We start from the raw sequence: 72,089 nt of genomic DNA on the forward strand, positions 1-72,089 counted from the left end.
GACAGAATATTTTCACTAACACTAAACTGAAAACCAACTTCACAAAAGTCTGCTGCTGTGAATGGCATTGAGAGCATAATAAACTCTGCAAGACAGGGTTCTCTTTCTTTCTCTCTTACTGTAATCAGGTAAGAGGGTCTTGCTTGAATTCAAGCATCAGGTCACCCTTGCTGGGTAATTCAAGCAGTTTGCTGTTTCTCCATAGCAGCTAGGTTGAAACCAGAGCAGCACTGCTCTTTCTTATCTAATCACTCTCTTTGCTTACTTCAAGGAAGTATTACAGAAAATGACATTTGAACACTGAGAAGTGCTCCTCTGCTTCACTTCACAGATCACTGTGAGCCAAAAAAATGATGAAGGGCACCTCTTATTTACATTAAAAACTATTTTTCTTTTTCTTTCTTTCATTTTCTTTTTTTTTTTTTCTTTTTTGATGAGATCTCAGTTTTAGTGTGCATATTCAAAGCCATTAGTCCCTTTACTTGCAAATGTAAGCTGAAATCATTCAGTCATGAAAACAACCAGAGAGAAAACAATCCAGCAAAGCCATGCTTAGATTTTAGGATCACGTGCCAGTTCAAATGGATCATCATGAAAGAAATTTTTGGAGTTCAAAGCCCTAAGCAAGTGCTTTGCTTTTGACAACCATTACCAGCATGTTTGCCAATCATTTCATTACATGTATCTGAAAATAGACATGACTCTACTGGTAAAGCTCTGATAAAATCATCCAGGATGCTTTTTATGTTGGCTGTCAGAGCTTCCAAGTGACTGCTATGATGTTCCCAGTGGTCATTAAGAGCTGTTTTGGAGAAGTGTCCTATCAAGTCAGAAAACTTCTTGCCACAGAATGTGTGCCATCCATGTAAACCCCGATGTACTTTCCACACTTCATGTAATCTCCTTGTGACTCTGAGTGCATTGACGTGTTCTGACTGCTGCCAGCTAGGAAAGCAGTGACAGAAGAAAACGTCTTCCAGCACCTTAGTTGAAAACACTTACCACACTTACAAGTGAGATAGTGACAGCAACAGAGACAGTAGACTTGTCTCACTGCAAGGTAGGTGTTAATTTTGAACATCTCAATCTATTTTCTGAATCTAGTGAGAATGGTCTTGTCTGAGGGAGGTATTAAATCAAGCCTCTTGTCTGACTTTCCATTCCAGTTTGCTGACAGTCTGTTTTTCCCTGTAGGTACAAACAAGTCTTCTGTGACAAAGCAAAGTTTTTTGGCTTCAGCAATTTGGTAGATCAAATAAGAAGACACTTCAAAGATTACAGCATTCACCTAAGTGGCCAAATAGATACTTTCCTTTTTCACTGTCAGTTCACTCACTTAATATTCTTTTCTCATTGAAATGAAGTGCTCTGATTCAAACTAAAGATGATCATCAGATTATAGGAAGACATTGTAACATGAGGCACAAAAACATTAACAACTTCATCTGAATTAATTTCACCTGAACTTGGGCTGTAAGTACCACGTCTCTTTTCCAGGTTTGCTACAGGTTTGCTTTAAGTTTCCTTGTGTGAGAATGAGTCCTACAGACATCTCCTGCCTATCTGTATTCACTATGTGCTGGCAATTCATCGTTGTTGAATGATACTAAAGCGTTTTTTGTCTCGCTGCTGTGTTTGAGCTCAGGCTTCACACTTTCTGTCTAAAGTTACAGACCCATTGTCACGCCTGAAAGAGCAGCTAGTCTGGAGGAGGAAACATGACTGGTGGAAAACCGGTAAACCTATTGTAAAATATCGTTACACAGAAGCCAATACAATGTAAATGGGGATCGAATATCCTATTCTTCCCCATACCACATTGGTGCCAGTCTGAAAACAGTGTGAATGGTCAGAATTAATAGAATTTAAGTGTTATAAGGACCCAGATGCTCTATATGCGTCTGAGCCTGGATATGAGAAGATAGTAACAGAAGCAGGAAGCTGCTAATGCTCTCGCATCTGGGCTTGCTTTGCTTGGCTTCCCACCCAGCTGAGAATTTAATGCAGCTTTTGGAAATATTTGGAAACTTTCAGTCAAAGACTTCTGAGTAGCTTTGGAGCTTGCCAGAGCTATAGTGTTTCTTTAGTTTTGGAGTCTTTTGGACCCTCCCATACAGAGCTGTCACAGTAAGGAAAACTATGTTTATCAGCCACCTTTCTCAAAACCCTTAGCACTAGTCCTTCAACTCGTAGGAACCATGGGTGAAAAGCCATGGAGAACAATCCCTGTTACTCATGTGGAATCAGTGGTTTCAGGTAGCTCTAGATCTGCTTGTGAGGTTTTCTTGTTTAGTAAGCTGGAAAGAGCTTGCTTGATGAATAACAGAAAAATGATAGAAGGCGTTGCTGCTGGTACTGCCCCACCAGTCCCTCTCATGCTTCCATCTCTAGACAATGCTCCTTGCCTCCCTACAATTTCCTGGCAGCTCCTGCGTCAGCAGGGAGCTGGTGGAGACCTGCTGTGGACATTTTCCAAGTGGTGAGCACAGGAATATTTACATGCGTCCTGCTTATCTTGCATTCACACAGTATTAAATCTGCTTCTAGACTTTTTGTGGACAAGGGACTTATCCAGAGATTTCATTTTTGTTGACTGTTCTTATAGCATTATCAATGGGGCTCGTGATACTGGCAAGGATCACAGCAGAAAGAAGACACTGACTAGATTTAGACATTTTATGATTTTTTTTTTCTGTCCCTTGCCTTTTTCTGGAAACGTTTTTCTTTCTTGCTTTCAGAAATTAGCCTATTATTTTTGTTCAGTGCAGTGTCAATTGAGAAATAAGCTAAGGTTTTGTACTTTTAAGGAGATTGGGGTAAAAGGTGGATTAGTAAGGAGAAAGCTCTTCTAAAATGCAAAGTTTATATATATATATATTATTTTTTTTTTATTTTTTTAGGGTTTGGGGTCAAGAGAATTGGAAAGCATTGTATTTGCGGCTGAGAGAAATTTTGGTATCTCAATGGTGGGTCAGAACTATTGGGGAACTAGAGGAGACTCAGGATGTAAGGGACTCAGCATCAGCAGAAGTTGTGACTCCCTCTGGCACCCTTTCCTTCTGAGTATTTCTAACCCACGCTCCAAGTCCAGAACACACACACACAGACAAGCACACACAACTGCTCTTCATTTTCTTTGCTGCTGTCAGAAATATGGTCCTATCCTGAATTACTTCTGGTCCAACAAATAACATTGTTCTCATCCCTACAGATATAGCAAAGAGTTCCCCTTATTTCAGTCCATCTGTCAAGGAACATTTGAATTCATTTAACACTCTGGTGTATCCGATTTGGACAGGAATGTTGGCCCAAAGGTGGGAGAGATTTAATTTTGCCAGAAACAATCTCACTTTAGTTCATGTTAGCAAGATCCCATAAGAGGTTTTTTAAGTGGCAGCTATTTACCCAACAGTAATTTCATAAAATTAAAAAGAACTGTATTAAAACCAGATAATTTTCCAGTTCAGGGTAGGTCCTTCAGATGGAGCTGTCAATTTTACTGTAGACAGACGCCAGTTGAAAACTAAAGGAAACAGACATGATTCTTCAGCTCTTCAATACCTCCCTTCAGGCACTTATGCACATTCCTTGTGGAAAATACTTTGTTGCAAAAAAGTGGGGAGAAATGCTTCTTATTTCTTTTTTCAGTGCCATTTAAAAAAATGCTATGATTACTACTTTATGCTAGTATATAAAGCAAAAATACACACTGTACTTAGTGGAATATTAAGACCAAATTTGAAGTACTGTGTATTTTGAAGTCAAAGCTGTAGTTTGTTTAGTACAGAAAGTCAACCGCTTCATTCAGTCAAATGAAATATTTCCATATCCTTCACACAGGTATTATTGATGTACAGCTAGAAAACTGAGGAGTTTAAGTAGTCACAGGCATAACTTAATTCTCTTTCTCCTCTTTTTTTTTTTTTTTTTGTAGTTCTTTATGACTGTTAAAGAGGGAACATTATATTGTGTGTCTCAGCATATTTAGGTGGCATTTAATTTTCTGGAGCTATGAAAAATAATTTTATGAGAAGAACATATATTTCCTCAAGAAGAGTTAAACGCCCCTGGAGTTTTGTTATAACATAGAGTTTTCCATCTGAAATATATGTAGAGAACAACTGGCTGTTATTTTTTTGAAGCAAGTGTCTAAGTCTGGTGTAACTTCAAAGGTTGGGACACTCATTTTTAACTGCCGTAATTCTGAACAATAAGTCTGGAATCCAGTAGTCCAATTTTCAACTACTTATAAAAAAATTAATTTTATTACTGGCTCCTGATTTATTTCTGTTTATGTCAAGAATAGGTTATAATCTATACCTAATATCCAAACACTTTGGAAATTTGAAGATAGTTATTTTTGATTAGGGTATATACTTTGAGACTAGTGCCAACTCTGCTGATATTTTTATAAAACATTAATAAAGAAGTTTTTACTTTATTATTATTAGTAGTAGTATTAACACTGTGGTTATGACTGCAAACTGAATAAAAATCATACAATTCTAGACTTTATGCAAAGACAAAGAAGCGGACAGTTCTGCTCTGAAGAATTTATACGTAAATTTAGTTCTAGATAGAGTCAAGAAAAGGTTTTCTATGTTAGCAGTTGGAAATAACAGGATAAAATGATGACAAAGTTTCTATATTTTGCAAAATTTTGCTGGTTCACCATCAGATTACATGTATACAGGTGTTGATTTATTTCATTTCCGAGCAGGTTATTTATCACTTATTCCTGATATGAAGTGAGATATAATAGCCCATAAATCTCCAAGTTTCCTGGCTTTTTATGAAATGCAGTCATCATACAGTGACTTTCTAGAATTCATGAATGGTATTTTTAAAAACTTTTTGATTTACAGGGATCTTTGTTGTCACATTCTTCTAATCATAGAATTCCAGTTAATAAGTCATGACAGTAAAGAGCATCATTCTTCCAGATGAATTAGAAATTGAAGACCACTGGGTGAATAGCTTGCTGCTGAGGAGTCATACCAAAAATCTTGTTGAAGACTATATTCAGACTCTTGGAAGTCTAGATCTCACATTTCTGTTCTCTATCTTCTTTGTAAGCCAGGTTTTGGAAACCATTTTTTATCTTTAGAACTATGTGAATTTTGAAGAACCTCATTCGTTTAGCATGTTTTTTACCCATCCTAAGTAGATAATTTGTGGTGAAGTCATAAGATGCTCCAAACAAAAATCTTAGCTCTTAACTCAGAGAAAAAAAATAAATATCTACTTTCTGCAGCTGTCTGACCAAAACCAGGGATACATAAACTGTATCCTTGGAATATTTTAAAAGATCTGCATCCAGGTCAAGACTTGACACTCTAGTTCCTGTTTATTTTAGTCATGATGAACAATTCATGGAAAGTTTAGTCACTCTACAACAAACATTGCCAATATATAATCACACATGATAACATGATATTTTAGACTATTTTTTTAATCTTAAGTGTCAGTTTCAACGCCTCCAATCTTTGGATTGAAATTAGTAATATTATTCTACCATCCCATGTGTACATGTGTCATAGATTATAAGGAATAATATATATATATATTTTTCTGTAATGAAATCCAGCAAATAAGTGTTAGAATTACTCATGTACAAATGATTGATTAAATGGCTGTAGTGAAGTATGAGAGGTTGCCAGAAGATAGGTTTATTTATTTATTTATTTATTCATTTATTTTGTAAATAAACAAATCTGATGTTTATAGAGAGACTTTCTAGGGAATAAGAAGACATGAGAAAACGTAACTGGTGGGGGTTTGTATGAATTTGGAATCCACTTCATGCAAAGTCAAACATATATTTTTTTTTCCTTAGGTGTGATTTTTGAAATGCCTGTTCTCCTTTATTTTTCTTAAAATGTGGACTTCCAAATGTCATCATTTTATTATGATAACCTCTATTATGACTTCAAGCCTGATTATGCAGAAAGCAGTGCCATCTTTGGAATCCTTTTAATCTTAGCTTTTATAATTTGCCACAGACTAGTAAAAATGAATTTATGTTAGCTAAGCATTTCTATCAAGGTTTGTTTCTTGCTGTTATTTAAGATAAAATCAAACTATCAGACTTTTCTCTATACATATGAAGGCAATGTCTTTTGGAAAACAGTATTTATGGTATCCATAAAATGCTTCTACAAAATATAGGAAGATTCAATTGGCTAATACACATTAAATAACCAAGCTGCAGGTTTTAAAATTCACTTTGTGTACATTAGTGAGCTTAATTCCTTATTTTGTTCTTTTTTCTTTGGACACTAATGACATGCATGTGTTATGATTTTCATTACCTAGGATGTGTAATCAGTTTTCACAGCAAGATTTTCCAGCCCTATCACAGTTTGCAGTTTCTTTGCAGTGTCTACCTTCTCTTCACTCTCTTCACTCTCTATAGCCTAAATTCTCTCTTTATTTATTTTTTAAAATGTGTAATTTATCTATTGAAATCAGCATCCTCTATCAATTTTTAATGGCCAGTCCCTTCTTTGAGATATCAATTACATTGACCTCATCTTGACAAGCTTGGGTACTGTAAGCATCACAACACATTAGAGGATTGCAACTTCCTATGGCAGCATTCCTTAGCAGCCATAGCTAAGGTCACGACTGTATGTGATGAATATTTTGGACCTACTCAGCTGGCTGAATGGTATTAAGGAAACATAATATTTGACCAGTCAGTTGTACAAGAAAATCTCTCTGAGATTACAAAAATTTATAAATCTTTGTAAAATGTGGATTTAAGGTATTTCTTTCTTAATTGTTTAAATGTATATTAGTTGTATTATTATATATATCTATATATAGACAGATATGTGCACATAAAACACACACACATCCTGATAATTGCCTAATCAATTGTTATTAATTATTTTATTTTACACCTTCAAAGAGTTGGAGTGGTGAAACCACAGACGAAAGATTTTAAGATTTTAAGATCTATAACTTTTACAAAATGATTTTTAATGAACCCATTGCATAAATTTTAGATAGCAGTGTACACTCTAGTTCCATGTCTGTTAGCATGTTGATCTACAATATCGAAATTATTTGGAAAAAGAAAATAATCTCTTAGGCATATGAGCCCCAAATTATAAAATAATTTTGCTTTAGATGTAAAAGCCAAATTAACTCATGGCAGCTGGCTTGTAAATGTATTAAATGGACAGAGGCATAGTGAATGTCCTTCAAGATGAAGTTCTTGTCATCTTTTCTTGTGAAAAGAGGTTTATCCCATCCCTTCAAAATCTGTAGGGTATCCTATTTTTTTAGTCTCAAAAATATATTTGGTTTTCTTTGAAGATGAATAAAACTGAGATGCTATTATATTCAGTTCCTACTTTGCAGCATCCAGAAATTCCTTTGCTATTAATATGCCAGAGAAACAGATTTCTTTGATTTTTTTCAGTTTAGAAGATCAAAAGCTGTCAGAAATTGTTTCAAAAGAAAAATAAATCTTTGAGAAGTTGGATTTGAAATAATAAGTCTCCAGCATGTTGCATATACGACGCTTAGAACTGTTTAATGGAAGATGCTGCTATAATTGTGGGGTTGGTCTCAGTGCAAGTATCACTCACACCTAGAAGGTATTTAAATATTATTATTATTATTTTTTTTTCCCCAAAGGTAATTATTAGAATACTGGATATTAACAGCATTCTTTTTGTAGCTTCTTGTAAATACCTAATCAGGTAAAAAGAAAAAACAAAACAAAACAAAACAAAACAACAATACACGTTTAGATTATAACAGAAAAAAGTTTTAAAAACAATTTGGAAATCTGCACAGACTTCTGTCTTTATATAAAAGCTTTTTTTTTTTTTTTATTTAAATTTTTTTTCATTAATATTTTGGTATTTAGAAACTGATCATTAAACAGACATGACATAGCACTTTGTTGTTGCTTTCGTTGGTATAGAAGGACTGTGGCCTGCCTAGTATGGTTTGTGGATGGCAGTCTTTGTACTAACCACCGATTGGGTAGGATTGCAAAAGCTCTAATGTATTCACGAAGTCCCTGCTGAGTTAGAGAATCATATAGACAGTAAAACTTGGAAGCCTTGGTTGGTGTTAATATCATCAAGAAACCAAACTCAATTTGGTTTGTATTAATATCGTAAAAAACCCAGCCTGATTTGGTTTGTATCAATGACATCAAGAAACACGGTGTGAAGATATCTGTCCTGTAATGCCTGAAACAGCAAGTAGTAAAATGGAGCTGAAACAAGACGATTAAATATTGATAAACACTAGACCCATTTGGAAATAGTCTTGAATGCGTACAGCCTAGCCTGCAGCTGAAGATTAAGATGTCATTGTGGCTTTCAACTTTTTCATCAGTAAAGCTCTAAATCAGTTCTAAACCTATAACCCATCACTATTGTTCTACAGTTACAATAGCCAATTGGGAACAATATACACTAATTCCTCACTGAGAAAATGTCTAATGATTGTGCTAGCAAATAAATAAGTCAAACACACTTTTTTTTTTTTTTTTGGAAGGGGAGTGAATATACTTTTACTTCCAAATTAATACATTTAGTGCTTTATAAAGCAGTTGCTATTTAAACTGCCAATAATGTTTAACATGAATTTACTCACCACTGCCTATCCTCATACTGTATAATTTATAACACTAAGCCCTTTCAATACTCCAAAATGCCAGATAAACTTTTCTCATTTGCTCTTAATTTGGTCACGCAGGATAATACCAACATCTGAAGGCTCTTTAAACTGCTTTTTAAAATGCATTCCTGAAAGCACCACCAATGCCACCTCTGCTCCTTGTCATCTTCCATAATTATTTCCAATCCAAAGCGGTCCTTAATGCGCTTATTAATCTGGCATTCTCCTCAGTGTGAAGCACATTCAGCTCTATTAATTTTTAAAAACCCTTTTTTATGGGGGACTGCAGATGCTTGGCTATTACTGAAAAGCTATTAGAAGTTAACACCTTTCTCTCCCCAGGGACTGGCATCATCCTATGCTTCCAAATGCCACCCTATTTTACATTATCAGCTGCTAAGACTAAGTATTAGAGACTTTTTTTTTTCTTTTTTAACTTCTGAACTGTTAATGCTATTATTAGCTAATGGCAGAGTTCTGTGCGGAGTATAGATACGTATACTCCCTCAATGTCTACAGCATATGGGGTTTTATTTATCTGCCTTTGAACAATAAGGCTTTTCATTCTTGCCACCCATTAGAAGAAAACTCACAGGTAAACAGCCACTAATCTTATTCCCAGGGGCTGAGATTATTTTTGCCTTTTCTTGGCTTGGATGTTATGATCAGGCCAATATTTAGAAGAAAAAAGTGAAAGACTTTAGACAAAAAAAGTGAAAAAATGAAATAATCACCCATTAAACCTCAAACCACCTCGTTTTGTGGTGTACACTTCCCCTTTTAGAGATTCGCAGTGTCTGTGTCTTTGTGAAACATAAACCTTCCTTGAAGGACTGGGAGGTAAAAGCACTGAAAAATAATACAGAAAGCTATTTTGGGGCTGGTGGCAAAAGTTACAACTGGCAGGGGTTTTCTTTTTCTGAAGAGCTCTAGATCTATTAATCTCTATATCTGTTTGCTGCTGTGAAAACAGGCCAGAGCTGAGTCTCCAGGATGGGCCTTAGTGCTCCTTGTCACTCTTTTTTTTTTTTTTTTTTTTTTTTTGAAAAGAAAACCAAAAAGATATAATTGAAAGGTGCATAAGTCTGCGCCTGTATTCTGTGATTGTAGAATTTGCAATGAAATTCTCCCCCTTGTTTCTGAACTGTTGCTTAGAATCGCAGTTTTTAACTGAATAACACACAAAGAATAGAAAACAGTCCAGCTTTGGCTTTTCTGACCACTTTGAGCTGTGTTGACTAAAGACAACAAACTAATGCATTGGGGTCAGAAAATGCTCAGATTTTGCATACTGAATTGAATGTAGTATCAAATGAAATAGTACAGAGACTATCGCACTGTCTTATCAGTAAATATAATGTATTTAATTTGGTAAAATCTCCATTAAAAATTCTCCAAAGCTGTAGCACAAGTGTGTGTGTCCAGAAAACTGCAGCATGTTTGACATCAACATAAAATTTAGCTCTAATCTGCCATGAGAGACACTGGAGCCTGATCATGAAGTTGGATATTCACATAACAATTATTGGTGTTTCCTGAACCAAAGTCAGGGCATTATAAGGGCCAGTGAGGAGGGAAGGTCTTTCAAAAATTCTGCTAAGGGTTGTGAAGGGATTTACTTGCCGTGTCTCCAACAGCAGGCAGGCAGAGCTTTAGCTATTATCTGTTAATATTTTAACTTGTTAACTCCTGAAGGACTCAGGCAGCAGTTCATAGATGTTGTAGACAAAGAAGAGAATACCTTCCTAGAAAATTTTGCAGTCTCTCTTTATATAACTATGTGTAATACACAGAGAGCAGACCAACTTAAGATATTGGTTAATATCTGATCTGAACATGAGATGTACATCCTTACTATACGGAAAGAATTCCAGATGGTCTTTATGAGCATTAATGCCATCTTTACTAACATCTTGAGAAATGCAAAGATGACATCAGCTTCATGCGTCAAATGGAAAACCCTAACTTCTGACAGGGGCCGCTTCAGAAAGATGTCAAAAACTGAGGGATTTCCTTAGAATGGCAGGATGCAGGGCAGGAGGATGCACAGCGTGGTGCTTGGTGTCCACAACCTCTGCAGAACAGGGTATGTAGAGTGCCCCAGTGCCTGGGAGAACTTGTTCCAGCCATTTTCCACCTTGGTGTTTTTTTGGTTGGACTCAGTAGACACAGCTGGACACATCAGAAAAGCGGCTTAGAAGCACCTTCCCACTTTGCTGCACAAAGGTCAACATCTGAGTGCAAAATGAAGCTCCCAGTCTCCAGAACAGCCATTTGGGCAACTCTGGGGAGAACCAAAATAACTTTAAATGGATAGACCTGTCCTGCTACAGATCACCACTTTTCTTCTTTAAATGGCTGCCAAGAAGTCCTAGTATATCTTGCTGCATCATTTGCTGTGGCAAATGCCTGGGCTCTTGGTTAATTTCACCTTTTCATTTGTCATTTTATAAGACATTTGTTCAAAATCCAAGTTGTCAGCTTCTGTCCTTCCAGATTTCTGGAAGCACGTCACTGTTCAAATAACAATGCTGGAAAATAAAGTGGAAACAATGACACTGGAGAGAACTGTGACTGAATTTTGCTTTAAAACACACAATGACAAAGCTGGGTCACCCTGACTCTGAGCTAGCATCAGCCTGAAGGAAGAGCCATGAAGAGTGGTGGCTGCTTTAACTGAGAATTTGCTGGCAGGTTTTTTGTTTCCATGGCAGATGTAAACCTGTTGCTGAGCATCCAAAGCATCTCAGCTAAGTTTGTGGATGTTCAAAAAAAGTGGAATAGATACAATATTACTTCAGTTTTTTAACAAAAACGAAAAGGTATTGATTATTTAAAGAAAATCTTTCAGAAGAAAAAAAAATAGAAAATTTGAAAACCTCAGCTCCAGCTTAAATGTATGCGTCCTCTTTCACCGAGCAAGGTTATTAATGTTCCCAAGACTGGAAAGTTCTCTGGAAGATTAGAAAGAGACTAAATTAATTGGTCTTCCTAAATGCATATTATATGCTCAGTAGACCTGAACCACTCCCATAGTGTCCATTCAACCCATCCTACAACCGCTGTATTAGTGTACATGCTTTTCCTTGCTTTTTCTTTAGTAAAGTGTTTTTGTTTTTCTTTTGAGTATTTTGTTGACCAGCATCCACTTCTTGAAATTAATAACTCTGTATAAAATGTTGCAATCCCACTCTGCAGTAACATAGCTAGGGCTGTCCAGTTATCGTTTCCAATGGTCCATGCTCAGGCCCCAGATGTCCTTGCAGTGCCTAGGGCAGCCCATGTTCAGCACACCTGCTGTGGAAGTGGGTTCTGCATCTTGTCTCCCTCTTGTCCAACCAATCCTGTGTCCAGGAAGACATGAACACTTTGGTGCTTTTTTTTTCCTGAAAAGTCCCAGAGTTTGAACAAAAACAAAGACTAGATATGTGATTCTTTGCAAACATAAAAACACTCAAGTTATTTCCTTAAATTACAGTAGCCTGAAGCCTGCTTATTCAGCTGGCCATGCTTCCAAGGGGCTGTAACAGCAGCTGGGCATTTGCAAGGCACAGGAACATATCTCAGAGTGTTCCTCAAATCCCCTGCACACCCCTGCAAAGCAGCCTGGAGAACTGCATACAGAGACGATCCTGCCCAGGGACCCTACTTCCCAAGGGAACAGTAAAGATGTTAAAGTTTTGACTTGCAAAAACTCATTAACTCCAACAAATTTGGGGTGGCTTTGAGCTGATTAAATTATTTGCCCAGTCCTATTGAACACTGAATAAATGTAGTCATTCAAATGTTGGATAGTTCTGTTGTTAGTAAAGGCACATTTTCCTCTGCAAAGGTGTAATTCTTTTGCATGAGATTTAGCAAGCAGATATTGACAGAAGAATAGATAATAGATAATTGATGTCAAAGGCTGAATAAGAAAGTTGTCGATCAGCCAGAGTATAAGTTATCTCTCTATGTAAAGTAATATAAAGTAACGATGATTTATTGCTTGAGAAAGTTGCTAGATTGAAAAAATTCTCTGGAATTGCTGGTGAATGCAGACTAATTTTTTTTTCTAAGGAACTCTAAGCAGACCTATTTCTCTTCCAAAAGAATACTTCTGGTTCTAATTATATGTATTTTACAGAATTGCATTTCTATAAAGTTATACCGTTAGAACATTAAACATCTTTTTTAATACTCATGAAAAGAGAAATCTTTTCAGTTGTCTAATTTGATACAGCAAAGAGATAAGAAAAGATGTGATTTGGCTTTACAATATCCTTCGGTTGCACTGTATCACACAACCTATAGCAGTTTCACCTATTAAACCTCAAGGAAATATGATAAAATGATTTGTGAAAATAGCAATAAGTCTCTAAGTCATCCGTCTCTGAGGAAAAGATTAGTATTGGAGGAGTAAAAAATTAGTACTGGAGGAAAGCTGAACTGTTTAAAAGGTATTTCCTTAATATCAGAGGAGCCTCCGTTTTAGAAGTGCTTCTCCCCTGTTTTATTTAGACACCTCCCAAACTTGAAATCTGCTTTGAGTCCAGCAAATAATCTCATGCTCTCCCCAAAGAGTCCCTTGGAAATCCATTGCACACAAAGCAGCAGGGGTATAGGTTACACTTCACAGGGATCCGTCTATGTAGAAATGAAAGCTCAATATATTCCTCAACTTAGGTTCTGGATGTTTTCCAGAGTCATAAAAATGGCATCCCATCATCTGTGCCTTTTCTAATTTTTTTCCTGTTATCCTTATGAAAAAGACCTTTACAGTGATGGTGACATCTTTCTGTCTTGAACTCTATGGGATTTGTTCCTGACTAAAACACCTTTTTTGTGTTACTAGATTCTTCTGCTGTTTTCACAGACTCTATTTACAACTCCTAATATTGTTTAGTTTATGGTACCCTTGAATTTCATATATACATTCAAAGGTGCTTGAAAGAAAGCACAGCACCTAAAATAGCTTGCACCACTGCCCTAAAATATTAATCACTAGTGTAACTCCATAAGAGTTACATCAGGCATGAGTTTAACCCTACCTTTAGTTTTAAATCAAAAGAAATTGATTTCTTTAGCAAACACACCCTAAAACACAGGATCAAAGGCAGCTGAAGTGCTATAAAACCCTCTTATTTCTTCCCCTCTCCACCTTCCCCAAAACCTATGGGGCAGCCAGTAAACTGGCTTTTTAGGCACACCAGTTTCTAAGAAGCTGATTCTGCTATCAGCAACCCTCAGCTGTTAGTAATGATGTTACTGGTGAACACTTCACAGCCCTCCAGGTGCCGAGCTGCTACACCTTGCCCCTGTCTTTCTCCAGATCAAATGAGTTAGTCTCTACGGAATTTAATGAACTTGGAGAGATGTACTTGGTGTTTGGCATAAATATAGGAGAAATTTACTGTTTTCAATAAGACTGAGTTAAACTTGCATTAATTTTACTGATTCCAAAGAGGAAAAAAAAGAAATTAAGAGTAAGAATATTTCTTGAAGATAAAAGAATCTGCACAGGTAAATAATTAATGGAATGGATCTTGGTATTCCAATGTATTTTTGAGAAGGATGTCATACAGAATCGTGCAAAGAAATATTGCATAGACAGAAATGCAGGTTAGTGATTTTGAATAAAAATTGAATTCAGATTTAACTTGTGATATTTAATGTTTTATAGTATTGAATTTCAAGGGAATATTGCTTTAAATTTTCTATGCATATTCTTATGCTACAGTATGCACATCTTTGTGGTTGAAAAATGTGTTTCTGTGGCTAGAGAGTGTGTTTTCATGGAATTTTTTTGTTTTAAAAGTTTTGCTAGATATCTTCATTTCTTCTAACAAATGGAAACCTGAAAAGTGCAAGCACCAGCACTTTAACACATACAGAAGGTATGCAAGTTTTGAATCAACAGTAGTCATTAAATATTTCAGAAGCTTAACATGAGTAGCACAACAGCGTAAAACCAAAATCAACAAGAGTGTCCATGTCTTTACATGGTGTGCATGGTTACACTTGTTAGAGCTCTGCATTGCTCGCAGACAGGGAGCCTCCTTTGCGGGAGCTGGCAAATACCAGTCAGCTCTGGTCTGAAAGCTGGATGGCGATGCTGGCATGACCCCTTGCCCAAGCTAAATATTTCTGTTTTTTCCTGCTGCCCCTACTAAGACAGGGAAACAACATGTAGCTAATGTGCTGTGCAGCTGCTGAATGGTAGCTCTGGAAGTTTGCTGTGTTGGGAGCCGGGCACTCAGTGTCCACATCTTCTGTGGAGGTAGAGCGAGAAAGAACTTGTTATTGCTATGTGTTAGAAGCTCTGTGCATTTGAAGCTCACTGTGTTTTGTGTTTTCCCTCCCAGAAGGTGCCTTGTTAGCTTTATATGCCTTTAGGTCCCTGCTGAGCTCTGCACTGCTTGCTCCAAGGCAAGGAGCTGGAGGTGAAGGTTCATGCCCTATTTCCTGGACTGTGTCACCTCTCCTTGCCCATGTCTGTCAGACCTGGGAAGGCTGATATAGATCCCAGCTCTGACACCTCACTGCTTGAGAGATGTACAGACCCTGTTGGAAGTCATTAGCAAGAGTCTGATTGTATTTGTTCATTTATCATTGCTTGAAAGACATGATGTTTTACCTCCTCAAGTGTGATTGCCCTCACCATAGCCTTTGCTACCACAGGGAGTGGAGACTGTAGGTTTTCTCATTTTGCCTTTCCTGTTTAATTTGTCTATTCGCCGCCCCAATATAAGGGGGCACTTCTTTACTGTGAGGTGACAGAGCACTGGGACAGGTTGCTCAGAGAGGTTGTGGAGTCTCCTTCTGTGAAGATATTTAAAACCCGCCTGGATGCCATTCTGCACAATGTGCTGTAGGTGATCCTGCTTGGCAGAGGGGTTGGACTGGGTGATCTTCAGAGGTCCCTTCGAGCCTCAGCCATTCTGTGACTTTATCTGTGTATTGTCGCAGAGCTTTCTGATTGATGGTCAACGACTGGAGGTTTATGGTGGCTTCTTGGTTGCCCACATTTGCAGGGGCAAGTTACAAGCAGCATGCAGCTTGCATTTGGAGGGTCCTTATTTTAGAAAACACATCGTTGTTCCATGAGCAGGTGCAGCAGAGGGAGTTAACTGTGAGTTAATTTAAAAAGGTGAAGAGAAATCTAACAAGATGTTCAGGGGTGTCACACACTGAGATGCTGCTATCCTGTGTGGTTCATGGGGCACGGTTGCCTTTACTAGGATGAAAAAGTAGCTCTGTCTTGTTATGTTAGAGTCATAGTCAAGGTCCTTCTGGGATTTCAATTCCATTTTATATCCCCTGTGGTTGTACACAAATTCCACAGTAGAATAAATAGACTTTGGCAATGATTACTTGGAACTTTAGGGGGTTAACAGTGTTCTTAGCCTTTTCCCTAATTGCTGTTTACTCTCTCAATGCCTTTCTATGTGTATGCTATAAAACATTCCCCAGAAAGAGTTTTGCTTATTGCCAAGATGTTATGCCTTGCACTAGATGAAATGTCTGGACAGAAAGCTATGACCTGCACCTGTTGTAGTGCTGTGATAAAATGCTGTGAAATAACACACCTGCTGGGAGCTGAGACACCAGGCTGAGATGTGCTCTTCACTACCTGTCCTGCAACTGATATGCTCAAGGAGGGCTGTGCTCCAACTGCAATACAAATGCATTTGGACAACGCCTAATGTCCACAGATATAGATGAAACGTAAGATTTTAACACTTGAGTAAATGTCACTGAAAGGGAGAGATACAAGGACCATGAGGTTCCTCATGGGGAGGTGCTGGCCTGGGCTTAAGGGGCAGTGGGAAAGAGAAGGCAGGCATGGGATTTCAGCTTGGGCATTTCTGTGCCACTTTGTGATTTGAAAGGCTGGATTGTGGAGAACTCAGAACAACTACCAACGTACTTCTACTGGAGATGACTGAGTCAGTCAGCTCCAAATAAATATGTATTTGTTTTATGCAATGATTTTTTTTTTGGTGTGTGATCACTTTCAAATATACATACGTATATCAATATACTGATGTTCTCCTTTATGACAGAAGTAACCTTTTCACAGACTCTGCTTCCTTTCGTATTAAACCCCAGCTCTCATGTCCATATTATGAACATCCCTTCCTACTCTAAGAGAGCTGTTGTAATTTATAGGAATTCAGATTTAACTGAGCTTCAAGACTTACATTATATGGGGAGATGGGAATGCAAAGTTCTAACAAATGTACATGGTCTCAAGTTTAAGAATATGCCCTAAAAAAATTGACTGAATATCTTCCAACAAAGATTTTTCTGACAGAATGTTGGATTTGGTTGAATGATTTCTCTTTACCTTCTTCAGCCCCTCTGCCCCCAGCAATATCTGCTTTCCATGGAATTTTGACTTGTTGAAAAATTGAACATCCTTCCACTCTCCAGTTCTGAGATCTGTTTAAAAATAATGTGCTGTCAGTTATAATTGTTGCTGGGGGCTTCGTATTACCATTTACTCTTTGGCTCTGGGCTTCTAGCTACTTTCATTATCCTTCCTACTGAGGATATTGTTGATCTTCCATACTGACTCCTTGGTCCTTGGATGTGGCAAGGAGGAAATCATCTCACACTCCTGGTTTCTTGCCTTTATCTTCACCCTTTCCTCTCTCCAACTTCTATCTTCTCTCTTTTTCTTTCCCGGTCTTGCTCCTTGGTTTTTCATTTCTCACTTGGCACAATGGCAGTTTCCCTCTCATGCTGTCTTCTAACAGTGGGGAGATCACCAAGAACAAAACTGATTTCTTGGCTTGCCAGCAACTCCAAAACAAACAAGCGAAATCATTGTTTAAAAACTGTGTAAATAAAAGGATATTCTTAGTTTTTGTTGCTGAAATTCTGAGGGATTGAAAAAACAAACTCTTTATGCGTAAAAGTATTTTACTTGGCCAGATGGAACATAATTATATTGGATGTGTATGAAATTTTTCATATTTAATTTCAACACTTTTTTTTTTCAATAAAAGTGAAGGAAAATTGGAAATTAAAAATGGTTTTAAATAGAAAAAAACATCTGGTCTGCCCTTTTGGAAGATATTATAGTGAGTTTGGCTTTTTCAAATACATTTCTTAACAAGAAGACCTTAGTGAAAGAGGGATAATTGTTTTTAGATGTCTCTATCCATGTATCTTTACCTTGAAGAATAAAGCAAAGCTTCAAAAGAGATAATTTCTTCTGTTTTAACAATGCACAGGGGACAGGCAGAGAGTCCTTGTGCTCTGTTCCAGAGCTTGGTGCCATGGCAAACATGGCAGGGCACGTGGAAAAAGGATTAAGAGTCCTCTAAGGACAGGCAGGAGATGCTAGTGGAGTCACAGTAACTCAGTAGACAGTGCACAGAGGTCATACCAACCTACACACTGGATAACTTACGGACCTGAATCTGCAAAGGTTTGAAGCCTTCTCACTTAGGAAGCACACTTTGTCATGCATTTCTTGTAGCGGCACTACAGGCCCCGATCTGTCAAAGTTTTAATTGTAGTTGGGGCCTAATCCAAGTACTACTGAAGTTAGTAGGGAGGTCTTTGCTGCCATGCATGTTCTTTGGATTACGTTTTCAGAAAGTGGCCAGATAATCACCATGCTGAGTCAGATATCATATAAATCCATCAAATAAGCACAGCATAGTACAGGTAGCAGATCTCACGTGGAGGTCTAGCTTTGCTCCATGAACATGTTCAGGCTCTGCAGTTACTCTGCTGAGAAAATGGCCATAAAAGCGCACCTCCAGGACATATGTTATGTCACCACTGGGATGGAAACATCTCTTCTGTAAGAGGCTAATTCAGCCCTCCGTTCTCAATTCATCTAAGACTCTTGGAAAGTATGATAAAAGCAGAGTTTTTTTTTTTCTTGTGGCTTTTGGAAAATGGAGGTTGACCATTTACGTGTCTTCTCATTTCATATAGAAACATAATAATTTTATTATATATTAATTTGGTTGCTATTTTTTGAAGGAAATTCTAGTGATTCTTTTGAAGCTTGGTACATTTGTATCAAGTATCTGTTTGCATTTGGAACTTCCCTAAGTTATTGCCAACATTTACAGCTAACCTAAAACACTCAGTTGTAACCCTTTAAAAGAAGGGTTCCTATTTAAAAGTATGTCTGTATTGTAATCTTACCAGGATGAAATAAAAGATGTTAAGCTATTTCAGGGTGGATTTCATAATTGCATCTCTTTATATCAGACTAGTGATTTTCATTAGCTTAATAAAAAGATATTTTAGCACTTGAATACTTTCCAGAAACTGTTTAATGGATTATCAAAAGCAACTCAATTATGGCCAAACCAATGGCAAGATTCAATATAAACATCAAATGAACCTGATCTTATATTGCTAGGAATCAAATTCCTGGAGGAGCGGTGCCACAAATATGTTAGTCACTATAGCGATGCCCAAATTCCACATGATGATATGCACATGTTCTATTGTGAAGAAGCTAACTTTGGTTATGAATACTTCTCTATGGTCATGCTTAAAGCACATGGAGTTACAGGATGCAAAGGCATGTTTAAAAAGAGGATTTCTTTTAAAGGAAAAGCTATAATACATAGTTTCTTAAAATGCATCAGAGAATTTACATAATTTTAGTCCTCTCTATTACTTGGTTTCATACAGAAGAGGAGGCACTCTCAATTTAAGCTGGAAAACTGGAAATGTTTAATGGCCTCTAGGACCATCTGTCGTGGAGATGCTTTCTGGGGTGGCATCTGATGCTGTCCTCACATCTGTTCTGATCCAAAACATCCACTGGAGTTTACTGAAGCTCCCTCTGTCCCTCTGCATGAATTTCTCTCCAAAGAGAATGGCACAGCCCAAGATTTCTTTGCCATGCAGTGAGCAGATAAATACAGTGCACCATTGTGTGCCTGGGCCGCAAAGTGTAGGCACAACCATGAAGAGTGGGCACGACCAAACCGGCATGTATTAAATGCTGTGCTTACCGGTTTCAGTGGTGATGTCTTCGCTGGCTTCGGTAAAGGTCAGGATTTGGCCCAAGACTCCTTTGTCCTGAACTAGGCACTCTCCTTCTAAAACCACCACAACAGATCCAGCCTCCAGGGTCACTTGATCATCTGGCTTAAGGCTGTTGGTTAATATAATTCAGTATTCTTACACTAGATATCTGACTGAGAACCTCAAATATTTCTACGTAAACTGCCCAAAATACAACCAGATTTCCTTTTTGCCACTCCTAGTACTTAGACTAGTTTCCCTATGGTGAACTACTGTTTCACTGTGATATGACTTATTTTCTCATGCTTTTTCATACAGTTATCCAAAGAGAGTACCCACTCATTCAGTCCTGGGATGGACACAATGTAGTGCCAATGCTGATGCATAGGCTGACACTTCTGATAAAGTCACCTTTTATATATCTCATCATCATGAAAAATGTCCTGTTTACTGAAAATCTCAAACACTTATGCATTAACCAATCTTGTATTTCTGAATCATGAGAGGAATTTTAAAATATAATTTTCGTATCTTAGACTTGATCTTATGTACAATATCTCAGGAGTATATTTTTAATTAGCCTTGTTTTATGTGTTCTGGATGAGCCATGTGGTACAGCAGCTATTTGGGGTGTGACTAAATAGTGAAAATAGAAATGCATGAACTATGACTCATTTTCAAAAAAAAATAATATTTGATATCTGATGTATGACCTCAAATTTGCCCAAACAATTTACTGGCCAGGGGCCATGTATGCCATATTTGAAGCTGAAAATATTTTATTGTGATTTGTAGCAGTGGGAGTGCATGCCTGGATTTATAATGGAAACAATCCTAACCACAGTTATGGTAGAGCTGCCACTGTCCCATTATAAACTGCCACTTTTCCTTCTGCTCATTTCTGCCTTTTTTTTCTTCTTTCTATATTCATCAGAGAAAATCATATCTGTATCAGTACTGAAAATGTTTAAATAAGCTATGTTTCTTTCCACCATTTTAATTCAGGTTTCCTGCAGTGCATTTCTCCATAGTACATAAGCATTGGGTACCACAGCAAAATATCCTAAAACTGCTCCTGTGAGTTAGGTATTCCTGTTTCCTGAGATATATAATGTAGAAGGAGAGTGGTACAGTTATATTCCATCACGCTTGAGTTCTCTGTGTTCTTTTGTGAAAAATAATAATAATAATAAAAAAGAGTCAGAAGAGGGGATGTATATAGAAACAAAGATGTGATTTGTGATAGAGTTGGAGTCCTTATATTTATTTTTCTACTCATAGAAGGCTGAAGGTCTGATTTATAAACAACTTGCTGTATATTTGCTTCTTCAAGGCATCTTTAGAATCTTCCCAGCCACTGGATTTCCCAAAGAACTAAGCTTTTGGGGGATGCTGCATTTGTTCATACAGCGATTTTTAAAGTTGTTCCAAAGAATCTGATTCCTGGATGTGGGTGGAGTCACCCGGTCTGCCGTCAAATTAACGTGGAGTGCTCATGGGGCTGTAATGATCATACTGGAGCGATGCCTTTTCTGACATATGTATATGTTCCTGCAGAGGAAATTTGCAGACCCTCTCTCTATTGGCCTCCAAGGAGACTTCTTTCAGTTGAATAAATTTCGAAATTAGACACACACAACTTCCAAGCATGCCTCTTCCTTCATTTTGTGGTTCTGATGCACGTTACCTCAAACCAAGCCCCAAAATGTGAGTTGTACAGTTTTAGAGAAATTTATCAACATAATTTTATAACAACCACATGTATAACTATGGCACAGGTTATGTTAACTGTTTTATGTCATTTAGCATGTATCTTATTGGGACTTAGAGGATTCTGTGTTCCACTAGAAGCAGAGCTATTGTGATAAATGCTGGTAGAGACAGAGTATGTAATATTTTTTGAGCATTTTTTGTGGATGTACATCAACAATTAATACATTTAAATCCTTTAAGTACTGTGACACCAACATGCTGTTTTCTATGCAATACAATTTCAATAAAAACAGTATAAACCTCCACTTCTCTTCTTGCATTTTCCTGTGTATTTAACCAGATGCTATATCACTATCCTGATGCTTATTGGAAAACATACAAATATATTTTATCTGGTAGTTCTTTTACCTTTAATGCCTTGTCTTCATTTTCTTGTGAAATTTCTCTCTTCAGGTAGTAAATAGAGTGCCATTTCCAGCCTGAGATAGTCATTTTTTCATGGAGATCATATACATCACTCACCTGTCTTGTCTTATCAGACACAAGAATTCTTGTCATTTGTCTCAGAGCAAAGTTAGTATCTCACATGTTGCAACAGGTTTCCTGTGCAACCTCCATAATTTCGTTTGGACCACTTCTGGTTTAGTCTCAGTTCTCTTGATTTATAATGTTATTATGTCCCACATCATAATATTGTGAGATAATCTCATGGTCTTTTTCAAAATATTTCTCTTCTCCACACCTACAGAGTATCATGAATGTCACTGTCCCAGTTTTGTAGGTGGGAAACTAAGGTGTTTAAGCTTCCTATTCAAGTTGCTAATATAAACACCAAGGCCACTTTACATTAACAGTAGACAGAACCAGAATTTGGCAGTACTGGAGACTGGGTAGTCTAAATAATTCATTGTCCTCTTGTACCAAAATAGATTCCTAAGACCAATACAGGCTGAATAGCGGTTACAGAGATGAAAGGTTTATCTTCATGCTAACAATTAAAACCCAAAGCACTTGACTTAAACACAGTGGAACTTCTTACTTCCATTATCCAGTGTGCCAAAAGGGTTGAGATAACATTGCTCTGTCCTTACTCTTATCATGCATTGCAGCTTGTTTGTCACTGACCAGCCACACCACTCTTCCACTAGTAGAAGTGTCTTTTCAGTGAAGAAATAGCTCAAATGAGCTGCCCATTGCCTCAGAAGACATGCAGGGCAGAAAAAGGAATTGATTTGAGGACCCACAGTCTCAGGATGGTATCATAGTTATTGTACTAACTCTTCGCACAGTGAAACCACTGCCTGATGCTGAAATACAGTGGTGGATTCTTCTTCCCTTAGTCTCAGTGACCTGTTGGATACTAACCAGCCATCCTCTCTTGTTCTTCTTGCCCATGCTATTGTGTTTCCACTGGACCAAGTCACAAGTCTCTTGGAGCTTGCAGCTCAGCTGAAAATGTACAGGCATTGGAAATACATGGGTATTTCTACTTGTCAAGACATGTTGGATCTTCAGCAGAGCTTGGTGTTTCATCCAGATCCAGCCTGATGTCTGTGTAGCTATCTAAGCATATTCTGACTTCTTAAGAAAGCCTACATGACTGCCAGACCAGGAGTGGTAGTTTCTGACCCACTGTCTGCCTGAGCAGCTCTGACTATCAATGTGTTCCACATGGTGGAAAGCACGGCCAAACTATGTCATTCTTTCTCCTTGCCCACATCCAGACCTGGCTGGGTCATCCATGTCACAGAGAGAGGAAAGCCACATGATGGGTGAGTTTTCTCATGTGGTTCATCATGTGTGCTCTGGGGGGCTGTGGTCCCTGCCTAAACTGCATCTCATCCTAGCTTTGGAACCACTTTCCTGGATATCTTCCTTGAATGTCTGTTTAGATTGTTTCAGATTCTTCTAGCTGACTCACTTCAGGACTATTACCATGGAAAAAAAGGATGTATTCAGGGAAAATAGAAGGGATTTGGACCAGTCAGTGTAAATATGTGATGTAGGCACATAATGAAATACTGTGGGTATCCTTGAGTGAGAACAGATAAATGACAGAACCATTAAGGGGAGATGGGCTGGAAGAACCAAATCCCAAGCTGTGCACACCGTTTTCTTGGGTTTCTAGATGAACAGTGTCACCTCAGTTCTGAAGGTGCTGTGGGGGTAAAACCCTTTTCTTTAACTAATGCTGTGTTTTTTCCCAGTCCCAAGTTACGACAAAGGTTCAGCTTAGCAACTTCAGAAATGGGGCTGTTGAAATCTGTGGAGGTGCTGCACTGTTCTGTACACATATGCCTGCACTTTGCCAGCACTTTCTATATAAATGATTCCCAGATTTCCAATTGTATTTTGTTTATAGACACGTTTTGCCTATTGTAAATTGCATATGGTTTTACCTCTAACCTTGGGTCTGATCCTTTCACAAAGAATTTGGCTAGGGAAAGGAGTAGATGATCCACTATTTGTTAGCAGTTCATTATATATGTGTGTGTGTATGTGAATGGATATAGATATATATCTGTGGGACCGATACTGGGAGGTGCTGAGCTTTCTTAATCTCTTGTGAAGTCAACAGGAGTTGAGGGCACTCAGCACTTCCCAAAGGTGGTCAGAAAATATCAGTTTGGGGCAACCTCTTGCTCAAGATTTTGCTATCTTGAGTAGAAAAAAAAATGATAAGCTTCTTAGAGCCTTTCTTAAATGCTTTCACCTTGAGATTGTAACTATTTATGTTTTACCACTTTTTCACATGGAAAATGTGTTGCATGTTTTTTTGTTGGAGTTTTAAGGATCAGATTGATGAAGGAGAGTTCAGAGCCAGACGTACAGTGTAAGAGACAAAGGTTTAGTAATGAGTTCAAAATTTACAAAACACAGAAGCAAATATGGCTTTAATACATGATGTGACCCTTTATAAGGCTTGAAATTACTCTTCAAAAATCATTCTGGCTTGACTTCAGAGCCGAGTGGATTGTGGGATACCACAGATTGACTTTGAGTAGTGGGTTGGTATTGCAGGAATTTTTTAATTTCCTGTAACTCACAACAATTTTCTTCCAGTTAGACCTTATCCTGCTGCAGTGTATTTACTGAACAATTTAGTACAGTGTATAAGCCAGATCAGAGGCACATGCGTGCACTCATACGCATACACACACACACACACAGAGTGAGGAAAATTAAAGAATTAATAACAAAATTTAAAATGATTAAAAGAGAAAGGTACTGTGTGTTGTTGTTTATGTTTTTATGTGTGTAATATATTTAATATCTAACTAGTGATGTAAGGTGGAAGAAGAAACTTTGGGCTGAAACATATTTTTTCTTTTTTTTTTTTTTTTTTAAGCAAATAAAGATGGTTTAAGTTGCATTAATGAATTGAAAGCAATTTGGCAAAAGCTGGTTATTATTGTTTGTAACAGCCTTTTAATTAGTTCTTCAAACACATTTTCAAAACCTCCCCAAAGATACCTAATTTGCATAACTTAAAAAAAAATGTTGCTTAAACTGACAAAGCTGCTTATGTATTTATTAACAGTAAAACAGTACTAAAAGGATCCCAGTTCAAGGGGAGAAATATTTCATGCCACAGAACTGCATGTACTAATTTCATTCAATTGTCTCCCAGGTATTGCAGGGCAATTATTATAACATAACTGAATGTAAAAAATACAACCTAGAGGTCTGTTATGGTATAATTCAACTGAAAGCAGAACGACATGAATGACAGCAATGTATTAGGGTCACTAAAGCTATAGATACAGATTTATTTCTGCTGCTGATTTTAAAAATCATATTGATGTCAATGGGCTAATGGAGTATATATACATATATATGTGTATTGTTATTAACGTATCATAATAATAGTGTATGTTTACCAAGAAACCTAACACTGTTTAAAAGGTATTTATGTGCTCACACATACACACACAATGCATACGAATATGAATTTACAGCATGCTTTACTTCTTATCTAAAATCTATTCTGTCCAGGGAAAGCCTTTGCACTAACTGTAATTTGGTTTGTGCTGGGCCTTGAAGAAATGGGAAACATCTGTATGTTGTGGTTAAAATATGATCATATCTTCATATTATTGGAAGGAGAATGCTTGACTGAGTGAACAAGATGAAAAATTGCAATATGTTTCTAAAACTTTAAGAATTAGTGATAGTAACAGTGACACCTGGCTATACTAGTGAAAAATAAAAAGGTAGAAAAATAAAAGTCTAAGATTACCTTAAGTGAAGTAATTAAATGTTTCTTTAACTTCTGGACAGCAAATAGGAAGAGATCATAACCTCTAGCATTTTGAGAAGCAGGATGTATGATGGGATTTATTAATAGATACAAAGTAAATAACGCTTATTAAATTTCAAGGTAAATTTATTTTCTCCTACCTACCAATGGAAAAAATTCTTTTGAAATAACACTCATTAGAAATTGAAGGTTATACTGACAAAACAGAACTGAATCCTTCAAAAATAGCCCCCAGTAAAAGTCATAGAAAGATCTGAAGCTAAGCCTATGACAAAAAAAAAAAAAAGAGAAAAAAGAAAAAAAAAAAAGAAACTTAATATGCAGGCAAACTTTTTAATATGTGAGCCAGACACAGAAATATTGGTACTCTTTGAAATGAGCAAGAATTTGATGAAACACTAAAGGGTTTCCTATATTTTATTTTATTGGACAGCAACAAGTAACTCAATGAAAGAGTATCCTGTAATAGCCAAATACTTCTCAGTGTCAGCTCAGTACTTTAACAAGCGTATTTCCCTGCAATGCAGAAATGTTCCTGAATGACATGAGTTGTGTGTAAATTGCAACCTTGGTTCTTCACCTAAACCCCAGCTGGAATTCTTCTCTTGACTTAGTGAGGCTTTCAAGCAGGCTCCAAAATAATGAAGGGACAAATCCATTGAAGTCTTTATTTATGTCTAGATTGTTTTCTCTCATCAAAGATCCCCCTGAGGCTCTTCCTTCTGCATTCTCCTGCCGAGAGTTTGCACCTCCCTGTAAATCAAGCTACACCCCGGCTCTCTGGAATCTCATGGATGAAATCAGGATTTAGCTCTTTCTTGGTCCCATGGACTCCCTCACAGCTGCTCAGGCTCCTCTTAACTCTTGGAGATGCTCAGTTAAAGTGACCTCTTGAGCATTGCAAGTGTTGCCATAACTAAACTGTCAGAATGTCTGTGGGAAATCAGTGAATTCAGCAATAACTTCTCTAGGCCCTAGTTGGACCAGCCAAAATGGGGAAGATGTTCAAAGGGATGTTCCTGTCTCCTTTTGGACATATACAAAATTCAACTAGAGTGAAATTTTAGAACAACCTTGACTTGTCTCTAAACTTGGATGAAAAGTTATCTTCAGTTTCCAAGACAAGTCCCATTTTAGATGTTTCATTTACCTGGCTATAGAAGTCCACGTATCTGTTGCACCCAGGCTGGATTGCTTTTTTAATGAAAGGGGTATTTATCCTGCTCCAGGCTATGATCCTCAGTTTCTCCACAGGTTCAAGGTCACTGTCCAGTGGATTCCACATTTAGGCGTTTGTCCTAAGGTCTCTTAAGGTCTTAACAAATTAATGTACAATCATGTAGATCATAAGGTGAATATATATCTAGAAATCATTTTGATAAATGCATCTTTTTTGAGACGACAAATTATGAAATCAGAGATTTGGGACAGTGTTTTCGCAGTTGTAGGGATCAAATTTATGGGGCAAATTAACAACAACAACAACAAAAAAGAAGAGGTCAATCCAAATTTTAAACCTTTTCTTTTTTTTTTTTTTTTTTTTTTTTTTTTTTGAAAATATTTCAGGACTTTTTTCCTTGAGAAAATACTTTCATTGTAAGCAATTCGTACAATACTCAAACTCTCTTTAATTCTTCCAAAAAGACTGGGTTTGCCTCCCTTTCTCCATATTGCTTCTGTATTTGATCAAGGAGAGGGAAATGTACAAAAGATGTTGTTATTAATCCTGCAGGGAAAGCTCTGTGATACCACAATAGTGTGTAAGACAAGTCTTGGGAATTTCTCAGAACTAGTGTTCGTTTGGTCCAGCCTGGATTCATTCTGAGTGAGCTGCTCTTCCACAAGTAAGTTTCCTGTGGGCAGTCTCATATTAATCTACTTCTAAAGCACTGTACATATTTACATTGGACCTGTGTGATATTACATATATGCAACACAGGTTTTAGAAATCATATCTGGCAAAATCTTGTGTGCTGTGATTTTAGCAATCTTCACATGAGCAACTCAGTGCATCCAAAAGACAAATGAGAACAAGGGAAAGGACTGTCAAATAGAGAAAGACCAGAATGTCAAGCTTCAAAAGGGGGGTTGGTCTTGTGCATAAGGCCCCGCATAAGCGATCAGGCAATCTGGATTCAATTCCCAGCCTTTCCACAAATCATCTGTGAAAGTACGAGTAACGCATTTTTTCTGATGCTCTTCGTAACATATTTGAAAGCATATGTGATGTTCCCTGCTCTTCTCTAGCAGTGGAAATGCTGGAGTATTATCAGCCATGCTACCAAGTCAATTTGACAGGTCACTGTTGGATGAATATGTTGCTCCTGACGACAAGTGCCCCAGCTCACTTATTACGATTTTGGAGCTCTTTGCGGGTGCACTCAGCAGAGCATTTGGTTACAATCATTTCCTTTGAGTTACTTAATCAATATCTCCTGTCTACTTAGCCTGCAGTGCCAGGGTAAGAGAATGAAAGATGTAGAAATAGATGACCTAAAGAGATGACAATTCATACTTATCAAGCTGTATATTTGGTTCTAAGGAGCTCCCACAGCAGGGGAGGTTCAGCTTTACATCACACTGGAGCTGTACTGCGAGTTCGATATTTCAAGCAAACTCTTTCAGCCAGTGGCAGGTTCATAGGCAACAATGGGAGCAGAGGCTGCTTCACATTGCTGACATACCAGTGATGCCAATTTATGAATTCTTCTGTAAATCTCTGGAGATACAAACCATCTGTAAGGCATAAAAAGACAACAACATTTATGCATTTGGTTACACATAAGAGGAGTGAATACGTTTTGTTTAGACAATTCCCATGAATTCCAGTCACAGGAATCACTGACTCTGTCTTGTTTATGAGCTTTAAATAATGTTAGCAAAGCAGAATTTCCAAATAGTTATGCAGAAACAGAGATTACTAGGTGACTGCCTTACACTTTGTTTTTGTTCCTGTGCCTTCTAAAGGGACAAGTTGCACCCATTTGAATACACTAGTGGCTGAGCAGAAATAAAAGAGCTTATCTGCTAATTTAATTTTATCTTCTAAATCAAAAGCAGTTATTATGGGAGAATCAGTTAAGTCATAATGATATGTTTTTGCTTCTTGAAACTCCTTTATTAAAAAAGGAATAAACAATGATATATGCAAGGGACTTAGGGTATTTTCCAGGTCTTTTATCTTCTTTTGACCTTGGCAGTTATGAGTACAAAATATATCTCAGCATTAGTCTGAGAAAATTAGGATTTATCATTTTTAGTAATACTTAGCAGAATTTCCCAGTGTATGGGTACTATTTTTCAATGCTTTGCCAGTTTTCAGAAACATAACCTATCTTTTACCCCTCAAAGTCACTTACTACCACATCTAAATAAAAAATGACAGCCTGTCATCTGATTCATCTGATTGACAAGGTATCAGTATCACCACATGGTCTTTTCTTATACCCGGCAAAGCACAGTAAGACAAGGAAGGGAAAAATAAACATTTATGCTGAGGTTAAAATGGCTTGTAGTAAACAAGCTTCTAGAGCAGTGTTTGCTTACCCTGGGATGGGGCAAAAGTTCTGAATTGCTTCAGTGGTATCAGTGTACTTAAAAAACAACAACAAAAACAAAACAAAACAAAATTTATAGGAAAGCTTCACTCAGTTCACAGCAAAATTTCTCTCTTCTCAGGGTAAGAAGTTCACTGCTTGGCTTGTGGGCATGCACCCCTCAGCTTTGCTGCACACAGAGAAGACACCACTGCTACTCTGAAGGGAAAGAGGATAAGAATGAAGGGTGAATGAGGAACCTCAGGTTTTTGGCTCCACTATTATTTTCATCTACATTCAATAATTTTGTGTCCTTACACCAACAGCTTGCAGTTATATAGGTGCTCAGTGAATTCTAACAGATTCTGCTGCCATTCAAACCTAGGCACTGGAAGAAAGGCATTTTCTTCAGAAACTTTGCCTTACACGTACATATAAGCACTGTGATTACTCCCTGAAAATTACAGGACCTTCCTGCACAAGAACGAGAAAAGTCCTATTATTTATCCTGCTCTCAGCTCAGGAAGATGGGGTGAGTTCAGGGATCAGACAGAGCATAGGATCACATGCAAACCTTGAAGACTCTATACAGACTTCAGTTTTTGGTGGTGTGTAGGGTAAATGACCATTAATGACCTTTAATCCATAGTATGTGGCTCACAGTTTGGTAGCTTTCTGATCCTTTTGGCCTAGAAGCACTTAGCTTTAAGTTACTCAGCAGGCTGACCTCGTGATTTAACCAAGTACAGCTGAAAACAGTGAAGTGAAGATAGGCTGTGAAGGTGAGGGTTTCCACTGAGGTGTAGGTGTCACACCATGAGAAAAGCAACAGAACTGAGTCTTTGCTGTCAGGAATGACCTGAAAATCCAAGGCCTTTAAAGTGAACTTGAGATCAGCTTTCCGTGGCTTTACTGAGGAAGGCTACAAAAAGGCCAAAATGCTCCAGGCCACCTAAGAGTGCAGATGTTAATGAAAACAAAAATCAGAAGTTGAAGCATAACCAATTTAATGCCTGTCCTAACTTGTACATGAGATATCCACTTGCACGGCGTTCAGAGGGAGCTGTGACCTCATTTCCCCTGGCACGCTGGTCGGATGTGTTATTTTCTCATGCCATCACAAAGTAACCAGAAGCTTTTGTTTCCAAGTGATAACTTGCACAGATGCAAGTTATTTCCCAGTAATGCAGGCACTAACATGTGTTGCCACTGGAGTTTGAAATGTCCATTAATTTAACAGTAAATCCCTTATCCCTGTAAAATGAAAACACCATATTCTACATGGACAGAGAAGAACATATAACTCTGCTTTTCAGATGTTAGAGCCTCCAGTGGACAATTGTTCACCAATTTCAATTTACACAGCTGGCTGTCTCATCCTGAAAAGATGCCTTAGGACTGAGAAAGCATGGAAAGTAAATTACCATCTCATTCCAAACAACATCATTTCCCTCTCCCTCAGGCTAAAATTGAGGTATGTTAATACAACAATGTTAGGAAGTCAGCCCTGCTTCTGTTGGCACAACATTTGACCTGTGTAAAGAGGCCAAAATTTTCTGAATCCATAGAAATAAAGTTCTGTAGATACCAGATACTTGTTTGTCTTACCCAAGGATGATTACGAGGAAGAGACTGAAGTATGCAAAGCCACAAAAGGTTTCATTGCCACTGGAGTAAAAATCAAAACAAACCCATCTTGCGAAGTTAAAACAAGAAAAAAAAATGAAGTGGTTGCTGCTTTATGTTAAAAAAAAATATTGAGCACGTTGAGGATTCTGTTCTCAAGTATTGGCTATTTTTATTTGTCCGTGTAACACAGCAGTCGGAAATACTTATTGCAAGACAGTCCAAATCTCTTTCCAACATTATCAACAATTGCAAGGGAATAATCTGACTCAGCAACTTCATTATTGTTAAGGACACTTGAGCATGCTGAGTTTATAAATTTGATAATGCTTGGTTTATGAGTTTGATTACTGAGTTAAATTACAGCTCACAATAATTAACCCAATTAATGCACACTCTACTACTGTGCTGAAAATAATAACAAAACACACAGCCAAATGTTAATCAAGACCTGCATATGACATGGGGAAATGGGAACTGTGGAAACCCCCCCCCAGTCCAAAACTATTCTCTTTCATCCTTACTTCATTTATTTCTGTTAGATTGTTTTAGCATTTGCGAATTGTTTTCCAGAGCTATGGCACAATAACAAGGAGTCTGGAATTGATATAGTCTCAAGAAATACTCTAAAGTAATATGATTTTCTCTTAAAGTTTGATGTTTAGCAAAACTTTAGAATCCATTTAGAATTATGTTTTTCTAAATGACCAGAATTGTTTTCCTTTTTTTCTGGAAAGGGGTGTGAGCCAACTAAACAATACCAAAGACGACATTGTTCCCAGGCATGTTAGAAGTTACCTCCCATATACTATGAAAGTTAAATGCTGCTGGGAAGCTAACTGCCCTCTGCCTTTGAAAATCTCCTCCTAAATTCCTGTCTTGAAGCATAACATCAGCTGTATTACTGTAGCCTAATAGGTCACAATATTCAAGCAGACTTTACCAGAATTTTAAGGACCTTTTATTATATTTATTTATTTTAATTTTTTGTAGGAGCGTAAACAGAGGCGGGGTGATGTCTTTATGAATAAGTGCAGTTCAATGACTCCTCAGGTGTGGGAATTAACATCCATCCAGCTCCAAATGTACTTTTATTGTCTGGCTAAACGTTATTTTGGGGCAATATCAAGGTTCAGCCTGGGCTGCAGGGGTTGGGACTGTGGGGCAGTTCTGGGGTGCACAGAGATGCAGCCCAAAGCAAGTATGAGGGCTGAGTTCAGCTGCAAGACACCTCCAGAGTTCAGGTGCTTCCAGAACTGGCAGGCAGTGGATAAGTGGGCTTCTTAATCACAATTTTGGACTTTGCTGTCTCTGTTGTACCTAGGTCCTGCTGTGAACACGTAAGCTGTGCTGCTGATGCTCGTAATTCCTGCGGAACACGTGGGCGGCTGCCTCTCTCATTCAGCTATGATCGTCCTCTTCCTTTCCCAGACTCCCATGAAAGCGTGAAAAGTGCAGTTATTCATGCACAATAAGGTGTGATCGTTATCGTGACTTGTTTCTGCAAATGTTGTTAAAACAAGGCAATATCTGAAGCTCCACAAAAGCTGTGCCTTTCTCATGCAAAGCGTAACATTCCTGGCGAGTCGAATGCTGTGTCAGAACCGGGTAAACCAGAATATTCCTAACATTTTAATGTATGTGCACACTCCTCCACTATAAGATATATGTGCATTAGCCAAGGAGAATGCTATCAACAAAACTTGATAGCTAATGTGGTTTACCATCATCCTTTTTGCAAATGAGGTATTCATTTAAAGACTGTTATTAACTATAGAAAGGTCGAATTTATAGTGCTTTTTGCTCATATTTAAACCACCTCCTGCCTACAGAATTTATCTGTAGCCTTCTGCAAAACCTTGTTCGTGTTTGCATTGCTATGTAAATAACATTATAACAAGCATAACCCTCCAAACAAAGTCTGAGGCTTAAACAAAAGAATCAGTTTTCAGGAGATGTAGTGCAGCTTAAATTTTAAGACTACACTCTTGAGTTATCTGACTGTTTCTAGAACCTCTCTCTCTCAGCCTCCAGACAATTTGTAAGCAGAATTTACGGAACATTTACAGGAAAACAAATTGATGAACAAAGAAGGACATAGCCCAGCTTTGGTACAAAGTTCAAAAGGAGATTATACAAATCCAGAATATGACCACTCTAGAGACCATATTACAAATCTTTCCACTTTGATGATCTTTTGTTATCCAAAACCAGATTTTAACAGCCCTTTAACAAGCTCCTTTTCCAGGAGAAATTCAGAACTCTCTTTCTTTTTCAGCTACCCAAAGAAATCCTTGGGGATCTTTGGCCTTTAGGGCATAGGATTTTTTTTTTTCTGGTACAATTAGAGGTTTTCACACAGGACACAAGTATTCTTTTCGTTTGTAAGTGAAAGCAAGAGGAAGGGACTACGTTCTTCCAACCACGTAAGACTATAGTAGTCCACATGGAACTTAAAACTTTGACGTATGTTGACGTAAGCCATATTGGAATATTGTGACTGTCTTTACATGCTGATGCCTGACATACCATTAACTGTTAGCCTTCCAGCTCAAAAATGCTCAAGTACAGGTTTCTCTGGTTCTCTCAGTTCTGCAATATCCTAGCCCAGAATATTGTTGCTAACATTAGTGTTTGGTGGAAGCAATAGACATATAAATGGTTTCAAATCATGCCTCAGAGCGGGAAAGTAGTTTGGTCTCAGAGTCTCTGAGCTCAGGGCAGTGCTAAGTGCCTTTGTGCTGGTCTTCTAGGGAGTCACTTCTCAGTTTCTTAGCTCAGCTGCAAATCACAAGCTGGCACAAGGATATAGTGAGGCAGTGTGTCAGGATGAGGTGCTCTGGTGTGGTGAAGAAAAGCTTGAGGAGTAAACCTGAGACAGGGGCAGCTGCATGTAAAGGAAGGACCCCTTATATTAGAAGGGATGAAAAAGTCTTGGAAAGTACTATGAAAAGTAAACGGTGGAAATCAGGACAAACAGAGCTATGATTCATCCAGGAAAAGGTTTTTCTTACTATATATACGTCCAGATCTTGTTTGAAGTGTGGTAGCTTGGTTTGCCTTAGGTTTGCCATTGCATGGTTTGTAATATTTCAGTTGAAATGATAGTGGCCAGCTGCCCAAAATGGCTATGAGTACCTGCAGCTATACATGAGTTGTTACTAGTTTGGGTATTATATGCTGAAAAGCAACAACTCTTTTGTAAGGAAACGGTACTGTACTGAAATGGAGAACCTTGCCAAAAACTGTGTAGTGTTACTCTTTCCACCCATAGGATTTAGCCCTATATTACTTTACTGAGAAATATGTGGGTGGGCATGTGCAGATTGGAGCATAAATCTGAAGTTTATCTCCAGCTCCACCTGAATGCTGTTCCCCTTTGTGCAGGAAGTCAAGCACAAGGTTCAGAATTAAATTAATGGTTAAGCACTCAGAAATCTGCACTGTTCATGTGTTTACATGCTGAGTCTGCCAATGTCTAGAAAGGTGGCTACCAACTATACAATTTTAATGATTGTTGGAAATGTGGATATCTGATGATCTAAGCTTCATCTGCTGTAAATTAAAGCTCAGATTTCTTTAAATCAATTGAATTTTCCATTCATGCTGAAAATGAGATATGATATCAAAAGCGTAAAAAGCTCAAAAGGTATTAAGTGACCTTCATCACTCTGTCAGATATGATCACCAAATTGATTAATTTCCCTCACCTGATATATGTAGTAACTTCTAAAACAAAATTATATTTACTGGGACACGTCTACAGTTCCTTTTCTTGAATACATTAACAACTAATTATCTAAGAGAGGCTTGGAAAGTTCTCATTATATAGGTGTCTGTTGTGTCTGATGTGTCACACAATGATTATGGAATGAGATTTTTTCAAATGTCCTGAGTACACAGGGATTGCCCATAACTGTTACCATTGTCCACAACCTTTTTTTCCTTAGCCCCACAGAATCCAGGATTTTCTTTCCTACTCCATGGTAAATGTGCTGTGCGGGCTAAAGCAATTACAGGAGATTTTCTTATTTTTTTCCTCATCTAATTGAATATATTTAACCAGGTATTTATCCATGTTAAACTTTGATACATATGTAGTAAAACCCTACTCTATATTTTTATTTAAATTCCTCTGACCTCTAACTTTAGAGCTCAGGATCAGTCATGTTTAGCATCAGACCAGCCAGAATTCTGCTGAGTTGCCAGAGCTCTGCTGAACCTTCAGAGAAACCTGCTAGTTCTTCTCAGCAGGATATCTCCAGGAGTGTATGCTGGACTGGACACGTGGATGAAGGCTGGAATCAGAAGGGCACAGTCCAGCAGTTGTCATTACAATTAATTGGTGGACTCCATGGTGTCCTACCAAAGAAACTGAGTACTGGCTTCTGAAGAGTGACTTGTGGAGTAAAACAGCTGTGCTGAAATATGGAAAGGTAATTATTCTTAATTGTATTCACCAGATGTCAGTCATACCAACTCAATTGCATGCATCAGTTAAGGTGGGAGTACCTGCCAGAGAATTGCCTGCTTAGTCTCTTTTTTCAAAAGTCAGGATGACTGAGTCCACGTCAGACATGCATGAACACATCTGTGCAAGATTCCCCCCAGACGGGCAAACATCAATATTCCTACATCAGTGGCCAGAGGCATGGATGGGGCTGAGGGACCTGCCAAGAGCTACCAGGGAAGGTCTCAGGCAGCTTCCTGGGAGAGGCTCTGCACCTCCAGAGTCCAGGCACGGACCAGCTTATCCACCACAGTCTGGTTCTGTGAGAGCTCACAAATGAAGTGCCTGTTTTTGTAGCTCCAGGCACGATATCTGCCTATAGCCATACCCTCTCCCATGAAAACAGACACACCACACTGCTGAGAGCGAATGCCAGAGAGCCTTGAAAGGAGGCGGTAACTTTGAGAAGATTGATTGTTTTCTTCCCCAAAGAACTGCTGTTTCCCTATAATTTAGGTTTCAAGACTCTTTTTCTACCTGGACTGAGTTTCAGGAAAACCTTACGTGATGCACAAAATCAAACCCTAGCTGCCTGATTTATATTTTAAAAATAAAACAGCTAGAGCAAGGATTTTTTTTTTTTTTTTTAGACTGAAGGACTGATTTTTATTCTTATCATTACTTCTATAATATATAAGACTTCTGTAATCAATAGTACATATTTAGAGTTATTGGGAGATAATTCATGTTGTTCTGCAGTGTCTGGCCAGGTAAAGGGCAAAGGTTTAATGCAGTCTCACTACACTTGATTTAATAAGGTCAGTCACAACTCCATACAAATTCAGATTAGTATAACTTAATTAAGCGCTTAAAAATGATCAGCCTAGCATTTTACTGTGTTGCAGGCCAACTTGTCCTTTCCTTTCAGAGAACAGGGTAATAAAACTACTCGCATTACTTTCCCAGGTGAAGTGGTACACAATTTTGCCATTGATGTCACACGGGGGAAAAAGGCATCAGTTACAAACGTTAACCCATCATCCCATCGCATTGTACTGACCCTTCAAGCTCACAGTCTCCTTCTACATATGAAAGAGAGGCAGTAGGGTTGTAATCACATGCTCAGAAGTGTATTTCAGGCATTTCGGCACAGCCTCTAATTATATTGTCACACGCAATTCTTTCTCACAAACCTCTGGCCTCATTTGGGGCACAGAATGCCCCGCACTCACCTGTTAGGTAGTTATTAAGTACTATATTTTCTTCACTCGATGTGGGTCCCATACCTAATTTACCATATTCTATTCAAATTTTCCTCTGAAAAGTGACTGATAGGTGTCCTCGGATGTGAGTTTGTGGCTTCAGTGCTCTGCTGAGTTAGTTGCTTCACAAACATCAGTGAATTTATTTGCAGAGCGTGTCTGTGAGAGGAGAGGGTGCTTCACAAATGGGAACTTAAATGCTGAGAATATGACAGCAAAACGTCCACTAATTTAGCTGACAAGTTTGAAAGGTTTGAATTTTAAGAAGACATCGAAATTATGCATGTGGTGCCTAAAGCCCAGCTCCTCTTTGTGTCAGCTCCAACCAGGAGTGCGTTGAGCTTTGCAGGTTGGGCTCGGTCCCTCATTTGGCACCCAGAAAGGGGGAGCCACACACAGGGAGCACCTTTGACAACAGCTGCCTGATATCTAGCAGGGATGCAGTGGAGGCAAGGACAGCATGCCATTTTCCAGGGTATCTCACCTGCTTTAAGTCTAAGATCATTGTTCCTCTCCTTGCCTCCTTCCTTGTCCTACAGCCTGTCACATTCTTCCCTCCTCCAGCAAACAATACAAGTTTGTCCTCTGAGTAAGTCTCTGGACACTGAATGTGTCTCACACAGGGGTCGTGAGGAGAAAAATAACATTTTGTCACTTAGTTAAAGACTGTATTGTTCTGTCTATGCTTGAGAGACAAATTACACCTCCCAGGCAACTTTAATCCTGATATTGCTCAACTTTAAAAAGCTTGCATTTACTTTGTATTCCAGCACAGCTTCTTGGCATGCATTTCCCTATTTTCTATCAAGATTAAAAGAGACAAAATCCCCAAATTATTGAATCCATGTCTCCTCCTCAGCCACCTTAGTTTTAACGTCTATGCTTCCGTCCTTGTACAACTTGTCCAAATTTTCTGTCCTTGCTTCTGCTCTAGCCACCTCTTTCCCCTTTTCTCTGTGGCTCTGAAGGTTTTTTTCTTGAATTTAAATGTGTCTGGGCTGAACAATCAATGGCTGAGCGTGCAGGAGAATTGTTTCCGTGGGCTGGTCTCCAGCACTGGGTCCCAATACATTTTTTGGCTCCTTGGAGCTCTGCTCAGCAGTGAGCTGGAAGACACCTTGTGAGGATGAAACCCACAGCTGCTAAAAACCTGCATCTGCAGTAAGTGACCTTGGTTTCTGAGGGCTTGAAAATTGTCCCAAATGGATGTGTTTTTCTTAATGGTAGTAACAGTAAAGGAAAGGGAAAAGGAAAAGGAAAAGGAAAAGGAAAGGAAAGGAAAGGAAAGGAAAGGAAAGGAAAGGAAAGGAAAGGAAAGGAAAGGAAAGGAAAGGAAAGGAAAGGAAAGGGAAAACTGAAAAAAAAACGTCTTTCTCATATTATGAACTGCTAAGCCATCTAAACAAGAGGTCAACAGCCCAAGCTGCAGTGTCAGTATATATTCATATATATATAGTTTTACAGGGATAAATACAGACAAGACATTATCAGCACATTATGAATGAAATGTAATAAAGTCAAATGAACCCATCCATCTATCCTTACAGATTTTGAAATTTTATACACTAATTTCCATGTTCCTCTTTGACACTGAATTTTTAGGAGAAGAATTAATTCAGAGAAATGGCTCAATATAAATTTTAATCATAGCTTTCTCAGTAAGTATGTAATTTTTAAAAGAAATAAAATGTGATGAGATCAACATTTTTGATTAAACAAGGAAAATGCTTATAGGCTTCATCCTGATAGAGCCTTGATTCCTTAAGCAACACATTATGAGATGTTAATTAAGTGACAGTAACGTGTAACACAGCACCCATTTTTAATTTATTCAGGCTTCATATTTTTCCGCACTGAAGGGATATTCTCACCTTAAGAGCAGAGCAGCCATGTAAGTGGCAGAGCTGATGAAACCCGGTTTCCTCTAAGCTTTGTGGCTGGGGGCTGAGCTCAGCCTTGCAGATCACTGAGGGTCCGTGGGGAATGCCCACCTGCTGTAGCTTCCCCCATGTGGGGCACTACAGGCAGATTTGGGATTTGCTTAGAAAGTGCTAAGGATGCTTTGTCTCTGCTGCTTGGGCAGTTGTGCTTGTTTAGGGTTTCTGGATGCCCAGAACAATGCCAGAGCTCACTGAATGGGTGCAGATACATTCAGCATGTACAGAAGGTCTGACCTGGTCCAGACACAGGGGTACACTGGATATTCAGGTTATTTAACACACTGCCATTGCAGCACAGTAGAACACCTCTATTTTACTGGATGGAAATGTAGCACAAACCAACAATCCCCATCCAGTCCCTGGTGGTGCTCATCCCATGTTTTTGTCTGGGTTTTCCTGCACAGCACGTTCCTCCGCCACCTGACTTTAGCCCAGTCTGCATCACTCCCTGTGTGGTTTCACCTTTGCTCTCTCCGCTCTCCCTGAGTCTTCAAAACTTGCTTTCTGCTCATTTTGAGGTATTCAGACTGCTAAACACCTGAACCCTAGTCATTTTAGTACTGATGATACAGCAAGCAAGCCTCAGAAGTCCAGTCTCCAGCTAGAGGCAGCAGGGTTCAGTGTCCTTTGCTAAGGGGGTGAGTCCTCCGTTTAACTCAGGTCAGTGAGACCTTAAAGCAGATACAATGCCTGCTGCTGAATATTGTGGAAAGTCATAACAAACAGCCATGCCAATGTACAGTGCCACTCATCGTTTCTGTTGCAGCAGGGACCCAAGCATAGGGACCCGAGAAATAGGTCTCTGAGCACATCTCAGATAGATTGTGGAGCTCCACCTCGTTGAGTGGTTCTTTGGGGAAGAAAAAAATAAGCTTTTGTGTGGCTGTAAAACCAAACATCCTTGCTGTTCCCCACAGGGCAAACACCAAGAAGGGCAATTGTCATGCCTGAAATGACTTCTAGAGTGATTTTAGAAACTGAATGTATTTTGTAGATTTGAGGTTAATATTTAAGGGAACGTTACATCAATCAGTTTCATGAACTACAGACCTACTTATGTTTCATGTTGAAGTTATCCTTTTAGAAGTGGGGCCCACCACAGGGAACAGCGTTGGGGCAAGTGTTTTTAAAAGGAGCTGAACACAACACAAAAATGAGAGCACACTGCTTAAACAGATCAAGTGATATGTTCAGTGCAGTGAAATACAGTTTCAGTGCTATGTTGAACAGAAATCAAAACAGAAACTGAAATCAAACCCTTGGTTGTTCTATGGTCATTTAAAAGAAATGTTCTTTTCTTGGAAGCAGTGCCACGTATTAGGTTGGTTGTTAATCTAAATTTAAATGTCCTTAATTATGCTAATTTTCTTTCCTGGCAGATAATTAAAAAGAAGATTTTTAATGAGTTAGATGTCTTAAGATCCTAGAGAGAAGGAAATAAAGAAAGAGAGAGAAGAGAGAGAGGCTGGTGGAAAAGCTAAATAAAACAAAACTCAGACCTAAGATGCATTCAATGCCACATTCCCCCTGTCATTTAGTAAGCAGCTTAATTTCCTTGTGTTGTAATTTGACATTTCCTGACTATGTGTATCCATTGCCATTTACTTTTTCCTTTTGACTATGAGCTATTTGGGCCAGAAACCATTTTTTGCTCTGTGCTTAGGACAAGGGAGTCCTGGGATAGAGCCTGCACATCAGTACCCTAAAGGAGAAATAATGCCAGAGGAGGCTTGTTCCTGCAGAAGAAATCCTGACCCACTTTGGGAGTGATCACTCTACAGTACTTTTATCCTTCCTCACCACTTGTTTTAAAAAGACTTGGTCTCTGACCTATTTTCACACTGATTTCTGTGCTAGTGAGGCTTTTATCCTTTAAATTGTTGGATACTTGTTTATGTAAATACAGCACAAGTTTTACTAACCAAACAAGATTCAATATTTTTGTTGGCAGGAGACAGCTTTGTGTTAGAAACGAAGGTGCATGTAATAGAAACATTAACTTCAAGTCCAGTATACCTTTCTGCATTCTTCTTGCAGCTGGGAATGAGCTGGAGACACCGAAGCCAAGGAAAAATGTATTTAGAGCCTGGGGAATAGCAAACGGACATGAGAAAACAGCCTCCCATAGAGTCTCTAAGCCACGAACAGTTTGAGTAGAATATTGAATCACGGGCACTAATGGAGGAGAAAATTTAGGGCAGAATTTTGGGCCATAGTTTTGCTTCACCCAGTTCTGGAGAGAACATCCAGAAATCTCCAGTAAAACCATCGAAACCACTGGAACGAGCCACCCCGAGAGACGGACACGTGCCGTCTCAGCCCGGTTCTCCGCTCGCGGATAATCCTCCCGGCAAAAGCTGCCACCTCAACAGGTGCTGGTGGCCCCCACTGCCTGCTTCATTAAGGGGCCATGGACTGTGTGATTATGGAAGCTAAACCCTCGCTGATCTCAAGGTGAAGTTCAACTGGAAGGGCGGCCAGCGGAAGAGGCATCCCTATTGTGCTGGCTCCCCGGGCTCCCTCCTGCAGCACAGTTAGCCCAGCACGGCGCACAGCACTAATCCCTAATTCAGCAAAACGCCGCAGCCCCTGCTTCACTCCCCAGCTTGGCTACGCGAAGGCAGGCTTTGCACAGAGGGAGAGTGAAAGGAGAGGTAAATCTGCAAGAGATATTGATTATTTTTTTTTTTCAGAAGTAATAGTTGGGTGCTGAATTTCCTGCATGTAAATAAATTCTTTGCTTATACAGCCAACTGCTAATAAGCTCATTGTATATACACGCATATGCACATATATACGTGCACACACACATATATGTATTGCCTCCCTCCAAATAAATTACATGTAAGTTGCTCAAAGATATGCTTAGATGCGAGGTTTCCGCAGGTTAGGCTAGCCATAAATTAAAAGGATCACTAAATAAATAAAAAATTGGCTTTGTTCCGTTGTATCTCCAGCAGGGATATGACTATTCTTTATGAATAGGGGCTGAAGGCTTCACTGCTCAGTAGTTTATAAATACTAATGAGTGACATATTGAGAAAAATTGTACCTACAAAAGCAAAGTCTTCTGCCATGCAAATCAGGCCCCAATTCCCCACAGATAAGGATCTTTTTGATGGAACACATGCAAAATCTACAGCTCTTAATTCTTTCATTAGTATTCCAGGCAGACGATTGCCAAATAACAGGGAAAACTGTCTGAATTGCTGTGTCTGAAACCTAATATTGATTTGTTTAATAGTGTCAGGAAGTCAAAATTCACAAATCTCCTGTCGATTGTTTATGAGGCAGTTAGCACAGAATTGGATGCCCCTGCTTAATTAATAACTCATTACTGAAATTTGATTATATGCTTGAATGGTTTAAATGGGCTCTAATTCAGTATCTGCAAAGCAGTGTTGCAACAAAGTAAAATGGATCTAAAAGATTGTTTTTTAACACTATTGCTGTCTGTATTTCATGATCTCTATTGGTGGAGAATATGTTGACTTAGTTGCTAGGGCAGACCTCTTGGTACATTAATAATTGACACAGAAATGTGTTGTTCTAATGATGTTATGAACTGAATCCTAGCTAAATCAGAAGAATACTTTAGGAGAAATGACAGTGATTTGAAAAAAAAGGGACTTTTTTTTTTCTTTACCATGCATTTAGTTTATCAACAGAAGAAACTTTGAGAACAAAGATATTTCTAGTACAGGCCTTTTTTTCAGAAGCATTTTAGGCACTTGTTTTGGTATGTCCATGGGAGCTGAGCTCCTCAGTGACTTAGATGCTTTTGAAACTCTTATCCACCATATTTTATGCTGTTCCTGACACTTTTTCATCTCTGGTACTGTCTGGGTACTGGGTAATCAGGATGTTTGGTTTTGGCAACAGTTGGGAATCCCCAAGTCTCATTAACTATTAAAAGGATGATAATTTTACTGCAAGAATGAAAGTCATTTTGTTGTTCATTTGCTGTTAACTTGTATGTTAAAAAGAAAATCAGCACACAGGTACACTGTTTGCTGTAAGAAACCCTCAAGCAAGTCCTTAAATACATTACTGAATGAAGAACTTTGGGATTTGATCAAGAAGCAGAAGTTGTAATCTCCTGGATAGACAATGCTTTGTTTGTGGTGTCTTTCTCCTTGTTCCTGGTGTTACCTTCAGTGTATGTCATGGTCACCGGCAGACCTTTGGTGCTCAGGGTCTCGTACATTCTTCACAGATGACACACCATGGGATTACTGGGTCTGCAGGGGATTTCCTTGCTTGTGAGATGAATTCCACTGGATTTCACTGAGATTCCGCTGAAGACGGCACTCGCTCCCTGCAGGATGAGCACATGCTGTAGAGCTTCAGGGTGACTAATGTATGTCGTGAATAATGATTAGCAAATAGTTGAACATGGAGAGTTCACAGGCAACCCGTTGTCTGACTGTTATGTGACCATACTCTTTTACCAAGTCCAAGGAACTTGTTTAGCCAAACAAAATCAGTAAAAAAATTAATAATTAATGAGATTCCAGCAGATATATTCAACCAGTTCCAAGAGCAGAAATCAGTGAAATGTTCTGGGAGAAGCTGTTCTCATGAGAATTGCAGGTGTGGTTTGCCTTAATGGAAAGGTTTGCATAATTGGGGTGGTTTTAGAGCAACCTAGAAGTGGAACACTGAGCTGGTCAAAATGGGCCCTGGAGTCAACTACTTGACCCACAGTAGTAATAAAGGGCATCATTTCTCTGAAGTCTGTGAAGCTGAGAATTTCAGCTGAGACTCTCAAAGGAACTTAATCCTTCAGTCAATAAAATGTATTCCTCTAAATACCCCCAAGGAACTGGACCTTGGGCCAGTGGATCCATACGCTGTGTTAACACCTGTGCAGGATATGCATTTTGAGATACTTCTACAAAGAAAAACCTTCAACAGACTTGCAAACTGTTGCAGCTGGACTGAGTATCTCAGAACAATAAGCAGGCCTGCTTGTTGGGCAAATATGAATGCCTTATATATATTATATATATGTAGATACGAAAATACAAACTAAGTGGCAATTCTAATTAAAATAGGCCTAACTGAAGCATGTAAGTTAAAAGATCATTGAATGTGTTAAGTGAATGTTAATACTTGTCCAGTTTGAGGGCAAAAAATGACAACCAATGACTGCAGGCTTGCTTAGAAACACATATCTTGTGCAAAAAAATACCCAGTGAGGTGCCTGCTCGGGTATGGTGTGGGCAGTGCTGGGTCTGTGTTCAGTGACTGACCTCCTAAGTGTAAACTGCATTTACACTTTGTGACAAACCCTCACGTGTCCATCTCTGAAAATGCAAATTGCATTGTGTCCTATGTTATGGAATTGTAAAATATTTATTAAGCTATTCTTCTGTCACAGACTTCCCTGTGTGTCTTGAGTGGGCTGGGAAAAGGACTTCTGATTTTGATGTTTGGAAAATGTATCAATCCACGCAGATTTAGCAAACACCCTTCAGAAAAGCAGGCAATAATTCTGTTTTTTTTTCCATGTAGTCCTTTAAGCTTTGGGAATGGGGAATGCTGCAGAGTTAACCACTGGCACTCCTTCCTAGAGCACTGTACTCAGATCCTGACCAGCTTTCTTGCAGCAAGATGTTGTTTTAGGTTATCTGAGTCCTTTGAAATCTCTTGTGTATTTTATAGACCCCTTCAGCATTGAAGAAACAGATTTTTTTTTTTTCAGTTTTGTTTAAATCATCATTACGCTGGCCATATTTTAGATCTTTAAAAAAGCCTCACACCTTTCCACCTCTCTGAGGCAGGTTTTAGTGACATCCCACATAGACATTTCTCATATAAGTTTTTGATAACTAGAACATCATTATAATTGTTTAGCATGTAGATTGCTTAAGCCCTTTAAGATGAAGATTATTTTAAATTTCCACTCTTGTATAACAGAGCGTATTATCAGTGCTAAACTGTGAAATAGTTATTAATGATAACTAACAATAAGTAATGCCGTTAGGAGTTCATTTCTCAAGCAAAAAGGAATTGCTTTACATTTTCGTGCATGCAGACAATAACAATTTTGTAGTTCACAGGTTTGCTAACTTTTCCCAGTGATGGCTAACTTTTACAATTAATTTGAGTTAAATAATTAAGCTTAGGCAACTAAGAACATTTTTGAACCTTCATTAAAGACAAAAAACACCTTTTAAGCTATGTTTTAGCTTGTGCTAAACAGCCATCTTAGGAAGAATGCCGGTTTCTTTCTGCTGTGGGCCGATTTGTCAAAGTGCTATTAAGAATTTTCAGTTATAAAAAAAAAAATGGAGTGAACCTTTATTTTTTTCCTCTAATTTATTACGCTTGATTACGCAGCTGGAATGGGAAGGTAGCTGCTGTTTGTAGTTAAATAACTCCTCACAATTTCTTAAAGAAATGATCTTCAAAGCTTTAATGGGTCAGTGGCTCAAGTACAAAGGAAAGATTGATTTTCATACTCCCACTCTTTGTTCCCAAAGTTTAAAACAGACACGTTCTGGTAAATTAGTTTGTCTATGTTATTAATGGAAGAACTTATTAAACTCCCATAAATACATGGTGGTATCTTACTTACAACACAAAATGCATTTGCTTTGAAAAAAATACGTCTAAAAGTAAACAGGGGTGTAATATTTTTATTTGATTTCAGAAATGCCTCAAAAGGCAGAAAGCTGGAGAATTGGGGGTTTGCAAAATATATTATGTATGCATAATGATGAATGGTACAAAGAGCATAGGCTTGAGTTGATAGAAAATATGTTATTTGCGTTTAATGAAAAGCATTCACGTACTGGGTAAGTGGCAATGCTGTGGGGAGAACGACTACTTTAAGCAAGAAATATTGTCTGGGTGAAATACTTCTTTTATGCAGGGCTCATGTGCACGTTCCTTGGCTGAGCTGAGGGAGGTTTCTCTGCTAGTGCAGGAGTGATCCTGGGGTCAGGGCACGCTTCAATATTGGCAGAAAAAAGAGTGGCTGGGAGAAAGTTTATTCAGCTCCACGCAGGGAGCAGCATTGTTGTTACACGAGGGGGGTGAAGGGGCTCCTCAGCTGAGGTGAATTGCCAGAGCCTCTCTGCAGCAGCTGAGGGTCTGCCCCAGGTCCGTGTCTTCTCCTACACAAGCGGAGACACTTCTGATATATTCTCATGGCCTCTGAGGTCACCTGTTTTCCCCAATGATCTGCCTGTCTGCAGAAGGATGTCTTGCCACACTTAATTACCTTCTCTTTCTCTAATCCCAAGGTGAGTATTTAGAATAACCCCCACTACCTCAACCATTCACAGGGAAGGACAGGCCCTCGGAAATGTTCCCAGCTGACCCCATCAACAGTTACAGGGGTGGGCGCTGGTTAACCAGAACTTCCCTACCAGGGCTGTTATCAATGGTAACCCATCCTCTGAATCTGAGCTGGGTCTGGGAGGTAGCGGGTGAGGGCAGGGTCTGGCTAGCATCAGAGCCCAGGGGCAAGGACCACACTGCCCCAGAACACCCCTACCTGGACACTCAGGGGGAGAAGGGCCGAGGTGACATTTTCTGTCCCAGTTGGCTGTTTCCTTCAAATGTAAAAGCTTCACAGAAGTGATTTACACAGCCACCGTGAAATGTCAGATTGGAGCATTCCTAGAAAGTCTTTCATGCTCAGAGGTATTTTATTTTCTAAAAGGCATTTCGTTTCAATCACTATGTATTGGGCATTCAAATTTAAATAAAAAAAGAAAGGAAAGGTAAAAATTTTAACAAATGTGATGAACTGGTCAAAACATTTGAATCTCCTACTCCCTGTCTACATGGTCCTTCCTCTCTCTTTGCATTTGTGGCAAATTTCCAATGTTCTGAATTGGTTCTGGAAAAGAAATGAAAACAAGACTCCCTCCACTTCTTTAGTAGGATAATCTGTGGTTCTCTTGGTGTGATTGGTCCCAGTGAGATGGTTCTTTCAGAGACACGACAATTTCTCATCACCTCTCTGGTAAGTTGTTATTACCAGAAAGGATGGAGAGGGTGATTCTGCCCTGAAGTAAGAATAATGAAATAAATGAAATGAATATGTGCTCTATGGCAGCTCAGGTGAGAGCATATGTACTATGTTCTCTATTTCTTGTCACGTTGAACCTTAGAGTACTCATCAAACCACTTTTTCTGCTGCGTGATTATATCTGTTCTTTGTAAAGCGCTCCCTACAGGAAAACACATCCTGCGTACCAAGGACTGAGTGTCTCATTGTTTTCCAGTGCATTATAGCTGAAAGTGATTGCATTTCTTTGCAACCAGTAATTGGAAGATTGATAGAGAAGCTTGCTCCTTTTGGAGCTAGGTTCCTTCATACTCCAAGCCTCCACTTATTTATTCATGACTAGCTTTATATTAGTTTCTTTTTCTTTAAACATTGTTGTCTATTTCATCCTGTAGTGGTGTAGGCAACAATACCTTCAACTTCATATTTTCCAAAGCTGGGCAAGGAAAAAATCGTCATCTTCTCTCATGCAGGGAAGTATCTTTGCAACCCATCCCTGACCCATTCCATCTTGAATTGGTGTTTCTTAGACAAGGAGGCCTGATGGCTCTACCTTCGATATCTGTCCATCCATTACATACAATTTGTTACTTGGGTGGGAACGGATCTTGGTTGGGTAAGGGGACCATGACAGCACGGGTGAGTAGGCCACTGAAAATACTACCCTCCTGAGTTAGTTTTAGCAATAGGTCTGAACAACACCTCAGGGACTTTGACAGGACAGGATACAGGCTCCAAATTAATTTTTAGGATGTTTCAAAAACACAGATCTTCACGTCAGTGGGCTTGAGGGATCCAAAATCTGATCTCTGCCTGGGCTCATTTCTAGTTAACATGAATTATACCAAGAGCTATACTACCTTTATAAAGAGGAAGGAAAAACAACATGGAAAAATTGTTGGCTACGAATACCGCAAAAAAATTTCTAAAATGATAGGAGCTGCCTGCACTAATAGTACTGAAATATATGCACAAATCCAGCATTTTACTGCAAAACATGTACAACTAAAAACATCTCATTGCTGCTTGTTAGGACAGTAAGAAACAGAAATTTGCAAGCATAGTTATCAAGCAATCTTTCACAATACTATTGACTGCAAAAACTCGTAAATGGAGACTGGAGCTCATGTCATTGCACACAATCATGTGACAGCAAGCAGTCTGCTCAGGACCACAGACTGGGGAGGACCATGCTACTTTCTGAAGGAATGATGACAAGATACTTCATGCCATTCAGCTTATCAGAACTTCCCACTGAAGTGAGTCTATTGAAATTTCTGATGAAGACATGACAAACAGGTGTCTCTTTCATGCCCTAACACATACCTAGAACAGCTCATGAACACCTTCTGCTTTGTTTAGCTCCCTGGACAACACCAGTACATCACACATGTGAGTGCAGAGCTGCAGTGTGGCGTGTTTGCATGCAGTTGTACAAGCAACCCTCTGCAGGTGCTCAGCAGCAGCAGAGAGCTGGGTTAAGTGTTGTATGAGTTTTTGCTGACTAGTGACTACATTGGCTCCAGCCTGTGCCCTGGAATCTGGTGGCCTCATCTTCAGGTGGCCTTCTCAGGCAGAACATCCTGATTTGTGAGCACTCAGTATCATTGAAGAAAGGGAGGGCAATGACAAGCTCAGGAGGGCAATATGTGCAGGAAGTCAGTCACCAGTCTGCTCTTCCAGCACCTTCAGCTTCCAGCGGCTTTTTTCCAGCTGCCCAGAAGTGGAGTGCCCCACCACGCCTCCTCCCTTCACTGCTCAGCCCCTCTCCCAATCTGCTGAGCCGGGGCAGTGTTTTTGCAGCCTCCAGGGAGCTGTTTTGTTTCACTGACCATTTGCAGCATCTGCTTTGTCTATGCTAATTTGTGGAGCACGCAGGGTGCAAACAGCTTCAGGGGGTGCAGGTCCCCAGGCACCGAGGCTCTCCCAGGAAAACCCATGCAGGACAGGAACCAGGAGAGCTTCTCTCCCTTCTGCTCCCAAGATTTTAGCTGTAAAGTGAGAGCCTGTTGCCTGATTCTGGCATTCACAGCATTGTGCTTTGCTGCGTGGGCACTGTCTGAAGGAGCTGTGGGTAGATGCAAAAGGAGAGGAAAATCTTTCTGGAGCATTTTCACCTTTTTACCAACAGAGGGATTTGAGAGCCTTTCTTCATCTGCAGTCTCTGGCAATGGTGTATTCGTAGACGAAGGATGTGTATGTACAGTAGAAATGGCCCTGTGGATGCTGTGTTGTGTTCAGCCAATGGTTTTACATATGGCACATTTTCCAGAAGACGCTCACTGAAACGCAGGCTATGAAATCCCTTCCAAGGCATCAGAGAGATGGGTCTGCTGCTGGGATGGAACAATCATCTGCTTAACAGCTCAGAGCTGCACGCACGCCAATTTGGGTCAGGAAGTCAAAAATAACACAACACCAGATTGAATTTAAATTGTGTGGGGCTTATAAGTACGCAGAATATTATTATGATGCCTGGGTTAATATTTTTCCTCTTTTGTAGAGCACTGTGGGATCATTAATGTACATAAGTGGTTAGGCAGGCATTGGTTTTATATCTCATCTGTAAGGAAAAGCTTTCAAAAAGGCATTGGCTTTTAACTGCAGGCTCTGCAGAGAGATAAGAGCGCTGGTCGTGGACTCCCCAGCCCTGTGCTTATAACACAGGAGGTTTCCCCTGATGACTGCACAGCCCAGGCTCTTCCACCCCATGTTCCTCGTCTCACCCACCCTCGTGCTCACTTCTAATCCGTTCGTTTCTCCTAAGGTGTGTTTATTGTCTCCCAAGTATTTAAAAAAGGCAATAATCACCCAGCTTTCTCACTGGCTTTCCTCCGTGCCAGAGCAATAGCTTTATTAACGCCCGGGCTGCAAGGCTCCGTGTGCACGTGTGCTTGTGAGCACGCCTGTGCATGTGTGCGCAGCTCTGGCAAGATTACAGCCGGAGATGGGCTGACTACAGGCTACATCCTATTTAGGCTTCTGCAAAGATTAAAAAGAGAAATCTCGCTTTTGTCTTTGAAGCACGAATGGCTGCTGAGCTTTCAGCAGTCTGCAAACTGCAGCAATTCCTCTGAAAAATAACAGCAACTTTTAAATTAATGATTTACTGTTAAAACAAGGGATAAGAAAAATAACGTTGCTATCTCCACTCCCTTCTCCTCCTTCATCCAGCTAACTGTACATGGATATTGGATCCCTTTTGTTGGCAGAAATTCTAGTAATCTCTAAAGGACGTGCTTTTTCTGCCTTCTCAGGCTACCTCACTGAAGAGAATTCCAAAGATTTCTGGAAAAGCTTTTTAATGCAGGCAGCAGAGCTCCCCCCTCACGCCCCTTCCCCCCGGTATCATTATAATTTACAAGATTTGTATGACCATGTAACTACTTTGTGATTACATGGAAAATACCTTCCAAATACGCAATAATCGCAAGTTAATGCAGATTACTTAGTAAATACATTTGAAGTAAGAAAATAGTTCAAAGATTAATTATCCCATAACTTGCAGTATTTAAATTATTTTCTCCCAAATGTACAAATATATTTGTACTGACTTCAAGGCTGGCGGGGAAGGGGTTATGATGGTTCTGATCTGAGGGGAAAAAATGAAATTTGACAGGCATGGATTATTTAAAGCATGCAGATGTGAGCCATATAACCATTACACTTTGATGCAAATCATAGAGGAAAGCACAGGAGGGATGGCCTGTACAGAGAAGTAGTGGACAAAGTTAGGATTTCCTGCCATTGACTCGAAATTTAAACAAATAATCATTTAATGGCAGTGCAGCATTACATTCCTTGTTGCATGCATTAATGTCAGCATCTGGGAACAACATTTTGACAATTCTATTAAAATGCTTCACCATTCCCTATCTAACACCTGTTAGCTCTAATTTTCTTTCCTGAGACGTACATCAGTAGACAGTGTAGATTCCAAATCATTTATCACTTTTAAAGTGCTTCCATATGAGCTTTTTGGGGGGCTTATCTTGGCCTTTGGAAAACCTTTTCTGAATGTATTAAAATTCAGTACTTAGAGGGGGAAAAAAGTGTAGACATCAATGTTTCATAGCATTCATGTCTGGTAATTATTAGCCTAAATTATGGCTCGCACATGACTTGACAAAGTGGACCATGCATTTAAAAAAGCTGCTCGATAGACGTGCACTACTCAATATGTTCCACGTTATTGAGATGTCAGTCAGTAATCATAAAGCAAACACCCCTCACTGAAAAGACCCTGCTAAGAGGGCTACGAGGCCTGGGGGACTACCTAAAAATGTCAGAAATACTACAGTCTAAATGAATGACATCAGCAAGAGAACATGTGTTTAAAAACACGTGCAATTAGCTAATGCAATAAAATGCAAATCCTGGAACAGAGCAGTCCCGAGGAGCCCTACCTGGTAAGGAGCGCCTGAAAGCAAAACGGACCAAAACGTTCTGCTCTGGAGAGCTAGAAATGAAACCTTCTGCTCTGGAGAGCTACATGGATCTCTGAGAAAATATGGGAAATATCAAAAATTGTTGTGTTGGGGTTTTTATAGCCATGCACTATGGAAAGAGCAAGAAACGCGTTATATTCTTTATCTGCATGTACATAATAGGCTTGCTTATCATTATGTGTGTTAAATCATTCCCTGTGTTTCTCCTATCATGCCAAAAAAGGTGCGCTGTGAATTAATGCACTGTTTGTAATCTCTCACCTTTTACAATGCTGACCATAAGTTAATCAGCTTGCGCAGAGATGAGTGTTATGTACAGTATTTTAGAAGTATTTGTCTTTGCAATGCAATATCCTTACACAAGAGATAAGGCCTAACCTCCTCCCACTAAGGTATCCGGGCATTTTGCTGATGGTTTGGGTGGGTAAAATATCAGGTCCACAAGGCATTATCCACACCAAGGGCCCTGCTGGGATTGCGCAGTGTGATGTGGTGGAGAATAACCTGGGTGCTTAAGCTTGCGCTGATTTTTTATTTTTTATTTATTTTTTAAATAAAATTTTGCTTTTATTGCCCGACTCTGAAATTTGTGCACAAGTCAACCACTAAAAACTTTGGGTATCTTCTGAGCCAGCTGAAAACCTGGACATCATCTCCGTGCATTTTTTTAAGGGCACGTGATTCCAAACAAATAACACAAAACAAATCCCACAAACCAGCTGGCAAGCAGTATAAATCTGTGGACAGTTTAAAAATGTCCATCAGCACACAGATACACACCTTTAATTTCACACGTCTGCTGTTTACTAAATAACATTTCAGCACAGTTTTCATCTTATAAGGAAAGTGTTTGAAACTTGGAATAAGTGCACTTAATTAAAGGAAGGCTGTGAAAATGTGCACTAATCTGATATGACTAATAGCAAAGTGCATGAAATTGCTAATTAGAATTTCATTAAAGGTGCTGCTTTATCAGACTGCGAATATCACAACCTTTAAAATTCTTTCAGGAAAGCTTAATTCCTTTTCAAACAGAAATATTCTTTAAAGACATTTGATTTGTTCTGAAGGAATTTGTAGCTTAGGCTGAAACATAAAATGTTGCCAATATTCCACGGGAGTAATATTTGAATAAAAATATGTATCAGGTAATTTCTTTCATCAGTCAGATGAATAATTTTTGGGGGAAAATATTATTGTTCAAATAATGCAATCAGCTAAGAAAAATAAAGTTTAATCTTTAGATTATTTCAAACATGATTTGTTTTTATGCTTATACTGTAATATTTGATATGCTTTTGCTTTAAAGGAGGAAAGAAATAAAAAGCTTGCTTCAAAAGTAATGTATGAACAATAAAAAATATGGTTATAAATGCAGTTTTATAAAAAGACATAAGGTTTTGCATGTCCAGAAAGAGGAAATTAATTGTCTACCTTTATTTCAAAAAAATCCACCCAAAACTAATATTTCTTGTGAAGCATTTTTTAACATATTGAACAGAAATTATAATAAAAGAATAAAATCTGTATTTTTAAGGTATTGTTGGAGGAAAATCCAAACTTTGCACAAATGCCTATTTATTTGGCTAAAATATTATTTCATTTTACCTTCTTTTTTACCCTCTACTAAGTCTTAAAGCTTACTGTACAGTTTATTTTTTTTTTTTCCCTTGCCTCTCTTGTTTGACGAAGGACTTTCTGTCATCAGGTTTGTTGTTAATTTTGGAAGCACGCTCTGGTGTTTGTGATGTTGCCTGCAGCCCAGCCTCTGCCCTCCCCAGCCACCCGCTCCATCTGCATCTGTCCCTGCAGTGGGCGGCGAAGCCCCCTGCTCCCAGAGCGAGTTGTGCTGGCCGAGGAGCTGCTCGTGGCCAAATCTGAGGAACCCCAGGGAAACGCTGTTCTCCAGGGCCTGCTGCTAAACCCCTCATCCAGGGCAGGTCCCCGGGCTGGCAGAGGACTTTCAATCAGGGCCGCGGTGAATTCCCACTTGCAGATTGTGCTCGCGACAAAATTCTCATTTGCTCGGGTGTCAAATCCTGCTACGTTCTGCGCTGCAATTTTTGGCCTGCTTAGCAGTCAGCAGTTTTGCTTGCATAAGCAGAGCAGGGCTGGGACTTCGTACCTTTGCTCTTTTTGAATAGCAATGCTTGATCAAACAATGCAAGTTCACCAGCACAGGTAACTAATATTGGGCTTTTGGTGAAACTAAAGATGATTGAAGCAGCTGATGTTTGTGGGTAGTGAAAAATATCCATCCTGGCTCCACATTTGTGGACTGCAATTATTGTTATTAATACTAGAAAAAAAAGAAAGAAAAAAAAAAGTACTTTTGCTGGAATTAAGTATTCAGAGCACATTTTTAGAAACTCAAATTAAAAACTAATCAATGCAAATTTACATGACAAAAAGATTCTTGGAAATGGATAAAGTGTGAACAGAAGAATCTTTACTTACGAGATAGTATATTGTTACTTTGAGCATTTTTTAAAATCACATGTCAATTACAGTTTGGTGTGATTTCAGCTCTTGTTATAGGTATTTTCTTGCCAGTAGGTATTTTATCAGCTGGACAAAGCAGCACATAAAAGTCATTTCAGCTTTCTTCATAAATATGCCAACTTTCTTTATGTACATTTGCTTTCTACAATAAATACATTGATAAAAAATCAGTCTAGACTTAACAAAATGAAAATTATGCTTATTAAATCTAATGTCTGGTGTCAAAAGTGAGGTGTCAATCTTACCTATCTCACTTCTAAGCAAGGCAAACAAAGCTGCTAATTATAATATTTAAGTTTAAATATAGAATTATTGTTCAAATATAGAAAACAATGGTGTGGTTGTTCTTTCTACAGTTATATGATTAAGACTACTTATGTCTCATTTTATGCAAAATAAATGACACATGATTGTGATTTAATTCCCACTAAGTAAATGTCTGCAGGGATTTATGACAAGAAAAGCAATAACAATCCATACCTTGTTACTTGTCAATAACTGCATTCAGAACAGTGGGGAGCAGTTAAAAATAAATAATTGTTCAGAAAAAAAACATGCATATGCGAAAGGAGTAGCGCACAATAATTTACGTCATGTTAATCTAAGGCTGCTGGATGTAATGCTGTGACTGGTATAAATTAAACGAGTTCTGTACTATCCTGCCCTGTTTTGTTCTCCCTTATATTACACCACTGCTCCTATCGCCGTGTCTGGGAACACGATTAGCGCCCTCCATAAATATTACGAGCTGCATTTAGTAAACTGTTTGCTGAGTAAAGATAAGACGCTGACATTTACAATTTCGTTATTCAGAAATGAGGAGACAGATGCGTTTTGGTGCAGAGAACACCAAGGGCGTGCAGGCTCTCACCCCCCCTCCCTGTGCTTCCCTGCCTGCGGCGTGGTGTGGAGGGGTCGGGGAGGAGCGAGGGGCTGGCCTCCTTCGTTATGCTCTCTTGCTTTGCACCATATCATGTAATTATAGGAAAGTCTCCAGGTATCACCATGCTTTTAAGGGGATCGGGATGCTTGATTGGTGTGCGGGTGCAGCACCTGGGCTGTGTCCCAAGCACTGCACCAGGATGCAGCAGGGTGCTGTCGTGCACGGTGCAGCTTCCCTGCACCAGCCGTTGACTGCAGGCTGATTTTCTGGGTGGTGTTAAAAGCCATATGACTGCTATCTGAGTTCTTCACACCAGTACTGATTGTAGAGCACAAAGTGAGGGTTTGGGTGTCTTCAGGTTGAAAAGGAGAACTTGTTGACTCTAATGGGTTGTAGGTGCAGGAATGATGCTGAATTTGGGTCGGGCTAAAGAAGCCAGATTTGTCTGCAGAATTTACAGAGTCTGACTGAATGTCCTCTGCTCAGCTCCAAGGAATGCCTGCACTTGGTTGCTCTCATAGACACCAACATTTGTAGCTCTGTACAGCTCCACCCAGCAATGCTGAGGAACTTTATTCCTTTGCTGTATCTATGCAGTGATGGAAGAAATCTCAAATACACGTACATGACACAGAGGAGCAGATGGTCTGAGACACTAACACCGATGCTGAGTCAGTGGCTGGATCAGACAAATTCTGATTCTCAAGCAGCCCAATCTCCCCCCAGATAGACTCCACTCCTCTCCAAATAGCTTTTCTCCTACTTGGTGAGGGTGTATATTTCCTAGCAGCTGTACCATTGGCTTCAGAATCTGTATCCCCTTTCAGCAGGGAGTACTCTGCTCTCTTCTCAGGGTGATGCCTCCCACAGGGCATGGGACTTGTACTGGGAAAGACAGCCCTTTGGTCCAAGGCCACTCCCCTTTTTAAAATGAAAATCCATCTTCAATACAAAGTCAAGACCACAAACATAATTTTCAAGTCCGAAACTACAAAGAAAAAAACATCTACTGAAAATATTGTATAATAATTTTCCAGGGCCTCTGTCCAGCTTATTATACTCTGAAAAGTGTCTGTTTTGGTGTTGCTGAATAAGTTAATGCATCATTGTGAAGTTTCATGTAATTTTGAGATAAATATTGCATTATGATATCAAAACAGTGACCATCACAAGGTCCGAGAAAGTGATATTTGGTTGAGCCTCATCTCTTAAAACAAATGCAAACATGGCTTTTAATGGGAGCTGCTCACCTTTTGAAGGCCTGATAGATTTCATTCCTATGCTTCACTAAAAGGCCAGTCAGAAAAGATCAGAGATTTCTTGTTCTTCCCTGCAGCAGCAGAAACATTAAATCTGCTAATTAGGTTTATAGTGAGCCAATATTCCTACATCTATTGTTAGAAGCCATAGCCAGTAGCACAGAACTGGAGAAGCAAGGAGCAAGAAGAAATAAGCAGGATCAACCACAGGCTTTGCGAGGCCTCATGGATTATTCTTAATTCTTTTGAAAATCTTGCCTTTTTTTTTTTCTTTATCCTATATTTTCTTTTTCATCCTCCCTCCGCACCTTGTCTTAGATTTGCTCCTTTGTCTCCTTCTGTTTCTCTCATTCTTTCTTTTGTGATTTCTTCCATGTCATCTGCTACCTTTGTTTGACTGTCTCAGAACTGCTGGTTTCCTCTTGTGCAAATCCAATGTGCTTTGCTTTTTCCTCTTCCGTAGTACTTGCACACAAAAGTTTCCTTCCTTACATAAACCTCTGCATGAATACCTACTGAAACTCATAAAAATATCAATGATGCTCTATTCCACTGAAGGAGTCAATTCTGTTATTGCCTTTGGACATCTAAGAACAAACCTACTGTGTGTATACAGTGGCTACTGTGTGTATAAAATAGTGTTTTTAGAAAAAAGCATAAGAGAAAAGGACTTATTTTCCCCAGCTTTTGCTGCATATAGCTTGAAACTCCAGCCCTGAACACAAATTGCCAGAATCTGGATTGTTTTATCCTAACCTTTATAGGTAATCCTGAAAGCCTACCTAATCAATTGAAGATCATAAAATATTAGACTTAATACTGCAAAGTGCTGCTTTATAATTCACATAACAAGCTCCTAAATAATTCAAATAGCAAACATATCCTGCTACTCAGAGATGGGAGGTTGTTTAGATCAGCTGGAGAATGTCAACACATGCCACATCTCATGGATCTACCGCATTTCAGGAACCCTATTAAGTTAATTGCTGGTTTCTGACAGCAGAGAGCATGCTGGGAGCAGGGTGATCTTTATTAGCCTTTCGGGCATTTGCAAACATCAGCCATTTTGCCCCTACTCATATATACCAGGCACAGCATGGAGAATGTAAATCAGATCACGAGACAAGAAATGGTGTTGGCACCACCTTTCCATTGGATTCATTTGTGTGTGTGTGAATTAAAATAAAGGTTCTAATGTCAATTGTTTGCCTGCTACATTTTACAATAAGGCCGTATACATATATATTATAAAAGTCTAATAGGAACAATCAAGTAATTACATCATTTTGCACTGCATATGTAATGCACATAGAAAGGTAATCAAACTGTGGTGCCTCACACCTTAATGAAAGTACTTTGAAGGCTATAAATAGACAAGAAGCTTCAGAATAAATTCACAACACAGTACACTTTTCATTAGGTACCTGCCTTGTAGTACTGATGTGCACAGGTGCTCTTTGTTCTTATACATGCTTTAGACCAATGTTTTGATTTCTAAATACCTCAAACACACTTTTGTTCAACATTTTCATTCTCTGTCTCTATTTTTTGGCTACCTACTAATTTCAAAGAGTCCTAGAAGAGAAAGAGGAGGGGGAATATGAAAGAGTCTCTCAAATCATTTGAGATGAAGTTCTACCCCTCAATTCCAGGCCTGATCCAAACCCCCTTTAAGTCATTTAAGGGGTTTGAAGATACTTTTGTTGTCTTTGGCTGACACTTATAGCTTTATTAATTCTACATATTATGGACCACCCAGTTTTCAGCTGTTTTGGCAGTTTCAGCGTATTCAATCTAGCTGAAGATCTTATTTGGATACAAATATAGAATGCAAAATAAAGGGAAGAGAAAATATTTAGCTACATAAATCAGTAAATATTTCTATTATCATTAAAACGGTATCCTTTAATCACAGAATTGTCAATACAGAGTTGCATTCAACTGTGTTGTAAATATGATACAAAGCCAGAAATCAGCTAGTGTAAGAATTTAAATACAATAACTAACGAGTCAGTCCACTATAGGCATGAAGAAGCATCCCTTTTTGCCTCCTCTGGACTCACCACAGATTCACAGTCTAATTTTTGCAGGACTCCACAGAGCTTTGTATTTCATGGCTTATCTCTTCATTAACCACCACAATTGTGGCCAGCATTGTTGCACAAACACTACAAACACATTTCTCAGGCACAGCTGATATTCTTTGGAGTTGAAACTACACATCTGAGGTGTATGAAGAATTCTAAATTGCATATGATAGCTCCCAAATTGACTTGCTTCATTTAATTAAAAAAGTAATTATAAGAGTGAGCGAATTGACCAAAAAAAGTATGACTCCTCTTTTGTGTGCATGTGTGTATATATATACACATCTGGATAAGCATGTGTTCTATATTGCTTTGAAAGTTGCTAAGTGTGGAAACCGTAAGTGGCTAACTGAATTTTGCAGTTCTCTGAAGACAGACAGGACCATTGTGAAGATAGGACCAGTACATTCTGCTGCTTCTGATACATTTGAAAGCCATGGTTTCACATCACTGCATAAGACAGAACACTTCTTACCTCTCCATGCAAAATATGGGATTTTTGAGATGCACACAAATTCTTCTTGAACTCATGAGTCTAGGACCTCTCCAATCATTAGAAATAGGAATATAGAAGTGTTACTTGCTGCTCTGTCATCAGGCATTGAATAAATGCAAAGGTGAAGGCATCCCAACAAGCTATATCCCAAATCCCTTGGCACTTCAATCTAACATATATTTTACTAATCGAAACCTTGTCTTGTGGAGATCATGATTGAAAGGTACTATAATAATGCTCTATGTGGAAACATCTCTTTAAAAAAAAAAACCACAAAATCCATCAAGTACTTTCATGCCCCTAAGTGGGTACTTGAGAACTGAGCAGCAGATTTAAAATTGATACTGAAGAGCCTCTCTCAGGCACTGGGCATGTATGAAATGGGTAAAACATTTTATAAGCCCTCTTTAATAGGGAGTCAGTAAATGACCGAAGGCTGTGGCTTCCAGCCTGCTGCCATTCAAAAGATGGGTGACAAGGTAAAGTATTGCATGTTCCCTTCTGCAGTTTCTTTATCCACTGTGGATAACATAAAAAATCAGTCTAGTACCATGCATGAGCTGCAGCCATGTTTGATGTTTCATGAAGGATTCAACCGTGCATACTTTGCTGGAGGAAAAATATGTGCTATTCATCACATCGGCTGTCTCTTTTCCAGGGCTGCCAACAATAACGTTATGCAGCATTACAGAGCAACATGACAGATCGCTGGGTCTCGTGCCAGTAAGTGATCTCTGATAGCACTGAGAACTAAATATAAAATCAGGAACTGGAGAGGTGCAGAAATTGTGAATCGTTTGGACTGCTTCATGGTTTACCAGAAAGTAGAGAGCTCTGAAATGTCAGCTTTAAGAAAACTTGGACTGCGGAATCTAAAATATTAGGCACCCAGCAGAGGTTTTATACAGCAGTTTCCCCTAATCTCAAAAACATCTGTTCATTTTTAAAAGTAAATCTGTACACAGTTTACATTTCAAGGAGGGTCAGATTCCATTCTCCAATTTCCTTTTTGTGTGTGTGCGTGTGTATCATTTATTGTATTCACAATCAGTGTGGTTTTTATCCCCACTTACTTTTTCCTCCTAGTGTTGCCTATCCTGGCTATTGCTGGCTCATTTTCCAATCAAGTCATATTTGAATGAAAATGATTCCACAAGTGTCAGCATGTGATATTCCCCTCTTTGTGCAAAATTAGGAACACCCAGAGCAATGAAAAAAAAAAAAAAGAAACAAACAAACAAAAAAAAAAAACACCAAACCCCCCCCCAAACCTTCTGGAGACAGGGAAGGGATTTTCCTTGTACTTAGAAGTAGCAGGATTTCCAGGGCATATCACCGATTGATTACCCATTCAGCGTATTTTGTTTCCTTTCATAGCACAAATAAGATTTATGACAATTTAGAGCTGAGATGAAGTTTTGAAGCTTCATTTGATTTTTCAGCTTCAAAGAAGGAAGGCCTCCAGAACAGAAGCACTGGGCTCTTACCACACAGAATTGATTTTTCTGGAGGCAGTGCTGCCATTCACTGCCTTGACTGGAGGCCCTTTTTCTAGGAAAGCCTTCCCAGTAATTCAAGGGCTGGCAGTGAGCACAAGGAGATGTTCCCTCCTAAGTTTCTTTCTTTTCTCTTAACCATTGGTGCTGGTGTCCAGATTGCCCAAGGCACCAAGGATTTGTTTTTGAGCAAATTTTCAAAGCAGTCAGTCTGGTTGTGTGATAGCTGTAAGATTGGCTCACCCAGTTTCAGTTTAAGCTGCAACAAACAAACAACAAAAAAAGCAGGTCAATCGCAATCCACTGATGATCAAAATACCTTTTCCTCACAGTAACACAGCAGCTCAACATAGCAGAGAGAAAAGCACAACCTGTTTACACAGGCTTTGTGTTTTTAGAGCACTTGGTGAGTGATGCTGCAGAATTACTGCCAGTCCAGGTACCCAGACCCCATGGGCAGTGCTGGAGAGGATCCCAGGTATGCTGGGAAATGAACAGAAACTAGATCTTTGCATGAGAAGTCACTTAATTAGTTTATTTGTTTTCAGATTATTCTTTATTGCTACTTTCTGGTGAGTCAGTTATTGTGGAAGCTAATGTTTTCCTTGAAGAATTAGAGGTAATTTTGAATAGCAAGACAGAACCTTAAACTAGATTGCTCTGTGTATCTGGTGTTGAGCGCTGACCTGTCCTGTTAAGTAAACATTGTTGAATTATGGTTCGTAATGACATTTGTGGCTTTATTTCTTTTTAGAAATTATAGTAATCTTGCCTGGAGCTCATCAGCTTCTGAATTGCCATGGCTAGATCCAAGTCTACTAGAGTGGATCACAGCCTTTGGGCCTGGTGCAGTCAGACACGGTTGATTTTGGTTGTCATTGCTATGTTTGGCTCTACAAGCCAAATGTGTGTCTCTGTAAGTACACTGAAAGTCAGCCGAAACTGACTTTGCCGTTCAAAGGCAAAGTCCCTTGACCGTTATGGGAACAAGTCCTATTGAGCACTTCCCTTCTCACTGTCAGCCTGTGGGTCCCAGCAGATGTGAATCCAGGTTTGTTGCAGCTGGACTTTGACAAATGTGTAAGATGTTGCATCTGATAGCAAGGAGAGGTACAAGTAAGTATAATCTTCTCACTCCTGGCATTTCTAACCACTTTGTCTTTCTTGTTCTTCCAGCAGCCTTCTTGTTAAGCAATATGAGGCAAAGGACAGAGCTTGTAAATATTTGCCTGCAGGAACTTTAGAGATGTAGGGACAAATGATAAGAATGCTCAGTCTTTAGGGAAAGGCCTGAGGTCCTTCAGGACTTTAATGTTTATCCCCAGAAGCTTTTTGGAGACAGGACAAAAGTATTTGTCAGTATTGAATGAATCAAATGCTGCAAAATACTCCAGAAAAATAGGCCTTTTATCTGCTTTTTACCTGAAGAGAAGGAAGGGACACCCAAGGAAAATGACTTTGGTTATTTATTTATTTATTTAATCTAAACTTTGATCGAGCTCAAAGGCCACAGTGAATGACTACAGTAAAATGGATGATCTTTTGTGTTTCATGTGGCAGTTGTAATGCCTCGTGGGAAATGTAGAGGTTTAGTGTTCTCTGCTAGCTCCAGGAGCGTGGAATGTTCCCTATTGCAAATTTGATCAGGCTGACTGTGAGGAACCATAACACTGGAAACCAGGAATTGGCAATTCAGAAAAAATATATATATGTATCAAGTGATCTTTTTCGTTGTTCTGCTGATAGGACTATTGTATATTTCAGAGCAGATAACTAATTACTTCATGCAAGAAGATATTTTCAGTGATAAACCTTTTATTATGTTGGTGGACACATACATGACACGGAGTCAAAAGAATGTATCCTGGTCGTCATTTATATTATTTCTGTGGACTGAATGTGTCTATCAAGATCATGAGACTGAAAAGCAAAACACAGGCACACTCCTGAATCCTGAAAATGTCTTTTCTTGTTTACATTCAGAGTATTCAGATTGTTATAGTATTGGATAATATTTTAAGATTAAAAAAAAAATCCTGTAAAGAAAAAGAGGGCCTTGTCTAATGCTGAAATTTTCCTTGGGCAAAGATAATTTTGGAGAAATGTCCTCATGAAAGAATTTAGATGAAATGTTTCTACTTACAATTATCAAACCCTTGTTGCGGACATACAGTACTGTCAATGAAAAAAAAAAAAAAAGGAAAAAATAAAGGTGGCAATTATCTAAATGCAAGCTAGAAGAAAATACGACTTTTAAAAATGCTTCTTAATTTGAAACTTCTATTTTTGTGTGTGTTTTGGTAGGCTGATAATGAGAGATCTGGATTAAGACAGGTTTTGCAAAATCAAACCTAGATTAGAAAGGTTGATGAGACCAATGGAAAACCATCTCAGTTTGCTCAAAACTTTTATCTGTTTCCCTCTTCAACTCTAAACTTTCATGGATGAGATAAAATAGAAACTGAATCCAAACAAGCCGGTTTTGCAAAAGCTCCTCAGCTCTCCTCTAAAAATAAGATTAAAGAAATCCTCTAGGCTGCTGGAGATGACTTTATCTTGTTACATTGCAAACCTCATTCCCTTACTTTAAATCTTCTTCTCTCTTACTAAAGATAACTAATATGGATGCTGAGAACCATTGTATTCTGTTGACATCTTTAAACATAAAGCAAGCTATCAATATCTGGCTTTTGAGGGGTCTCTCTACTACTATTCTCAAGTACAAAAGTTTATAGTCATATCATTACAAGAAAGACACATTTCTACACATGCTAATGGAATTTACTTTTGTGAATCTTATTGAGGAACCTGGGACACCGAGGATGTTATTGTACTATGACTTATGCTGGTGTAACACCCCTGACTTCAGCAGAATTATGTGCGATTTGCTCTGTGCTATCCTAGACACGGGTCCTGTGGCATTGTGATAGGGAATGAACTGGAAACAAAATTCTGTGTATCTATTTAAGATCATTTATTCTAAAGAGATATGTTACTTAAAATTGCAAATATTAGAAAAGTATTTCACAATGTGATTTTTCTGGAGCCATATTAACTTTTACTTGAGATGAACTTAGTGTGGCACATCTAGACATTTGTCTGGACGTGTCCTGCATATTTTTCATAGGAATTCTTGTTTTTAAAATAGTAGTAATGCTAGCAGTTTGCATAGAGCTGTCAATATGCAGGATTTGTGGCAGAGAAGTATCTGGGAGGAGGAGGGAGGAGACATATTCTTTTCTCTAGATTTGTAAATACCTGAGATCAGATTCTGGCTCAGCATCCCTTCTCCAGCAAGAACCTACTGAAAACATTGACTGACACAATAGTTTAATAAGGATCAACTAAAATTACCTAGCTCTCCGAGTACTTTCCCTGATGAAGTTTTTCTTCACTTTTATTTAGCATGGTGTGATGAGTCCATTTCACTATCTGACACCCCGTGGGCCAAGTGCATCCCTGTTGTAACAAGATCTCTCACATTTAGAGAATTACTTGGGGATGAATGTGGTCTCTTGTGTTTGCAATAAGTATAATACAGACACTAAACTGTGGATTATCATTTCCTAGTGGGAGATCTGTGTCTTGTGATGAGATTAAGAGGATGCAGCTGTGAATGGGACCAGTTTGGCTACATTACCCTAAAAATTTAACTAGAGTAACTTTGGGTTGTGAAAAACTGGCTATGTGCTGTGCTCAAGAATAAGCTCCCACATAAAATCCTCGCAAAGCATGTGCAAAGCTCCTTTGTGGTAAAACAGAGCTGTTTTGACTAGCCATATATGTTTCCTGTGTAAATCCGCCACATCCTGGTCTATAGCTCACTTGCATATCAAGTTTTCATGTGAGTCAGATTCCCAAGGCATCTTTGCAGAATAATAAAGTCATACATGACCGTGTAAACGATACCCCTGAAAAAGCCCCTTAGTCTTCTTTTCAAAGTTATTTCCAAAACCAGATTTACACATTCCATTTTCAAAAGCTGCTCAGATAATTGCCAAAACAAGAACGCTCCACTACATTCATCTCTAATTAGTAAAATCTGACTTTTATCTTCCTGTGACAATAGCTTTGTGTGTCTCTGAGAAAAGGGGAGATTTATAGGATATTGGTGATATTTATTTTGAGATGACATTTTTTCATCACTGTAATATAACAGAATTAAAGGTGGTATTTCTGTTCATTTAAATCATAATTTGTGCATTCCTTTTATCATTACAATCCCAGAGAATGTGGAAGATACAAAATCAGTATAACACATTAGCAATAGATAATACAGTCTAAATAAACATAATAAGCTTTCCTGTATGTCTCTAGACCAAACCTTATCTAAAAATACCCTAATGAAGCTGAACCATCCAATTACTCGTTTCTTGGAGGAACCCCTTATTAATGACATTGCAGTGAGGGAAAAACATTAATTATTGGACACAGTGGGATCTTTTACATTCTGTCTAGTCTGGACAGCACCAATTAATACAACAATAATTATCAGCTACCATGGCAGGTTCGCTGAGCAGAGCTCCTATCTGCTGATTGGGTGGGGAATGTGGGACAGCTCTTGGGGTGCGCGGATTTCACATACTTAGGCCTCTTTTATTTTTTCCATTGCTATGTGAAAACTGAGTCCTGCAGATATTAAAGCAGGTGGATTGCTGTATTCAGGCAGAGGCTGCTCCTGTGAGAAGGAAAGCACAGGTACCATCATGTGAGAAATGCCATTTTCTTCTCCATTGCACGCCCACCTGCTGTCTGACTTTCTGTCATTTGAGATTTAACATGATCGCTCAGTTGATAAGGTGAGTATGACAGTGCAGGCTTTTAAAGCTGTCTGTTTGCTTGCTCTCCTGTCCACTCTCCAGCTACCTTAAAATGACAGTTTACAAATGCAGAAGCAAATGTTGACATGATTTATTGCCAGCACTATTGCTACAGTCTTGAAGGTAGAATACCTATTCTTGATCAAATTTGACCTGAGGCAAGCACCAAGTATGGGAAACTTTGTCTCTAAGGGTTCAAGTCTGCAAAAGTTGTAAGTGAATGACGAGAGGAGGAACAATGGAAAGTGTTAGACAACCTGAATAACAGGCGTTACTACTCCTCTGCCTATAATAATAATAATTCACCTTTTATCCATTGAAGATAAAAGGACACAATGTGGGAAAATTAAGCTGTATAGACATCTTGGGGATATCTCATCTGAGATCACATACCACTTCTTTCTTCTGGTTATCATGATTTTATCAGAGGCACTTTGAAGTCTATATAGCCTTATATCTCAGTTATCTACATTTCATCCTGTATGTATTTATTGCAGATGGGCCTAAGCTGCTAAATTCAGATCCAAATCCAGATTCTGATTTTGAACTCCCTAAGGTCCGTAGCTAGCTTGAAGCTAGGGCTTTGGGTTGGAATCATCTCTATTTATGGGTAAGAAAAAGGGGCTTAATATATGCTCTCCCAGACTACATAGCTCTATATATGTGCACACCAAGGTACTCTCTCACTCATGCATAAATCCAGGAAAAACAGAACATGGCTATGTAATTAAAAGCTGCCTACACTGTTATTCGTATTTTAAAGAGGGATGAATTTATAAACGAGCCGTAGCTTTGACATTTCTTCATTTCTGAGTGTTGTGCTGTACAACCCTAACAAGCTTTAACCATGTTTTAAATGAGGGACTCCAGTGCAGACACCCCCAGCTCACCCTTGCACACAGGTAAATGTGATGGACAAGCAGTATATTTCGAAAATCTTAGTGCACCGCAGTCTGTGTTCCTGTGTTACCCCTAGCCCTTGACTCCAGCAGCAAGCGAGTGATGCCACAGATGTAAATAGGGTTATAAAAAAACAGGCTGCCACTTTATTTAAAACTCGAGAGGGATTCCCAGGAGGAATTGGTGTCCCATTCACAGGGAGAGGACACCAAAGAGGTGCACCAGAAACAAACTTCCCTTGTTCTGAGACAAGGCTGTGTAGGATAAGCAAGCCCTCTGCATCTAAAGGGAACCAGAAGTGCTGCTACCTTTTGCATAATACTGATGTGCTAATTAGGGCACTGATATCCTCAGAGGGCAAGCTCAAATCTGATGATATGCACAAAACACACACTCTCTCACACACACACAGAGAAGCAAAACAGAATCAGACGGGCAGTGCAAGCAGAAATCAAGAGAAAAACAGCTACAGAAATAGTGCAAAAAATGCACTTCTGAGAGATCAGGTGGCATTCCTTTGTCAGCAAGCTGGCTGGATATACAGAGGCACTCTTCCATCCAAACATTTCCATTTGTTTGGCAACTCCAGTGTGCTGCACAGGGACAGTCCAGACTTGCTCTCTTTTTGTTCTTCTCCATACGCTTGATTGAATGATAACATATTAAGCATGCAATAGCTCTCAGAAAGACTTTACAGTGGTATCAGAATGTTATCAGTGGCAGTTGTTCTGTGATTTGAAGCATTTTGTACTAGCATCTCTTTTCCCTACTCTTCCGTATCACCTGGGCATCCTAAACCTAATAAGGTGATAAAATGCTCTCCACTAGGGATAATCCATTTTCCCAATATAACTTAATTCCTTAAAGCTTCACATCTGGAAGAGACTTCCAGAAACTACATCTCAGCACCAGGGAGCTGGCATTTCCAGCTCTGAAATACCATTCCTTGAAAATAAAAACCCTTTGTCTGGCTAAAGACATACTGTGTCTGGAAATGTTGAGGAAAAGGCATTTCCACATCAAATGTTTATTTCTGATTATAAATATCCTGCTAAAATTAATGAGTACAAAGAAAATAATACTGAAACTGGGTAGGCATCACTATACTCTAGACCCAAATAGGTATTTCTTGCTTCCATTAAACCTTCTAAATTAGCATTGTAAGTATGATGTAACACTTCTGCTTGCAATAAATTGTAAGAAGTGTCATTTTTTAAATGATTGTGAAGTCTTATTGCAACACATTTCATCATCTGAAAAATACAGGAATGCCACAGAGAGACAGTTTTTCAGGAGATCTTAAAAAAAATAAATAAAAATCGCCGGTAGCATCTCCTAACAGTTCCACAAAGACTCTGCAAAACTTTTCTTGACCTCCACTACCACTTTTCAGATTATGGAGAAGCAAGTGACTGAGGGGCAGGCTCCTAAAATCACGTACGTTACTAGCACTCAGGGCATTCCTTAATTTGCAGAAGCCAGTCACCATCCTCAGTTTAAGATGTGCTTCTTTCTTCCCCATCAAAATGCTCCAAGCCAATGTTCCTCGGGCTTTTAATCCAAACCTTGCTTTAATCCGTGAAGGACATCATACTCCAGAAGGCAGAGGCAGGGGAAGGAGAAAGGAAGGATCAGAGGGGAAGCAGAACAAGTCTGGATGAAGGGAGGGAGATGGGTCATACCTCATTTGCTGGTCATAGGGCACCAGAGGTTGAGAAGCATTAATAGAAGTTATCCCTCAGCACATGCAGGCTGTAAAAACTATAAAAAGAGTGTGTCAGGGAACACTGTTTAGTAGCATCATCACCATAGGATGATTTAACACTATGGGATTTCTTAGTGCATATTCTGCCAGCACCATTAGCTTGCCATGCCAAGATAGTGAAGATAACCCACGTTCACATGCTTTCCTTTGGTCCACAGTTAGAAATTAGATTCTTTGACAGTCCGGAAATGCTGTTCTGATAAGCATCCACATATTTTTAATTCTCTTCCTTTGATCTCCCAAGCAATCCAACCATTTCCCAAAGATCCCCCTTCAGACCTCTAGCTCCCACACAACTGTTATTTTCAGCAATCTATTAAAAAACAAAACAACAACAACAACAACAAAAAAAAAAAAAACCAAAAAAAAAACGGTCGTACATGGATTAAATCGAGTGTAATCTAGAAAATTAATAAAATCCTAGAGAATCATTTAAAATTGGAGAGGAGACAGTTGTAATCAAATCTTTTCTAAAAAGTGAAAATGGACTGATGTAAAATTTATTGAAAAAGTCTATTCTTTGTATAATGTTAAGCTTTTCAATTTTTAGACTATTCATTTACATCAGACATCTAGTGACCTGTCTCATGGCTGACACAATGGCTTCATTAGCAGCTCTGAAGCAGAGGTAGCTCAGAGAGAAACCAACTTACAGCAAAAACAGACTCTGAGGCAGGGACAGAAGTGAACAAATTGGCTTCATCCAGTTCACCACAACTATTTTTTAAGACTTAAAACACAAAAGAGTTTTTATTCTCATAAAGAGAAATATTTTCATTAAAGCTGAAATGTACTGAAAAGTCCATCAAATATAACGTTAATTTAATTGGTGACAAAATCTAACTCAAAATTTCCTGAATTTTATTCGTCTAATTTTAGTAATGAGCCACAGTATAAACAACAGCACCAATTAATTTGTTTTCTTTTAAGAAGTCTCATGCTGTACCTAAAAGACTGTTGTTCTGTCTAGTTAAACACTCATGCATTAAAATGCTAATAATTAAACTGTTACGACTGACTAATGAACTCTGCCAACTATAAATGATGGTCTTGTTAGATTCACTGCACAGCAAGGCTTCCTTTGTACTGAAAAAGTTAAAGGTTAAAGAGCTCTTGAAAACAGCGAGCAGCATCTAGAAGCAATTACATTTTTTTCCTGGAAACTAATGGTTGTACAATAATGTTTCAATTCACACTCAAAAAAAAAAAAAAATTACTATGAGCTCCATTCATCAGAGCAAATCTGCAGCTTTCTACACCATGGCAGGTTGTTAATTTGGCTTCTGCGTCCAACATACTCAGCCTATAATCTAGTGTTTTGTAGAACCTTTTATTGGTCCTGCTCATGGAAACCAAAAGGGCAAAGACTCAAGCTTGACTCATGATACCTGTTGAGTAGCACTCACCACAGAAAAACACTATGAGATTGAATGTCAAAAGGCTCATATGGCAGATTTACTTGGATATAGTGTTCGTTCACTAGTTGTCCCTGTGCATTGACTTGCACACCATGCAGTCTCTGGTAAATGAAGGAGACAAAGCTGGAACTTGAACATTATGCCTGTAAGGAAGCATCTGCGGTTATGGCTATGTTCCTTGACATATACTGCCCAGCTGAGAAGATGTGGGATTCCAGTGTGATCACTCAATGAAATTGTGTCTCAGGATCGGGACTTTCCTGCAAACCACATGTCCCCAGAAATTAAATAGGATTCTCAATTATTTCTCTCTTTTACAATCTCAGATTAATCATTAGAAAAGAGTTTCTCTGAATCTTAGACGAAATATGTCTAGTGGTGAATGATGCTAATGAGATATAATTGAGCATCTACAGAAGTGCTAAAATTCAGAAAAGTAAATGTTTTCTTCTGTCTAAATTTGGGCTTATATTCATCCACCAATTTCATATCTATACATTATTATTAATTTGACTATGCACTGAAGAGAAGCTACTTTAGACCAATGGTAACTACCTGCCTAGCCACATTAAACAAGATCTCTGGAAGAGATTTAAGCAAGTCCGTGTGAATGGAGTGAATGCCATCACCAGAGCAGTTCTGACCTTTGGCTGAGGAACAGCAGGCATCAGTCAAGGGCAGCAACTGTGTGGTATCTCTGCTGACACCTTCTCTTTGTGGTGGGCCTGATAGACAACCGCTCTTCTTGTTGGTCTTCCCAGGGGCGACCGTGTTCATTGCTGAAGTTGCATAAGGATCTGACTGGATTTACAGCCCTACTATTGGATTTTCAACACAAAAATATGTCAAGAGACATAAAGCAGGTGTAAAGGAAGAATGTCCTTCTTTGATTTTTTTAAATTCACATGGTTCAATTACTCAAATGATCCATTTAAGTCACTTTTGAAGGTGTGCTAAGAACATGTGGGCCTGACTCTTAGATCTACACTTAGACAGATTACACTGAGCTTCATGAGTGATCTCCTCAAAACCAAGTCTTCCCAAAGGAAAATATCTTCATGTGTGATATTTGCAAACAGTTCTGGTCATGAGTGGTAGAGCTTGCTCTGGTCATGGACAGCCTGGGGCTGTAATGAGTTCAGACACAGACAGACAAGCTCTTGGCGCCATTAACAAAGCTCTCAGCTTCTTGTTTTGCACATCCAGAGTCACAGCAAGTGCACCTGCGGAGTTCAGATGACATCTCTGCAAGATGGCTATTGCCAAACCTCTTTTTTTTTTTTTTTTTTTTTTCCCTTTGGATAGCCATCTCTCCTGAAACATACTTGTCATATTGCAGGTGTCAAAATTCTGAAGATCTGCCTGATTTGCTGGTGTATGTCCTAAAACTATACTCCTAACACCAATCCAACAACAAAGTCTGTCACTCTTGGTTTTTCACCATTCTTATAGTACTGGTACAAAACAGGCACACAGCAGATGATTGTGAAAGGGCTACAGGTATGAATTATCTTAGGAACTGGCTGTTCAGATTTGGAAAAGAACCTCATGAATTTGGCTCTTTTTTTTTTTTTTTTTTTTTTTTTTTTTGTGCAGTGCTGAAAGTCATTAGGAACACAGACGCTGATTTTCTAGTCAGAAGATATTCACAGCATCATCCTTCTGACACTTAGAGAAACCCTCACTTGGAATATGTGGCATGCCTGAAGGACATCCCTCTCACCTCTTATTTTCATCTCTGCAGCTTTTCCAACACTGTGTTCTGGGATACACAGTACACTTGACAAACTATGGTAACTTAAGGGTCTTTCCCCACCATATTTGTAGCTGACAGGAGATAGGAAACACATAGAATCTACTTGGTCAGCATCTTATCATGAGATTTCCAGCACAATATTCGAAGTCCAATGAGCAGAATAATTTGGATTTCCCTTATTATACAATTGTAGGGCTAAGACAGGCCTCTGAAAGGCAGCTCAGCAAACAATATCTTTTGAGCTCTTCCCTGATCTTTGCTGCTGGCAACTTGAAATGAACAATAGTGTAGTGAGGACCTCAGTGTGGATATTAAACCAAAAAAGACCCTGTAAATATTAAAGCCACTGAATAAAAGAGAAATTACCAAAGTAGAAATTCACAGGAACACACTGGTTTTGAAAACTGACTTGATTGATGTTGGGCTAGTTATTGCTTAGGAGAGAAAATTGGTAAAAAAAAAAGAGAGGAGAAAGAAAAAGAAGGTTTAATGATAAAAATATATGAGAGGAGGTAGTAAACACGAAGAATGCTTGCAGGGAAAATTATGTCAGCCATGGCTGTCTGAGACCTAGTGTGGTGGCATGATGAAGAAGAGAAAATACTTCTACATGCAGATAGCTACAGTATAAAATATATTTCACTCGTTTCCATTGTCCAGCTTCCGTAGAGTTCCTGGTTTTGATATCTAACATGAAAACAGATACATCAGCTAGGATATATTTCATAAATGCAACAACAGTAAAAAGAACCAACTTTTATCAAAAAAATATAAAGAGCATTATAAGTACCAGGGAAAAGTTTTGTGAATTCAAGCTATCTTTTCAAACATTCAGACCACCCCTAAAATAGCAGCTACAGTTCACAGGGGCCAGAGCTACACAAATTCCAGCTCTCCCTATGTGGTAAGTCTAATACTTTCTTTTCTTATGCTTTAAGGACTTCAAATAGGGTTTGTGCATTTGACTCCTTTTATCTCTTTCATAGAGTTCTCTCTGCTTTTAAATCCCTAAGTATCTCTGTCCTCCCCCTGCCATTCCTTAACAGATCCAGGACAGCACAAATAATGCCTCTTGGCTTTGAACACATCATGGCAAATTTCACTGACAGAGGAAAGATGTATGAGCAGTTATCTGGGATAGTTTTACACCAATCCATCTATTGTACGCTATGTTCACAATCTTGGGCTGGAATGAATTTCAGGCAAAGTGCGTCCCTCGCAGACCACTTAAAAACAGAATAGATTCTGTCTGAAGGCCCAGTTCTATCTGATGCTAAGCACCTTACAGCAGCAGGACCTCGCTGAGAAATATTTTCCTTAAACTTCTTCAGTGCTGCATAGGGCTTTGTCTCTTGACAATGAACAGATGACAGGAAGATGGTAAAAGTTTAGGTGCCTAAAATTCTAAACAATTCTAGGAAAAAAAAAAAAGATCCCATCTGCTTGAGAGGATACCAAGTCAATATGCAAAAATGATGAAGGAAAAATCTAAAGGAAGGAAAAACCAAAACCAAAACCAACCGCTTGTCACTCACAGCTTCTTGAAATGATGACCCCGCAGGTTTCTCTGGTGCTTCTCCTGTCAGGATATACATGCAGGTTTTTTTTGGAAGACAGTATGTGAAAGGACTCGCCTGAATAAAGCTGAAGAATTTCCAATTGCATCTGCAGGACTGGAGCTTTTGTAAGATATTAATGACAAAGGCTTGTATTTCTTCTGTACTGTGCCTGTCATTCTTTTGAGTGTGGTATAAAACAAGAGCAAATCATTACAATTCCAGCATGAAAATCCCATCATTTGCATTTTCTA

At 38.9% G+C, this 72,089-nt stretch overlaps 1 long non-coding RNA gene across 5 annotated transcripts; it reads left to right on the top strand.

The window, feature by feature from the left end:
• The first annotated feature begins 14,013 nt into the window (after nt 1–14,013).
• LOC121073444 lies at nt 14,014–40,778 on the top strand. 5 transcript variants are annotated; one of them, XR_005821717.1, is made up of 5 exons: nt 14,014–14,148; nt 29,288–29,410; nt 32,096–32,379; nt 35,026–35,207; nt 40,461–40,778. It is a non-coding gene; the product is annotated as an uncharacterized LOC121073444 (long non-coding RNA). The 5 variants fall into 5 exon arrangements; XR_005821718.1 differs by lacking the exon at nt 40,461–40,778 and adding an exon at nt 35,307–36,780; XR_005821716.1 differs by lacking the exon at nt 40,461–40,778 and adding an exon at nt 35,323–36,780.
• The last annotated feature ends 31,311 nt before the right edge of the window (nt 40,779–72,089 follow it).

Source organism: Cygnus olor, chromosome 7, assembly GCF_009769625.2.
Source record: "Cygnus olor isolate bCygOlo1 chromosome 7, bCygOlo1.pri.v2, whole genome shotgun sequence".
NCBI classification, from domain to species: domain Eukaryota; kingdom Metazoa; phylum Chordata; class Aves; order Anseriformes; family Anatidae; genus Cygnus; species Cygnus olor.